At 41.6% G+C, this 60,948-nt stretch overlaps 1 pseudogene; it reads left to right on the top strand.

Moving 5' to 3' along the window:
• Positions 1-23,375: 23,375 nt before the first annotated feature.
• On the top strand, positions 23,376-25,616 carry LOC138907050 (uncharacterized; annotated as a pseudogene).
• The last annotated feature ends 35,332 nt before the right edge of the window (positions 25,617-60,948 follow it).

The following is a 60,948-nucleotide window of genomic DNA, read 5'->3' as shown; positions in this document are numbered from 1 at the left end:
GACCGTGTGTATCGATCGTATGTGGTAACTACTGGGGAACTGGAGACTAGAGTTGATCTCTTATTACTCGGTATGGTTGATTTCGATGTAATCATAGGTATGGATTGTTTGTCTCCCTGTCATGCTATTCTGGACTATCACGCAAAACTGTGACGTTGACGATACCGGGGTTGCCAAAGGTTGAATGGAGAGGTTCTCTAGATTTTGTTCCTAGCAGGGTAATTTCTTATTTAAAGGCCCAACGAATGGTTGGAAGGGGATGTTTGTCATATTTGGCCTTTGAGAGAGATGTTGATGCTGATACTCCTATTATTGATTCAGTACCGGTGGTGTGAGACTTTTCAGATGTACTTCCTGTAGAGCTGCCGTGTATGCCACCCGATAGGGATATTGATTTCGGTATTGACTTGGTGTAGGGAACTCAGCCCATTTCTATTCCTCTGTATCGTATGGCACCAGCTGAGTTAAAAGAGTTGAAAGAGCAACTTCAGGAACTCCTTGAAAAGGGGTTTATTAGGCCTAATGTGTCACCTTGGGGTGCACCAGTTCTGTTTGTGAAAAAGAAAGATGGTACTATGCGGATGTGCATCGATTATAGGCAGTTGAACAAAGTTACAATCAAGAATAAATATCACTTGCCGCGTATTGATGACTTATTTGACCAGCTTCAGAGAGCGAGGGTGTTCTCCAAAATTGATTTGATATCTGGGTATCACCTGTCAAAAATTCGGGATTCGTATATTCTAAAGACGACATTCAGAACTCGTTACGGCCACTATGAATTTCTTGTCATGTCTTTTGGGCTAACCAACGCCCCAACAACATTTATGCACTTGATGAATAGTGTATTCCATCCATATCTTGATTTATTTGTCGTAGTATTTATTGATGATATCCTGGTATACTCAAGGTGTATCCGAAGAAAATAAAGGTACATGAGAAAAATTATCCAGTCCATGACCTTGAGTTAGGTATTTCACCCTCAGACGGACGGACAGTCCGGGCGCACTATTCAGATATTGGAGGATATGCTACGCGCTTGTGTCATTGATTTTGGGGGTTTTTGGGATCAATTTCTGCCACTCACGGAGTTTGCTTATAATAATAGCTACCAATCAAGCATTCAGATGGCTCCGTATGAGGCTTTATATGGGAGGCGGTGTCGGTCCCCGGTGGGTTGGTTTGAGCCGGGTGAGGCTAGGCTATTGGGTACTGACTTGGTTTAGGATGCTTTAGAGAAGGCCAAAGTGATTCAGGAACGGCTTCGCATGGCGCAGTCTAGACAGAAGAGTTATGCCGACAGGAAGGTTCGTTATGTGGTTTAAATGGTTGGGGAGAAGGTTCTGCTCAAGATTTCACCCATGAAGGGTGTGTTGAGGTTCGGGAAGAAGGGAAAGTTGAGCCCTCGGTATATTGGGCCTTTTGAGATACTTAAGAATGTTGGAGAGTTAGCTTATGAACTTGCTTTGCCACCTAGTCTATCAGGTGTTCATCCAGTGTTCCATGTATCCATGCTCCAAAAGTATGTCGGGGATTCGTCTCATATTCTGGATTTCAGTATAGTACAACTGGACGGTAATTTGACTTATGATGTGGAGCCAGTAGCTATTTTAGACCGGCAGGTTCGAAAGCTGAGGTCAAAGAACATAGCATTAGTGAAGGTACAGTAGAGAAGCAAGCCAGTCGGAGAAGCTACTTGGAAGATTGAGCAGGAGATGCAGAGCAAATATCCACACCTATTTGAGACTCCAGGTATAATTCTAAACCCGTTCGAGGACAAACGTTTGTTTAAGAGGGGGAGAATGTAACTATCCGGCCGGTCGTTTTGAGTATTATAACCCCGTTCCCCCATTTACTACTCAATTTATGCTTTACAGTCGTTTTATGACTTATCGGATTAGTTGGTTCGGGTTCGGAAGGAATTCGGAGTGAAACGAGACACTTAGTCTCATAATTGAAAATTTAAGTTAGAAAAATTTACCGGATGTTGACTTATGTGTAAAGGACCTCAGATTCGAATTCTGATAATTCCAATAGCCTCGTATAGTGATTTTGGACTTAGGAGCATGTCCGAAAAATTATTTGGAGGTCCATAGTAGAATTAGGCTTGAAATGGCAAAAGTCGAATTTATGAGAAGTTTTACCGGGGGGGTTGACTTTTTGATATCGGGGTCAGAATCTAGTTCTGAAACTTTTCATAGCCCCGTTATGTCAATTATGACTTGTGTGCAAAATTTGAGGTCAATCGGAATTGATTTGATAAGTTTCGGCATCGAATGTAGAAGTTGAAAATTCTTAAGTTTCTTAAGCTTGAATTGGGGTATGATTCATGGTTTTAGCATTGTTTGATATGATTTGAGGTTTCGACTAAGTCCGTATGATGTTATAGGACTTGTTGGTATGATTTGACAGGTCCCGAGGGGCTTGGGTGTATTTATTTTTGGATCATTGGTTGAGAGACTAGTAAGGTTAAGAAATTTGGGAGGTTGACCATGGTCAATATCGGGTCAAAATGACGTCTTTTGAGTGTTTTGAGTGCGCGTGCAGGCTCGTAGTGTGTTTTATGATTGAAATTCATATATGGTTTGTGTCCGGGAGGTTTCAGATGGTTAACAGATCAAAAGTTGGACTTAAACAGCTACTGTAAAAGCTGCTGCAAATTTTATTCTGCTGGAAAATCGAAGGCCGAGGACCGACCGAAGGCCGAGGACCGATCGAAGGCCGAGGATCGATCGAAGGCCGAGGATCGACCGAAGGCCGAGGAACGATCGAAGGCCGAGGACCGATCGAAGGCCGAGGACCGATCGAAGGCCGAGGACCGATCGAAGGCCGAGGAGCAACCGAAGGCCGAGGACCGATTGAAGGCCGAGGACCGATCGAAGGCCGAGGACCGACTGAAGGTTGAGGACCGACCGTAGGCCGAGGGCCTGGACAGAACTGTAAGTTATAAAGCAGGGGACTTCGTCCCACTTTCCATTTTTGTCAAATTTGAGCTTGGGGTGAGGCGATATTTGGGAGATTTTTAGAGAAAACATCGGGGTAAGCGTTCTTATCTCAATTATGGTTAGATTACCCGAATCCATCATTTGTTTTCACCATTTAATAAGTGTTTTGAGATTGAAATTTGGGAAAATTTTAGAAATCTCATAGAAACGAATTTTTGAGATTTCGGTGTTGATTCGGAGTCGGATTTGAGTAAAACCGGTATGGTTGGACTCGTAATTGAATGGGTTGTCGGAGTTTGTGAGTTCTGCCGGATTCCGAGACGTGGGCCCCACGGCGATTTTTGAGCTAAAATTCAGATTTTTTATGGGAAATTAGCATTTTCTTATGGAATTAATTCCAATAAATTTTATGAACTAAATCGAATTATTTGTGGCTAGATTCGAGGCGTTTGGAGGCCAATTCACGAGGCAAAGGCTTAGCGGAATAAGAATTTCACGGTTTGAGGTAAGTAACAGTTATAAATCTGGTCCTGAGGGTATGAAACCCCGGATTTTGTATCATGTGATTGTTTTGGAGGTGACACACATGCTAAGTGACGGGCGTGTGGGCGTGTAACGAGGAGATTGTGACTAGGATCATCCCGTGAAAAAAACTATAAAGTTGAATAATTTATTGTTAGCTATATGCTTTCTATGTGTTGAAGAAATTTGACTGTAAATCATGGTAGAAATCATGCTTAGGCTATGTGATAGTACTGTTGGGACCCACCGAGGTCGCATACTTGTTGAATTATTTGCTAAATGCTGTATTTTACTCAATCATGATTTTACTTGCATATCATACCTCAGTCTTTCTTGATATTTGTTGATACACTATGTTATCTTTGTTTAGGCTGATCTTTGTGATTTTTGACCGGGAGACTAGAGAGGTCGAGGACTGAGTAAGGCGGAGGGCCTGTCGGTGAGGTAAGGATACTATGGCATGTGAGTTGTCCGTGCAGGATATTATAACACGTGAGTTGTCCGTACACCACGTGAGTTATCCGTGCGGATTATGGCGCTTGGGCTGTAGGAGCCCCTCCGGAGTCTGTACACCCCAGTGAGCGCGGGTACCCATTGAGTGTGAGTGCTGAGGGCTGAGAGCCGAGTGATTGAGTTGTTGTGACGATTTGAGTAACTGTTGCCTTGAGAGGCTGCACTTGCTTTCATTTGTTATTGCACTTAGTTGCTATCTGTCATTCTTGTGAAATTCTCTGAAAGATTTTATATCCGTATTACATGAACTTGAACAGTATAAAACTGATTTGACTTAAACTTATGGAATTGAAAACATGTCTACTCTCTGCCAGAATTACTGAAAAAGAACTATAACTATGTAGCTCGTCACTATATCCAGTTCCTTATTTATTATTGTTACTTGCTGAGTTGGTTGTACTCATACTACATCCTGCACTTTGTGTGGAGATCTAGGTGTTTTCGGACATAGCGGGTTCTAATTCTCTCGCACAGTTGATTTTTCGGAGATTCAGAGGTAGCCGCCGTGTTTCGCAAAACTTGTCTCTCCTTCCCTATCTCCTTGTTTAATGCATTTGGTCTTAGACTATTATAGTCCGTATTTTCCAGACTTGTATTCATACTAAATGCTCATGTACTCAGTGACACCAGATTTTGGGAGTGTTTATATATGTGTTTGTGAATTTTCTTCCGCTGAATTTAATCATTATGTTTTTAAACTTAAAAGATATGGGAATTTATAGAGATTGTCGACTTGCCTAGTATTGAGATAGGCGCCATCACGACAGGTGAGATTTTGGGTCTGGACAAGTTGGTATTAGAGCTTAGGTTACATAGGTCTCACGAGTCATGAGCAGGTTTCGTAGAGTCTTGCGGATCGGTATGTAGACGTCTACTTATCTTCGAGAGACTACATAACCCTTAAGGAAAATTTCACTTTCTTGTATTCTGTCATGCAAATTTGTTGATTTCGAAAACTAAATTTCTGTTATTCTATTCTGTCACCGATGGTGAGGACACGTACTACCGGATCAGACGGTCAGCCACCAGTGCCACCAGTTAGGGCCACGAGAGGCCGGGGCCGTGGTAGAGGCCGGGGCCGAGGTAGAGGTCGAGGTGTAGCTCGTACCACAGTTGGATCAACACCTGTAGTACCACTAGTTGCTCCAGCTCAGGAGAAAATTCCAGATATAGCTGAGTCGACAGGACCATCTTAGGCACCAACTATGCCCATCGAGATTCCAGGCCTTCAGGAGACTTTGGCCCAAATATTGACAGTTTGCACTGGTCTTGCTCAGGTGGTTTCGGCTCAGGACGCACCTGCCACTTCTCAGGCCGGGGGAGGTATTTATACCCCAGTTACCTATACTCCAGACCGGGTAGTACATGGACTTCATATACCTGGGGCACTACCAGCCCAGCCAGTTGCAGCTACTCAGGCCCCGGTAGTTCCTGTTATGGCAGATGATGAGCAAAGGAGACTTGAGAGATTTGAGAGGCTTCAACCTCCACCATTCAGCGGTGATGAGTCAGAGGATGCTCAAGGTTTTTTGGATAAGTGTCAACGGATGCTTCGGATAGCGGGTATTCTAGAGACCAGTGGGGTCTCGTTCACTACTTTTCAGTTTTCTGGGGCTGCCTTCAGATGGTGGGAGGCTTATGAGAGGCGTAGGCCGGTCGGTGCAGCACCCCTTACCTGGCAGTAGTTCTCCGATCTATTCCTGAAGAAGTTCGTGCCTCAGTCCCGCAGAGAGGAGCTGCGCAGACAGTTCGAGCAACTTCGTCAGGGTGATATGTTCGTGACAAAGTATGAGATGAGATTTTTAAAGTTGGCCCATCATGCTATCTGGATAATTCCCACAGATAGGGAGAGGATCGGGAGCTTTATAGATGGCCTCACTTTTCAGCTTCGATTACTCATGACTAGAGAGAGAATGTCTGGTGCTAATTTTGAAGAGGTTGTCAACATTGCTTGACAGATTGAGATGGTTCGCAGCCAGGAGCGGGTTGAGAGAGAGAGGCTAAGAGGCCTCGTGGTTCAGGTGATTTTAGTGTTCCTTGAGGAGGTCAGTTTTACCGCGGTAGGGGTTGTTCTTACAGATACGCTCAGATGGGTCGTCCAGCTCATCGTGGTGCATCAGCTAGCCACAGTTCTTATAGTGCTCACTCCAGCCAGTCTTCATTCAGTGCACTACCAGCACGGAGTTCTCATCATGCCTCGTCCGCTCAGGTTTCTACAGGTAATTCTTCGGGTTATCAGGAGCAGCAGTTCCGTCAGAGAAGGGTTGTTTCGAGTGCGAAGAATTGGTTCATTTCAAGAGAGATTGTCCTAGGCTGTTGAGTGGGGCTCTACAGTAGAGTTCTCGACCAACAACACCAGTACTAGCAGTTACACCACCCGCCCAGTCAGCTCGGGGTGGGGGTCAGGCAGCTAGGGGTCGCCTAAGAGGGGGAGGCCGATCAGGTGGTGGTAAAGCCCGATTCTATGCTCTTCCTGCTAGGTCAGATACTGTTGCTTCAGATGCAGTGATCACATGTATTGTTTCAGTGTGCCACATGGAAGCTTCTATATTATTTGACCCTTATTCCACTTATTCATATGTATCATCATATTTTGCTCATTATTTGGATATGCCCTGTGAGTCCTTAATTTCACCTGTTTGTGTATCTACACCAGTGGGAGATATTATTACTATGGATCGTGTTTATCGGTCGTGTGCGGTAACTATTGGGGAACTGGAGACTAGAGTTGATCTCTTATTAATCGATATGCTTAATTTCGATGTAATACTGGGTATGGATTGGCTGTCTCCATGTCGTGCTATTCTGGACTGTCACACGAAAACTGTGACGTTGACGATGCCGGGGTTGCCAAAGGTTGAATGGAGAGGTTCTCTAGATTTTGCTCCTAACAGGGTAAATTCTTATTTGAAGGCCCAACGTATGGTTGGAAAGGGATGTTTGTCATATTTGGCCTTTGTGAGAGATGTTAATGCTGATACTCCTATTATTGATTCAGTACCGGTCGTGCGAGACTTTCCGGATGTATTTCCTACAGACCTACTGGGTATGCCACCCGATAGGGATATTGATTTCGGTATTGACCCGGTGCAGGGCACTCAGCCCATTTCTATTCCTCCGTATCGTATGGCACCAGCTGAGTTAAAAGAATTGAAAGAGCAACTTCAGGAACTTTTTGAAAAGGGGTTTATTAGGCCTAGTGTGTCACCTTGGGGTGCACCGGTTCTGTTTGTGAAAAAGAAAGATGGTACTATGCGGATGTGCATCGATTATGGGAAGTTGAACAAAGTTACAATCAAGAATAAATATCCCTTGCCGCGTATTGATGACTTATTTTACCAGCTTCAGGGAGCGAGGGTGTTCTCCAAAATTGATTTGAGATCTGGGTTTCACCAGTTGAAAATTCGGGATTCGGATATTCTAAAGACGACATTCAGAACTCGTTATGGCCATTATGAATTTCTTGTGATGTCTTTTGGGCTAACCAACCCCCCCAGCAACATGTATGCACATGATGAATAGTGTATTCCATCCATATCTTGATTCATTTGTCGTAGTATTTATTGATGATATCTTGGTGTACTCAAGGTGGATCCGAAGAAAATAGAGGTAGTTCAGAGGCAGTGAAGGAATTAAGGTGGATCAGAAGAAAATAGAGGCAGTTCAGAGTTGGCCCAGGCCATCTTCAGTTACTGAGATTCAGAGTTTTCTCGGCTTGGCCGATTATTATCGTCATTTCGTGGAGGGTTTCTCGTCTATTGCATCGCCTATGACTAAATTGAACCAGAAAGGTGCTCCGTTCAGGTGGTCGGATGAATGTGAAGAGAGCTTTCAGAAGCTCAAAACAGCTTTGACTACAATTCCAGTATTGGTTTTGCCTACAGGTTCAGAGTCTTATACTGTGTATTGTGACGCATCGCGTATTGGTCTCAGTGCAGTGCTGATGCAATACGGTAGGTTGATTGCCTATGCATCCAGACAGTTAAAGGTACATGAGAAGAATTATCCAGTCCACGACCTTGAGTTAGCAGCTATTGTTCATGCCTTGAAGCTTTGGCGGCACTATTTGTACGGTGTCCATTGTGAGGTTTATACCTATCATCAGAGTCTACAACATCTGTTCAAACAGAAAGATCTTAGTTTGCGGTAGCGAAGTGGTTGGAGTTGCTTAAGGATTATGACATTACCATTCTCTATCATCCCGGAAAGGCCAATGTAGTGGATGATGCCCTGAGTCATACGACGGAGAGTTTGGGCAGCTTAACATACTTACCAGTAGCAGAGAGGCCTTTAGATACTACACCCTGCACTTCGTGTGCAGATCCAGGTGTTTTCGGACATAACGGGTGCTAATTCTCTCGCACAGTTGATTTTTCGGAGATTCAGAGGTAGCTGCTATGTTTCGCAGACCTTGTCTCTCCTTCCCTATCTCCTTGTTTACTGTATTTGGTCTTAGACTATTATAGACCGTATTTTACAGACTTATATTCATACTAGATGCTACAGAATTCCTAGAGAATCCTACAGTACTATCTATCATTACCGATCTCATGTAATTTTTTATAAATTTGGCTTTCTGCCAATCCATCTATGTTCCATTCTGTAATACCAGTTCCTTCATGACTAGAACTAGTTAAATAGATATCTTCTAAAATTGAAACACATCCTACAATAAAACTTCCTGAATACTCTAAAGAGAAGTTTCCTGAATTAGAAGAAAAATTCGATTTTTCAGATAAACTTTTGGAACAGATCGAAGAAAAACTTAAAACAAAATTAGTAATCTCTAAACCAGAGACTGCCCTTAATCAGGCTAGTACTAATAAAAAAACCATAGAACTTTATAATTTAATTAATAAGTTAAGTGCTATTGAAAAAGATTATAGTGATTTAAGAATAAAAGAAGATTTCCCTGGTAAAAAGGAAAAACTCGAGTTTCTAATACAATGTTCCAAAGAAACTTCTGAAAAAATTAGTAAAATAAAAATTCGATTTTTCAGATAAACTTTTGGAACAGATCGAAGAAAAACTTAAAACAAAATTAGTAATCTCTAAACCAGAGACTGCCCTTAATCAGGCTAGTACTAATAAAAAAACCATAGAACTTTATAATTTAATTAATAAGTTAAGTGCTATTGAAAAAGATTATAGTGATTTAAGAATAAAAGAAGATTTCCCTGGTAAAAAGGAAAAACTCGAGTTTCTAATACAATGTTCCAAAGAAACTTCTGAAAAAATTAGTAAAATAAAAACTCGATTTTTCAGATAAACTTTTGGAAGAGATCGAAGAAAAACTTAAAACAAAATTAGTAATCTCTAAACCAGAGACTGCCCTTAATCAGGCTAGTACTAATAAAAAAACCATAGAACTTTATAATTTAATTAATAAGTTAAGTGCTATTGAAAAAGATTATAGTGATTTAAGAATAAAAGAAGATTTCCCTGGTAAAAAGGAAAAACTCGAGTTTCTAATACAATGTTCCAAAGAAACTTCTGAAAAATTAGTAAAATAAAAACAGTTTCCACAATCAAATCCATTGATTCTGAAATCAATAGAATTACTAATGATCCAAGAAAACTAAATTTCTGTTATTCTATTCTGTCACCGATGGTGAGGACACGTACTACCGGATCAGACGGTCAGCCACCAGTGCCACCAGTTAGGGCCACGAGAGGCCGGGGCCGTGGTAGAGGCCGGGGCCGAGGTAGAGGTCGAGGTGTAGCTCGTACCACAGTTGGATCAACACCTGTAGTACCACTAGTTGCTCCAGCTCAGGAGAAAATTCCAGATATAGCTGAGTCGACAGGACCATCTTAGGCACCAACTATGCCCATCGAGATTCCAGGCCTTCAGGAGACTTTGGCCCAAATATTGACAGTTTGCACTGGTCTTGCTCAGGTGGTTTCGGCTCAGGACGCACCTGCCACTTCTCAGGCCGGGGGAGGTATTTATGCCCCAGTTACCTATACTCCAGACCGGGTAGTACATGGACTTCATATACCTGGGGCACTACCAGCCCAGCCAGTTGCAGCTACTCAGGCCCCGGTAGTTCCTGTTATGGCAGATGATGAGCAAAGGAGACTTGAGAGATTTGAGAGGCTTCAACCTCCACCATTCAGCGGTGATGAGTCAGAGGATGCTCAAGGTTTTTTGGATAAGTGTCAACGGATGCTTCGGATAGCGGGTATTCTAGAGACCAGTGGGGTCTCGTTCACTAATTTTCAGTTTTCTGGGGCTGCCTTCAGATGGTGGGAGTCTTATGAGAGGCGTAGGCCGGTCGGTGCAACACCCCTTACCTGGCAGTAGTTCTCCGATCTATTCCTGAAGAAGTTCGTGCCTCAGTCCCGCAGAGAGGAGCTGCGCAGACAGTTCGAGCAACTTCGTCAGGGTGATATGTTCGTGACAAAGTATGAGATGAGATTTTTAAAGTTGGCCCATCATGCTATCTGGATAATTCCCACAGATAGGGAGAGGATCAGGAGCTTTATAGATGGCCTCACTTTTCAGCTTCGATTACTCATGACTAGAGAGAGAATGTCTGGTGCTAATTTTGAAGAGGTTGTCAACATTGCTTGACAGATTGAGATGGTTCGCAGCCAGGAGCGGGTTGAGAGAGAGAGGCTAAGAGGCCTCGTGGTTCAGGTGATTTTAGTGTTCCTTGAGGAGGTCAGTTTTACCGCGGTAGGGGTTGTTCTTACAGATACGCTCAGATGGGTCGTCCAGCTCATCGTGGTGCATCAGCTAGCCACAGTTCTTATAGTGCTCACTCCAGCCAGTCTTCATTCAGTGCACTACCAGCACGGAGTTCTCATCATGCCTCGTCCGCTCAGGCTTCTACAGGTAATTCTTCGGGTTATCAGGAGCAGCAGTTCCGTTAGAGAAGGGTTGTTTCGAGTGCGGAGAATTGGTTCATTTCAAGAGAGATTGTTCTAGGCTGTTGAGTAGGGCTCTACAGTAGAGTTCTTGACCAACAACACCAGTACTAGCAGTTACTCCACCCGCCCAGTCAGCTCGGGGTGGGGGTCAGGCAGCTAGGGGTCGCCCAAGAGGGGGAGGCCAATCAAGTGGTGGTAAAGCCCGATTCTATGCTCTTCCTGCTAGGCCAGATGCTGTTACTTCAAATGCAGTGATCACATGTATTGTTTCAGTGTGCCAATGGAAGCTTCTATATTATTTGACCTTTATTCCACTTATTCATATGTATCATCATATTTTGCTCATTATTTGGATATGCCCTGTGAGTCCTTAATTTCACCTGTTTGTGTATCTACACCAGTGGGAGATATTATTACTATGGACCGTGTTTATCGGTCGTGTGCGGTAACTATTGGGGAACTGGAGACTAGAGTTGATCTCTTATTAATCGATATGCTTGATTTCGATATAATACTGAGTATGGATTGGCTGTCTCCATGTCATGCTATTCTGGACTGTCACGCGAAAACTGTGACGTTGACGATGCCGGGGTTGCCAAAGGTTGAATGGAGAGGTTCTCTAGATTTTGCTCCTAATAGGGTAAATTCTTATTTGAAGGCCCAATGTATGGTTGGAAAGGGATGTTTGTCATATTTGGCCTTTGTGAGAGATGTTAATGCTGATACTCCTATTATTGATTCAGTACCGGTCGTGCGAGACTTTTCGGATGTATTTCCTGCAGACCTACTGGGTATGCCACCCGATAGGGATATTGATTTCGATATTGACCCGGTGCAGGGCACTCAGCCCATTTCTATTCCTCCGTATCGTATGGCACCAGCTGAGTTAAAAAAATTGAAAGAGCAACTTCAGGAACTTTTTGAAAAGGGGTTTATTAGGCCTAGTGTGTCACCTTGGGGTGCACCGGTTCTGTTTGTGAAAAAGAAAGATGGTACTATGCGGATGTGCATCGATTATGGGAAGTTGAACAAAGTTACAATCAAGAATAAATATCCCTTGCCGAGTATTGATGACTTATTTTACCAGCTTCAGGGAGCGAGGATGTTTTCCAAAATTGATTTGAGATCTGGGTTTCACCAGTTGAAAATTCGGGATTCGGATATTCTAAAGACGACATTTAGAACTCGTTATGGCCACTATGAATTTCTTGTGATGTCTTTTGGGCTAACCAACCCCCCAGCAACATGTATGCACATGATGAATAGTGTATTCCATCCATATCTTGATTCATTTGTCGTAGTATTTATTGATGATATCTTGGTGTACTCAAGGTGGATCCGAAGAAAATAGAGGTAGTTCAGAGGCAGTGAAGGAATTAAGGTGGATCCGAAGAAAATAGAGGCAGTTCAGAGTTGGCCCAGGCCATCTTCAGTTACTGAGATTCGGAGTTTTCTCGGCTTGGCCGGTTATTATCGTCATTTCGTGGAGGGTTTCTCGTCTATTGCATCGCCTATGACTAAATTGAACCAGAAAGGTGCTCCGTTCAGGTGGTCGGATGAATGTGAAGAGAGCTTTCAGAAGCTCAAAACAGCTTTGACTACAACTCCAGTATTGGTTTTGCCTACAGGTTCAGAGTCTTATACTGTGTATTGTGACGCATCGCGTATTGGTCTCAGTGCAGTGCTGATGCAATACGGTAGGTTGATTGCCTATGCATCCAGACAGTTAAAGGTACATGAGAAGAATTATCCAGTCCACGACCTTGAGTTAGCAGCTATTGTTCATGCCTTGAAGCTTTGGCGGCACTATTTGTACGGTGTCCATTGTGAGGTTTATACCTATCATCAGAGTCTACAACATCTGTTCAAACAGAAAGATCTTAGTTTGCGGTAGCGAAGTGGTTGGAGTTGCTTAAGGATTATGACATTACCATTCTCTATCATCCCGGAAAGGCCAATGTAGTGGATGATGCCCTGAGTCGTACGACGGAGAGTTTGGGCAGCTTAACATACTTACCAGTAGTAGAGAGGCCTTTAGATACTACACCCTGCACTTCGTGTGCAGATCTAGGTGTTTTCGGACATAACGGGTGCTAATTCTCTCGCACAGTTGATTTTTCGGAGATTCAGAGGTAGCTGCTATGTTTCGCAGACCTTGTCTCTCCTTCCCTATCTCCTTGTTTACTGTATTTGGTCTTAGACTATTATAGACCGTATTTTCCAGACTTATATTCATACTAGATGCTCATCTACTCAGTGACACCAGGTTTTGGCAGTGTTTATATATGTGTTTGTGAATTTTCTTCCGCTGAATTTAATCATTATGTTTTTAAACTTAAAAGATATTGGAATTTATTGAGATTGTCGGCTTGCCTAGTATTAAGATAGGCGCCATCACGACAGGTGATATATCTATCTATCTATCTATCTATCTATCTATCTATCTATCTATTTATCTATCTATCTATCTATCTATCTATATATCTATCTATCCATCTATCTATCTAAAGTACGAATAATTTATATTAAATATTGAACGACTAAAATATCCTCGAAACATTGGTCGACTTTTATAACCTTAAATATTTGCATAATTTAAGGATATAATTGTAAATAACGTAAAGCTGAAATTCTTTTCCAATTATAACTCACCTAACTGTAAGTCACATATTAAAAATTGAATTTTTAGATCAAATAGTAGCTATTCCCAAAGTGCAGCAAACAGAGAAGTGGGGAGACATGTCGTTTTCCTTGTTTGAATAACCAACGCGACAAACTGCGATTCAAAGCTTTAAGGAATACAAAAAATACATTAATGAATAGAGAGTTTGATTATTTATCCAAATAGGGAGATCTACAATACTGATGTGGATTATTCCTTACCGCTTCTATGCATGGTTTAGAGGATAGTAGCCTACTTCTTCTTGGATAACAGATTCTTCATATAGTAGCCTTCTTCTTTTTGGACAATAATATGTTTCATTCAGTTATTCTTCTTCAATTTGTATGGGATTTAGATTTATTGTCTGAATCCGTGTAGAACATGAATAAGCCAGTTATTTCTCTAAAAGAAGTCATATATTGTTCCACACTACTCATCATAATTTTTTTCGAGAGTATTGGACATAAATTGTGATATTGTTATAAAAAGAAGCAAAGTTCTCCAAAGATATTATTAGTTCTCCTTATCGCTCCCATTCTCCAAAATAGAGTAATCCTTTGGTTTAGGATCATGTATATGAATTAGACGTCATCATACTTTATTTTAGGGTCATATATAGGTCGCTTCTATGTACTCTTTTACTGCTAATAGTTTTGTCTGGTTAAATTTTTATTCATCTAATTGTTGGGCCATATATTATCTTAATGTAGGAACACATGTATTAAGCCATTTTTTTACAATATCTAATAAGTTATCTTCCTGGTTAATAAATTATTTTGCTATATTGAGCATCTTGATATTTTGTAGATAATACATAAATTATTCAATAAAATTAAATATTGTTTTGCAACTGCTATATAATGTTAGCTTGTAGATATTATATAGATATCATCACAACAATGACAATAAGTAAAGCACAAGGGCAAACAATTTCAAGTGTTGGACTATCTGTCACAACATTATTTCTCACATGAATAACTACATGTTGCACTTTCAAGAGGAATATGTCACGACCCGAAATTCCCACATTCGGGACCGTGATGGTGCCTAACATTTCACTTGCTAGGCAAGCCAACGTTAGAATATAATTAGCCATTTTAACAAAATTTTAAATTTATTAATAATAAGGAACCAATGCGGAAATAAAGTCTGAAATAAAGAGAATAATCCATAATAATCACGATATCTAAATACCATCCCAGAACTGGAGTCACAAGTTCACGAGCTTCTAGAATAATACAAATAAAGGTCTGAATGAAATTCAAGCTGTTTGAAATATAATACACAGATGAGATAAGATAGAAGGGGACTTCACAATTGCGAAAACTGTGCAATTATACCTTAATTCTCCACTGGTAGCTGTATCCGGGCAAATCTATGGTACACCGCTGGGACCCACTCCTAAATCTGCACAAGAAGTGCAGAGTGTAGTATCAGTACAACCGAACCCATGTACTGGTAAGCACCGAGCCTAACCTCGACGAAGTAGTGACGAGGCTATGACAAGACACGTACGTAATCAACCTATACAAGTATATACAAATACAAAGTAGCAATGATACAATAAATAACAATTTATAAATTGGGAGGGAATATGCGAAGGGGAATGATATAAAAATTTTAGCAGGAGATGTATCACTTAGCAGTCAATTAATTCATCAACAATAAAATATGCAAATGATAATATGAAAATGGCACGGTACCGCCCTTCGTGCTTTTAATCTCATTTGGCACGGCATCACCCTTCGTGCTTTTACACTCTCTGAAAATGACACGGCATCACCTTTTACACTCACACATGGCACGACAACACTCTTCGTGCTTTTACACTCACAAATGGCATGGCAACACCCTTCGTACTTTTACATTCACAAATGGCACGGCAATACCCTTCGTGCTTTTACACTCACAAATGGCACGACAACACCCTTCGTGCTTTTACACTCTTCCTTACCATGAAAATATTAATATAAATTCGGAAGAGTATTTAAATGCGGGGATATACACTTATCAATCAATTCAATACCAAAATACTGACTTCACCTTCCAAAATATTTAACAATAATTAAATGAATAATAATTTCACGAATAATGATCAAATAATCAATAATAAACTTAAGCAGGGATATCTTAATTAAATAGACAAATTATTCACAATAAACAAATTCCACCCGCATGCTTTGACTCAACCACAACGCATAAGTACTCGTCACCTCATATATACGTTGTACCCGCACATTAAATCATGTAGCAAATAGACAAATAAGTCCTACTCCCTCAAGTCAAGGTTAACCACGACACTTACCTCGCTTTGCAACCAAATTCAAGAATCCAATAAACCTTTGCCTCGCGAATTAGCATCCGGAATCCTCAAATCTAGTCATAAACAATTCAATATATTCAATAACATTTATTGGAATTAATTCCATAAGAAAATACTAATTTTCCAACAAAATTCAAAATTTAGCTCAAAAATCGCCCGTGGGGCCCACATCTCGGAATCTGACAAAACTCACAAAATCCAATAACCCATTCAATTACGAGTCCAACCATACTAGTTCCACTCAAATACGACTTCGAATCAATATTCAAATCCCAAAATTTCATTTTATGAAATTTCTACAATTTCCCCCAAATTTTCGTCTCAAAATACTAATTGGATGATGAAATCAATGATATATTCATGTATGTTAACCAAATCTGAGTTAGAATCACTTACCCCGATGAATTTCTTGAAAAATCCACGAAAAATCGTCACAAACCGAGCTCCCAAAGTCCAAATGCGAAATAATACCCAAACCCTCGGTTTTATAATACACAATCTGACCCCTCATTGTGCTGACCGCACATTTGCGGTCGCACTCCAAATTGTGCGACCGCACTTCAACACTCTATACTACCAGGCTTCAGTAAAATACCCATAACTTTCTCTACAGAGGTCCAAATGATACTTTCTTTACCTTTCTGGAAACTAGACACGAAGGGCTACAACTTTCAGTTTTGAATCATCTCCGAATTCCTTGTGGATCAAACGATATAATATTCCAAAGTCAAACCATCGTACTTGCAGACCCCTGATGTGCGGCCGCACACAAAATTGTGCGGTCCGCACTTTTCCTCTGTGGTCCGCACCTTTCCAAAAGTTCCAGAACAATATTAGAGTGCCAAAATGCCCGAACATCGCTCAAAACTCACCCCGAAACTTACTGAGCCACTCAGGATCCCGTTGAAATATACCAATAAGTTTCTTAACATAACACAGACCTATTCGAGTCCTCAAATCACATGCAAACAACATCAAAATGATGAATCGCACCTCAAATCAAAGTCTATGAACTTTGAACTTTTAAATTCTATATCTTGTGCCGAAACACATCAAATCAATCCGGAATGATTTCAAATTTTGCACACAAGTCATAAATGACATAACGGACCTATGAAAATTTTCAGAACTCAAATCCGACCCCGATATCAATAAAAGTCACATTGTGGTCAAACTTTGAAAGGCTTCTAGTTTTCGCCAACTAGCGATGATTCAAGCTAGGGACCTCCAAATTAAATTCCGGACATACGCCCAAGTCCCAAATCACGATACGGACCTACCGGAACTGTCAAAATACTTATTCGTCTATTTGCTCAAAATGTTGACCAAAGTCAACTTAATTGAGTTTTAAAGCTCTATTTCACATTTTAATCCATTTTTCACATAAAAACTTTTCGAAAAATTATACGGACTGCGCACACAAGTCGAGGAATGATAAATAGTGCTTTTCGAGGTCTTAGAACATAGAATTAATTATCAAATTTAAAGATGAACTTTTGGGTCATCACATTCTCCACCTCTAAAACAAACATTCGTCCTCGAACGGAAGTAGAAAAATACCCGAGTTGGTGAAAAGGTGTGGATATTTACTCCGAATGTCCGACTCTGACTCCCTGGTAGATGCTTCTACCGGCTGACCTCTCCATTGTACCCGAACTAAAGGATAACTCTTAGACCTCAATTGTCGTACCTGCCGGGCTAGAATAGCTACCAGTTCCTCTTCGTAAGTTAAATCCTTGTCCAATTGGATTGAGCTAAAATCTAACACATGGGATGGGTCACCATGATATTTTCGAAGCATAGATACATGGAATACCGGATGAACCGCTGCTAAACTAGGTGATAATGCAAGCATGTAGGCTACTTCGCCCATCCTTTCAAGAATTTCGAAGGGGCCTATATACCTAGGGCTCAACTTGCCCCTCTTTCCAAACCTCATTACACCTTTCATAGGTGAAACTCGGGGCAATAATCTTTCTCCTACCATGAATGCAATATCACGAACCTTACGATCGACATAACTCCTTTTCCTAGATGGAGCTGTACGAAGTCTATCCTGAATAACTTTGACCTTATCCAAGGCATCCTGTACCAAATCGGTACCCAACAACCGAGCTTCTCCCGGTTCAAACCATCAAACTGGCGAACGACATCGTCTCCCATATAATGCTTCATATGGAGCCATCTGAATGCTCCACTGATAGTTTTTATTATAAGCAAACTCCGCAAGTGGAAAGAACTGATGCCAAGAACCTCCAAAGTCTATAACACAAGCGCGAAGCATATCTTCCAATATCTGAATAGTGCACTCTAACTGTCCGTCTGTCTGTGGGTGAGATGCTGTACTCAACTCAACCCGCGTGCCTAACTCACGCTGTACATCCCTCCAAAAGTGTGAGGTAAACTGCATACCTCGATCTGAAATAATAGACACGGGCACACCATGAAGGCGAACAATCTCACGAATGTAAATTTCAGCTAACCGCTCAGAAGAATAGGTAACTGCCACTAGAATGAAATGTGCTGACTTGGTCAACCTATCCACAATGACCCAAACTGCGTCAAATTTTCTCTGAGTCCGTGGAAGCCCAACAAAAAAATCCATAGTGATACGCTCTCACTTCCACTCAGGAATTTCTAACTTCTGAAGCAAACTACCACGTCTCTGATGCTCGTACTTAACTTGCTGACAATTCAGACACCGAGCTACATATGCAACTATATCCTTCTTCATTCTCCTCCACCAATAATGTTGCTGCAAATCTTGATACATTCTGGCGTCACCTAGATGAATAGAATACCTGGAACTGTGGGCCTCTTCCAGAATTAATTCACGAAGCCCATCCACATTAGGCACTCAAATACGACCCTGCATTCGCAGAACTCCATCTTCCCCTACAGCAACCTGTTTAGCATCACCGTGCCTTACCATGTCCTTAAGGACAAGTAAATGAGGATCATCATACTGCCGCTCTCTGATGCGTTCATATAAAGAAGATCGAGTGACCGTGCAAGCTAGAACCTGATTGGGCTTTGTGTGATGACCCGATATGTTATCTTATAATTTAGAACCTAATTCTGCATTTTGAGGTCTCAAAAACCTCATCTTAGCCTTCCTCGAATTGCGTGCGCAGTCCGAGTGTTCTTCCGGAAGGCTTATATGTTAAAAGCTGATAAATAGAGAATTGTTGCCTTAAAAATTAATTTAAGTTGACTTCGGTCAATATTTTTAGCAAACGGACCCGAACCCATATTTTGACGGTACCGGTGGGTCCGTAATAAAATATGGGACTTAGGCGTATGCCCAGAATTGAAATCGAGGTCCCTAGCTTGAGATATGAATTTTTGTTGAAAATTGAAAGACTGAAAATCTAATGGTTTTAAGAATTTGGTTTATGTTTGGCCTTGTATTAATGGGTCCGTATTTTGGTTTCGGAGCCCGATACAAGTTCAATATAATATATAAGACTTGTCTGTGAAATTTGATGAGAAATGGAGTTGGTTTGAAGTGATTCGGACGTCCGGTTGTGAAAATAGAAGTTTTAAAGCTTTCTAGCAAATTTCATTCGATTTGGTGTTCAATTCGTAGTTTTAGGTGTTATATTGGCGATTTGATCATACCAGCAAGTTCGTATGATGTTTTAGGACTTATGTGCATGTTTGGTTTGAAGCCCCGAGGGCTCGGGTGAGTTTCAAATAGGCTACGGGGTGTTTGGACTTAGAAAATCTGGTATTTTTGCTGCAGCAGCTGTTCTGGTGTGTTCTTCTTCGCGTTCACGAAGATACTCTCGCGAACATGAAGGGTAAGCTGGTCAGGGTGAGTTTTTCCTCTTCACACACACGAAGGCCTGATTGCGTACGCGAAGTGATGCGGGCTTTACCCTTCGCAAATGCGACCGGCTCATCATGTACGCGTAGCATTTGGGACATGGGGAGGGGTCAGACTTTCATTCTACGCGAACGAGAGCACGGGCTCGCGAATACGAAGGCCAAGGGGCATAGCCTTTGCGAACGCGGTGAGGGTTTCGCGACCGCGTAAGCCTAGCAGGGCAGCTCTTCGCGAAAGCGACAGTGTCCTCGCGAACGCGATGAACACTGTCGCCAGTTCATAAAACAGTCCCAAAATGGGACTTAAGCCATTCTTTCACATTTTCAAAAGTTAGACGGCCTAAAGGCGATTTTCAAAAGACATTTTCTTCCCCGAAGTGTTGTAAGTGAATCTAAACCACATTCTTTCAATTTCCCATTACATTTTATGAAATTTCATCCTAAAATCTAAGGTTTTCATGGTGGAGTTGGGGATTTTTGGGTAGAAACTAGGGATTTCAAAATTTGGGGATATAGACCTCAAATTGAGGTCGGATTCCAAACCAATTATATATCTGGGCTCGGGGGTGAATGGGTAAATAGATTTTGATCTGAACCTCGGGTTTTGACCAAGCGGGCCCAGGGTTGATTTTTGACTTTTTTGGGAGAAATTTTGGGAAATCTAAATTTATGCAATGTAATTGATTCCTTTAGCAATATTTGATATTATTGAGTCATTTTTGAATAGATACGAGTGGTTTGGAGGTGGATTCTAGAGGAAAAGCTGTGATTGAGTATTGAGTGGCCTTCGGAGCAAGGTAAGTATCGTGGTTAACCTTGGCTTGAAGGATTAGGCATTATTTGCTTATTTGCTACATGTTTGTATGTAGAGTACAACATATATGTAAGGTGACGAGTACCTATGCGCTGCTGTCAAGTCATAACATGCGAGTGAGTCTTATTATTGTAATCGTGGTATTCCTTGATCATATTGTTCATAATCAGACTAGCTATTCGCTATGTTGAATAACTCTTATTATGTTTTATGGAAATTGGTATTGATTGAGTATTGGCTCAAAGTTGAGGTTAGTAACGTGGAATTGAATGTTGAAGTTAGATTTGTTCTTGATATTTCTATCTCCCTGTTTTTATTGTTCACTGTCTTGGTGAGGGAGAGTGTTAAAGCACGAAGGGTGATGTCGTGCAACATTTTGTGAGTGAGTGGTAATGCATGAAGGGTGATGCCGTGCCGTTTCTATTGTTTCTTATGGTGAGGTTGAGAGTTAATGCTCGGAGGGTGATGCCGTGCCATTTCTATTATTTCTTATGGTGAGGTTGAGAGTAAAAGCACGAAGGGTGATGCCGTGCACTTTCATTTACTGTGTTTACTTATTTCTTTATGTTAAAGATATGTCGATTGATCATCTTCTCATTTCTGTTGTGATTCCTTGCCATGTAATCCCCTCAACATGTCCCCTTCCCAATATTACTTGCCTTGCTTCTTTAATTGTTGTTATGGTTATATATATATATATATATATATATATATATATATATATATATATATATATATATATATATATATATATATATATATATATATATATATATATATATATATATTGTACATGTTTATTTGTAGGTGTCTTGTCCTAGCCTCGTCACTATTTCGCCGAGGTTAGACTAGACACTTACCAGTACATGGGGTCGGTTGTACTGACACTGCACTCTGTACTCTCTGTGCAAATTTTGGTACCGGACTGAGTTGACCCTGAGTCTAGCTGCTGGCTTGATTCGTTTGGAGACCCAAGGTAGTCCTATTAGCATCCGCAGGCCCTGGCGTCCCCTTCTATGCATTTCCTTTACTGTTTCATTTGTATCGAAAACAATTATATTTCCTTCAGACATTTACTTATAGTGAAATCTTAGAAGTTCATGAATTGTGACTCCAGATCCGGGTGGTAGTAATTAATGCAGTTTTTATATTATTACGCACTCATTTTATTTCATCTTAGCTAATTTGCTGTTATTTATTGAATGGAATAATGATTGGTTTAATGATTCTCTAACGTTGGCTTCCTTAGCAAGTGAAATGTTAGGCGCCATCACAGTCCCGACGGTGGGAATTCCGGGCTGTGACAAGTTGGTATTAAAGAAATAGGTTGACTAGGTCTCACGATTCACGAGCGAGCTTAGTAGAGTCTGAAGGATCGGAACATAGGCGTTTGTGCTTATCTTCCAAAGGCTATGAAGTTTAGGAACAAATTTCACTTTTATTCTTCTCTGTCGTGCGATTTTGTTTTCTCAATACTGATTGAACTCTTCTACTCTTATTCTCTCGCAGACGGCGAGAACATGTATCGCTTCCTCAAATGAGCAGCAGCCAGAGTCCCCGGTGGCAGCTCCTACGAGGGGCAGAGATCGAGGCCGAGGCCGTGCCAGAGGCCGAGGCAAGGGTAGGGCGCAACCCAGAGCTCGAGCAACGGTATCAGCAGTGGAGCCTCAGGTGGATTTGGGCAAGAAGGTTCCAGCCCAAACTGTTCCTGCCAGACCAGCTCAGGTTCCGGAGGGGTTCATTGCCACCCCAGTACTTCATGATGCTTTGGTCTGTTTGGTGGGCTTTATGGAGAGTGTGGCCCAGACTGGTACATTTCCCATGGCACCAGCCGTCTCTCAGGATGGAGGAGGATCCCAGACTCCCACAACTCCCGCTCCAGAGCAGATAGCTCCCCAGTATCAGGCTCCAACAACTCAGCCAGTCAGAGTAGTTCAACCGGTTGTTGCGATACAGGCCGAAGATGGGTTAGCTATGTCTTTTGAAGCTTTATGGAGATTGGAAAAGTTCTCCAAACTCTTTCTAGTTCACTTCAGTGGTGCTCCTTCAGAGGATCCCCAGGAGTATCTCGACAGCTGTTACGAGGTTCTACGTAACATGGGTATAATGGAGACCAATAGGGTCGATTTTTCTTCATTTCAGATGAATGGTTCCGCCAAGAAATGGTGGAGAGATTATTTGTTGACCAGACCATCTGGGTCGCCTCTTACTTGGGACCAGTTTTCTCAGCTCTTCCTAGAGAAGTTTCTCCCTATCACATTGAGAAAGGAGCATCGCCGTCAGTTCGAGCGTCTCCAGCAGGGCAGTATGCATGTTACTCAGTATGAGACCCATTTTGTGGATTTGGGCCATCATGCTCTTATTCTAATTCCTACCGAGAGAGAGAAGGTGAGGAGGTTTATTGATGGACTTGCTCAGCCTATCAGATTGCAGATGGCTAAGGAGACTGGGAGTGAGATTTCTTTTCTGGCGGCTGCCAATATTGCCAGGCGAGTTGAGATGGTTTTAGCTCAGGGGAGTGGTCAGGGGTCTGACAAGAAGCCTCGTCACTCCGGTGGATTCAGTGGAGCCTCATCTGGAGGCCAGGGTACTTATGGCAGAGGCCATCCTCCCAGGCCATTTCATTCAGCACTCCAGGCATCCCACGGTGCCTCAGGTGGTCGTGGCCCTCATATGCATTATTCCGACCAGCTAGCCTACAGTGCACCACCAGCCCCTATTAGTGCACCTCCGCTTCAGAGTTTTCAGGGTAGTTACTCAGGTCGACAGGGTCAGTTTCACGGCTAACAGTCATAACAACTGAGGTCTTGTTATACTTGTGGTGATCCGAGGCACATTGCTAGATTTTGCCCTCAGACATCGGGAAACTCACAACATCAGGGTTCTCGTGCCATGGTTCCGACACCAGTTGCTGCACCATCTGCTCATCCAGCCAGAGGCAGGGGTCAGGCAGCTAGAGGTAGGGGCTAGACTGTTAGAGGTGGAGGTCAGGCCGTTAGAGGTGGAGACCAACCAGCTAGAGGCCGTCCCAAGGACGTAGTTTAGGGCGGTGGGGCCCAACCCCTGTGTTATGCTTTTCCAAATAAGGCTGAGTCATCTGATGCCATTATTACATGTACTGTTTCAGTTTGCAGTAGGGATGCTTCAGTTCTACTTGACCTGGGATCTACTTACTTCTATGTGTCATCCTACTTTGCTTCCTATTTGGCCGTGCCTCGTGATTCTTTGAGTGCTCCTGTGTATGTGTCCACACTAGTGGGAGATGATATTGTTATAGGTCGTGTTTATCATTCATGCGTGGTCACCATTGGGAGCCTTGAGACTTGGTTGATTTTGATGTCATTCTGGGTATGGATTGGCTGTCGCCTTATCATGCTATATTAGATTATCACGCCAAGACGGTGACCTTAGCCTTGACGGGGTTGCCTCGATTAGAGTGGAGAGGGACTCCTGGCCATTTTACCAGCAGGGTTATCTCTTATGTGAAGGCTCGGCATATGGTCGAGAAGGGGTGTCTAGCTTATTTGACTTATGTCCACGATTCTAGTGTGGAGGTTCCTTCCATGGATTCAGTGCCGATTGTTCGTGAGTTTCCAGAGGTGTTTCCTGCAGATCTGCCGGGGATGCTACCCGACAGGGATATTGATTCCTGCATTGATTTGGCTTCGGGCACTCAGCCCATTTCCATTCCGCCATACCGCATGGCCCCGCCAGAGTTGAAAGAATTAAAGGAACAGTTGTAAGATCTGCTTGATAAGGGCTTCATTAGACCTAGTGTCTCATCCTGGGGTGCACCTGTGTTGTTTGTGACGAAGAAAGATGGATCGATGAAAATGTGTATAGATTATCGGCAATTGAACAAGGTCACCATCAAGAAAAAATATCCATTGCCAAGGATTGATGATTTATTTGATCAGCTTCAGGGTGCCAAGGTGTTTTAGAAGATTGATTTGCGATTTGGCTACCATCAGTTGAGGATTAGGGCATCCGATGTCCCTAAGATAGCTTTTCGGACTCGGTATGGGCATTATGAGTTTCTAGTGACGTCATTTGGGCTGACAAATGACCCAACAACATTCATGGAATTGATGAACTGGGTGTTCAAGCCGTACTTGGATTCCTTCATGATTGTATTTATTGACGATATCTTGATATACTCCCGCAACCGAGAGGAGCATGAGCAGCATCTTCGGATCGTTCTTCAGACTCTGAGAGACAACCAATTGTATGCTAAGTTCTAAAAATGCGAGTTTTGGTTGAGTTCAGTTGCTTTCTTGGGTCACGTTGTATCAGCATAGGGAATTCAGGTGGATCCTAAGAAGATTGAGGCAGTTCAGAACTGGCCTAGACCCACATCACTTACAGAGATCCGTATTTTTTTGGGATTGGCGAGTTATTACTGTCAGTTTGTGGAGGGGTTCTCATTTATAGCAGCCCCGTTGACCAGGTTAACCCAGAAGGGTGCCCCGTTTAGATGGTCGGACAAGTGTGAGGCAAGCTTTCAGAAGCTCAAGACTACTTTGACTACGGCACCGGTATTGGTGTTACCCTCAGGTTCAGGATCCTATACAGTATATTGTGACGCATCTCATATTGGTCTGGGTGCGGTATTGATGCAGGGTGGCAAGGTTATTGCATATGCTTCATGGCAGTTGAAGGTTCACGAGAAGAATTACCATGCCCATGACTTAGAGTTGGCAGCCATTGTTCATGCGCTGAAGATTTGAGGCACTATCTTTACGGTGTGCCATGTGAGGTATTCGCGGATCATCGGAGCTTGCAGTATTTGTTCAAGCAGAAGGAGCTCAATTTGAGGCAGAGGAGGTGGTTGGAGCTATTGAAAGACTATGATATCACCATATTGTATCATCCCAGGAAGGCCAATGTGGTGGCCGATACTTTGAGTAGAAAGTCAGCTAGTATGGGTAGCCTTGCATACATTCCAATTGGTGAGAGACCGCTTGTACTAGATGTTCAGGCTTTGGCCAATCAATTTGTGAGGTTGGATGTTTTTGAGCCCAGTCGTATTCTAGCTTATACCGTCGCTCGGTCTTCGTTGTTTGAGCACATCAGGGAGCGGCAGTATGATGACCCTCATTTGCTTGTCCTTAGGGACATGATGCAGCACAGTGATGCCAAGCAAGTTACTATTGGAGATGATGGAGTTTTGAGAACGCAGGGTCGTATTTGTGTGCCTAATGCGGATGGACTTTGTGAGTTGATTCTTGAGGAGGCCCACAATTCTCGGTATTCTATCCATCCGGGCGCCGCCAAGATGCATCAGGACTTGCGGCAGCATTACTGGTGGAGGAGAATGAAGAAGGATGTAGTTGCTTATGTAGCTCGGTGTCTAAATTGTCAGCAAGTAAAGTACGAGCATCATAGACCTGATGGTTTGCTTCAGAAGATAGAGATTCCTGAGTGGAAGTGGGAGCGTATCACTATGGATTTCGTTGTTGGACTCCCACGGACTCAGAGGAAGTTCGATGCCATTTGGGTCATTGTGGAAAAGCTGACTAAGTCAGCGCACTTCATTCCTATTGCAGTTTCATATTCTTCAGAGTGGTTGGCCGAGATTTATATCCGCGAGATCGTCTGTCTTCACGGTGTGCCCATATCTATCATATCTGATCGGGGCACGTAGTTTACCTCGCACTTCTGGAGAGCAGTACAGCATGAGTTGGGCACGCGGGTTGAGTTGAGCACACGTTTCATCCTCAGACAGACGGATAGTCCGAGCGCACTATTCAGGTCTTGGAGGATATGCTCCGCGCATGTGTTATAGACTCTGGAGGATCGTGGGATCAGTCCTTGCCCCTTGCAGAGTTCGCCTACAACAACAACTACCAGTCAAGCATTCAGATGGCTCCATATGAGGCACTATATAGTAGACGGTGTCGATCGTCGGTCGGATGGTTTGAGCCGGGGAGGCTCAGTTATTGGGTACAGATTTGGTACAGGATGCCTTGGACAAGGTTAAGATTATTCAGGATGGACTTCGCACAACTCAGTCCAGGCAGAAGAGTTATGCCGACCGTAGAGTTCGTGATGTTGCATTCATGGTCGTGGAGAGAGTGTTGCTTCGGGTATCACCCATGAAGGGTGTAATGAGGTTCGGAAAAAAGGGTAAGTTGAGCCCTAAGTATATCGGATCTTTTGAGATTCTGGAGAGAGTGGGAGAGGTAGCTTACAAGCTTAAATTGCCACCGGGGTTATCATCAGTTCATCCGGTGTTCCATGTGTCCATGATTCAAAAGTATCACAGTGATCCGTCCCATGTGTTAGATTTCAGCTCTGTCCAGTTGGACAAGGATTTGACTTACGAGGAGGAGCTAGTGGCCATTCTAGCCTGGCAGGTTTGCCAGTTGAGATCAAAGAGTTATCCTTCAGTTCGAGTACAGTGGAGAGGTCAGCCCATCGAGGAAGCTACTTGGGAGTTCAAGTCAGACATGCGGAGTAGATATCCATATCTTTTCACCAGCCTAGTTACTTTTCTATGTCCGTCCGAGGACGAACAGTTGTTTAGAGGTGGAGGATGTGATGACCTATCGGGCCCGATAGGTCATCTTATATTTTAGAACCTAATTCTGTGTTTCGAGGTCTCAAATACCTCATCTTAGCCTTCCTCGAATTGCGTGCATAGTTCGAGTGTTCTTTCGGAAGGCTTATATGTTAAAAGCTGATAAATAGAGAATTTTTGCCTTAAAAATAAATTTAAGCTGACTTCGATCAATATTTTTAGCAAACGGACCCGGATCCGGACACGTGTTTTGATGGTCTCGGTGGGTCCGTAATGAAATATGGCACTTGGGCATATGCCCGGAATTGAAATCCGAGGTCCCTAGCTTGAGATATGAATATTTGTTGAAAATTGAATGACTGAAAATCTAATGGTTTTAAGAATTTGGTTTATGTTTGGCCTTGTGGATATCGGGTCCGTATTTTGGTTCTGGAGCTCAGTACACGTTCATTATAATATTTAAGACTTGTTTGTGAAATTGAAACAGAGTTGGTTTGACGTGATTCGGACGTCCGGTTGTGAAAATAGAAATTTTAAAGCTCTCTTGAAAATTTCATTCAATTTGATGTTCAATTCGTAGTTTTAGGTGTTATATTGGCGATTTGATCGCGTGAGCAAGTTCGTATGATGTTTAGGACTTGTGTGCATGTTTGGTCTGAAGCCTCGAGGGCTCGGGTAAGTTTTGGATAGGCTACAGGGTGTTTGGACTTAGAAAATCTGGTATTTTTGCTGCAGCAGCTGTTCTGGTGTTTTCTTCTTCGCATTCGCAAAAATACTCTCGTGAACGCGAAGGGTAAGCTGGTCAGGGTGATGAGTTTTTCCTCTTCGCGCATGAGAAGGCCTAGTCGCGATCGTGGAGTGATGGGAGCTTTACCCTTCACGAACGAGACCGGCTCATCGCGAACGCATAGCATTTGGGACATAGGGATGGGTTAGACTTTCCTTCTACGCGAACACGAGTACGGGCTCGCGAACGCGAAGGCTAGGGGGCATAGCCTTCATGAACACAGTGAGGGTTTCGCGACCGCATAAACCTAGCAGGGAAGCTCTTCGTGAACGTGATAGTGTCCTCACGAACGCGATGAACACTGTCGCCCAGTTCATAAAACAGTCCCAAAACGGGACTTAAGCCATTCTTTCACATTTTCAAAAGCTAGACGGCCTAGAGGCGATTTTCAAAAGACATTTTCTTCCCCAAAGTGTTGGTAAGTGATTCTAAACCACATTCTTTCAATTTGCCATTACATTTTATGAATTTTCAACCTAAAATCTAAGGTTTTCATGGTGGAGTTGGGGATTTTTGGGTAGAAACTAGGGATTTCAAAATTTGGGGATTTAAACCTCAAATTGAGGTCGGATTCCAAAACCAATTATATATCCGGGCTCGGGGGTGAATGGGTAAATGAATTTTTGTCCGAACCTCGAGTTTTGACCAAGAGGGCCCGGGGTCGGTTTTTGACTTTCTGGGGGAAAGTTTGGGAATCTAAATTTATGCAATGTAATTGATTCCTTTAGCAATATTTGATATTATTAAGTCATTTTTGAATAGATACGAGTGGTTTGGAGGTGGATTCTAGAGGAAAAGCTGTGATTGAGTATTGAGTGGCCTTCGGAGCGAGGTATGTGTCGTGGTTAACCTTGGCTTGAGGGATTAGGCATTATTCGCTTATTTGCTACGTGTTTTTATGTTGACTACAACGTATAGGTGAGGTGACGAGTACCTATGTATTGCTGTCGAGTCATAACATGCGAGTGAGTCTTATTTTTGTAATCGTGGTATTCCTTGATCATATTGTTCATGATTAGACTAGATATTCGCTATGTTGAACAACTCTTATTATGTTTTACGGAAATTGGTATTGATTAAGTATTGGCTCAAAGTTGAGGTTAGTAACGTGGAATTGAATGTTGAAGTAAGACTTGTTCTTGATATTTCTATCTCCCTGTTGTTATTATTCATTGTCTTGGTGAGGGAGAGTGTTAAAGCACGAGGGGTGATGCCGTGCAACGTTTGTGAGTGAGTGATAATGCATGAAGGGTGATTCCGTGTCGTTTCTATTGTTTCTTATGGTGAGGTTCAGAGTTAATGCACGGAGGGTGATACCGTGCCGTTTCTATTGTTTCTTATGGTGAGGTTGAGAGTAAAGGCATGAAGGATGATGCCGTGCACTTTCCTTTACTATGTTTACTTGTTTCTTTCTGTTAAAGATATATCGATTGATCATGTTCTCATTCCTGTTGTGATTCCTTGCCATGTAATCCCCTCAGCATGTCTCCTTCCCAATATTTTTTGCCTTGCTTCTTTAATTGTTGTTATGGTTATATGTATTGATATATTGTACAAGTTTATTTGTAGGTGTCTTATCCTAGCCTCGTCACTACTTTGCCGAGGTTAGACTCAACACTTACCAGTACATGGGGTCGGTTGTACTGATACTGCACTCTGTACTTTCTGTGCAGATTTTGGTACCGGACCGAGTTGACCCTGAGTCTAGCTGCTGGCTTGATCCGTTTGGAGACCCAAGGTAGTCCTGTTGGCGTCTGCAGGCCCTGGCGTCCCCTTCTATGCATTTCCTTTACTATTTCATTTGTATCAAAAACAGTTGTATTTCCTTCAGACATTTACTTGTAGTGAAATCTTAGAAGTTCGTAAATTATGACTCTAGATCCGGATGGTAGTAATTAATGCAGTTTTTATATTATTACGCACTCATTATATTTCATCTTAGCTAATTTGCTGTTATTTATTGAATGGAATAAGGATTGGTTTAATGATTTTCTAACGTTGGCTTACCTAGCAAGTGAAATGTTAGGCGCCATCAAGGTCCCGACGGTGGGAATTCTGGGTCGTGACACTTTGAAACATCTAACCTCACGAACTGATTAGCCAAAGTCTAAACATCTGCAGCTAACGGTCTCTCACCAACCAGAATATACGCTAGACTGCCCATACTCACAACCTTTCTACTCAAAGCATCAGCCACCACATTGGCCTTTCCGGGGTGATACAAAATAGTGATATCATAATCTTTCAACAACTCCAACCATTTTCTCTGCCTCAAATTGAGATCTTTTTGCCTGAACAGATACTGCAGACAACGATAATCAGTAAATACCTCACACGAGACACCGTAAAGGTAATGTCTCCAAATCTTCAAAGCATGAACAATGGCTGCCAATTCTAAGTCATGAACAAGATAATTCTTCTCGTGAACTTTAAATTGCCGTGACGCATATGCAATCACCCTGCCATCTTGCATCAATACCTCACCAAGCCCAACGCGAGATGCATCACAATACACCGTATAAGATCCTGAACTTGTGGGTAATACCAACACTGGCGATGTAGTCAAAGCGGTATTGAACTTCTAAAAGCTCAACTCACCCTCGCCTGGCCATCTAAATAGGGCACCCTTCTAGGTCAATCTGGTCTTAATAGTTGTTCATAATCAATTACAAAATTGTCAATTAACCTCATGTTAACAAAAATATCGTTGCAAACCTTCACAATACTGATAACGAGATGCGAGGCATGAAGACCTCATAATTATTTACCCGAATTAACGAGTAACATTTAACGCTACCTGGGGGAGCACCTACCTCGTAGGTTAAAACTCAATAATTACAAACACGAATTTGGAAAATATGCATAGAGAATTTCATACAAGAATTTTCAAATAAGCCTAACAGGCATGACTCCCTATTAGTACTATAGTACAAATTTAATTTCACAAGGGAGAGCTTAAACACAAGAATTTTCATCACAAGGATCTCGTCCTTATATAACTTCCACCGCAGCTCGTAGCCCAATTTAAACATATCAATTTATATTAAAATATGAGGATCTCGTCCTCAGTTCTGAATCACAAGTAATATGCACATCGTGCCAATCGAAAATTTCCATTTTCTCCATTTAAATAATTTCGGTTACCCAAAATCACAACACATAATAAACCCCACACCGGTAGGGCATATAATTCATAATTTGTAATTAATTATCCAAATATTACATCAAAACTTACCGAAATGAGTACCATAAAGCCACCTTTAGCCTCACAGCTCTTATTAGTGACCAACACGGAATGATAGGCGTAGTTATCTCCATAAAATATCCCAAAAAGAGTAAACACATAAGTAGATTATAGAATTACGAAGCTCACTCATAAGTGGAGCACAATAGGATGACTCGTCTCGATACTCAGAATCGAATCAAGTTAAGGAAATTATTCCTTTAAATTAAATCGAGGTCATACCTGTAATGACACCATCTGATGTAGCGACCTCCGCCATACCATAAAATAATTTTATCAACAGCTGGGCCTCCACCTCTAGGACGCCTTCTACCCACCTATCCTCCACCCCTAACTGGTCGTATGGGTGGTGTAGTAACTGCAATGGGCACGTAGCCTGAGTGCTTTGATGAAATATATCTCTCCCAAGTCTGGGACAATTTTCTCATGATGTGCCTAGTATCACCGCATTCATAAGAACCCCTTTGCGGGTTTGGCTTCTCATACTGAGTATGTGCCAGATAACCGGAATAACCATTGTAGGAAATTCATGTCAGCGGTGCATTAAAAGAACTTACTGGAGTACCCCGAGTAATCCGATGTGCGAACTGGGCTGGCCGACTGCCCGAGTCCCCGTCATAATGATTTATACTCGCAGAGTAGAATCCACTGAATCCTCCAGAACCTCGAGACGTCTTGGTCTCCTCAGTTTCCTTTTTCCTCACCCCGAACACGTTCTAATAACTTGGAAATTTCTACCACTAGCGGAAATGAAGTATCAGCCTGTAGCTCCTAAGTCGTACAAAATTTTACGATCATAATTGAGTCCTTTAATGAGCCTATGGACTCGCTCTCTGGCTGTAGGAAGCAAAGTAAGAATATGGCGGGCTACTTATTGAACCTGATGGCATATTCTGACACCGTCATGGTGACCTTATGCAACCGTTCAAACCCTATGCGCCACGCATTATGGAGAGTCCGAGAAAAAACTCTTTCAAAAGCATTTCTGAGAACTGAGCCAAGTGGACGGTGTTGCATTGGCTGGTCTGCCCTCTCCATAGGCTTGCCACGAACACCGATGGAGAATTATCTCTCCCAAGGCCGATTTCTTCTTTGGGGTAACCCTCACCCCTATTTATACACAACGGTCACAAAAATAGAGCTCCATACAGACAAATCTTGGCATGAACCACATAGTCCAGAATCTCGTCAACCACTATACTTCCTCCGAAGCACCCCAAAATCTGCAACTATGACGTCCACGCTGAGTAGACCTTCTGTAAATTTAAAGTTGTTTCTCTAACTCCTTTGGTACTGATATAACACATGACCCCAAAATCCATCCATTGATAGTGGACTCCCCCAACTCGGCGCGAATTCATAGTTCACCACGTCCGATGATCCACAATATTAACCTTCACAGCTCGTATAAATTAACCAGATGCCAAGGTCCGTTGGGCCCCCCAAATGATTTACTGGGTGATCTCTCAATACGTCCGCATCTTCAGTTGGAACCACACGTTGAGGTAATGTTTGAGCATCTCTGGCTCCCTCGTAGTCCATCTGCGGCATCACAAACCGTCGATGCACAACTGATACCGAGTGCACAATGTCATACGCGAGTGGATACAAAGGAATATGAGATATATGTTTCAAGCTAAATCAGTGCCGCACGATAAGGAATGAAAGAAGTGGAGTTATTCCTAAACTCTGTAGCCTCTGGAAGATAAGTACAAACGTCTCTGTACCAATCCTTCAGACTCTACTATGCTTACTCGTGACTCGTGAGACCTATGTAACCTAGTGCTCTGATACCAACTGCCACGACCCGAAATTCCCATCTTCGGAACTGTGATGGCACCTAACATTTCACTTACTAGGCAAGCCAACGTTAGAATATAATTTGCCATTTTAACAAAATTTTAAATTTATTAATAACAAGGAAACAAATGCGGAAATAAAGTCTGAAATAAAGAGAATAATCCATAATAATCGCGATGTCTAAATACCATCCCAGAACTGGAGTCACAAGTTCACGAGCTTCTAGAATAATACAAATAAAGGTCTGAATAAAATTCAAGCTGTTTGAAATATAATACACAGTTGAGATAAGATAGAAGGGGACTTCAGCACTGCGAACGCTGTGCAGTTATACCTCAAATCTCCACTGGAAGCTGTATCCGTGCAAATCTACGGTATGCCACTGGGACCCACTCCAAAATCTTCACAAGAAGTGTAGAGTGTAGTATCAGTACAACCGACCCCATGTACTGGTAAGTGCCGAGCCTAACCTCGATGAAGTAGTGACGAGGCTATGACAAGACACGTACGTAATCAACCTGTACAAGTATATACAAATACAAAGTAGCAATGATACAATAAATAACAATTTATAAATTGGGAGGGAACATGCAAAGGGGAATGATATAATAATTTCAGCAGGAGATGTATCACTTAGCAGTCAATTAATTCATCAACAATAAAATAAGCAAATGATAATATGAAAATGGCACGACACCACCCTTCGTGCTTTTACTCTCATTTGGCACGGCATCACCCTTCGTGCTTTTACACTCTCTGAAAATGACACGGCATCACCCTTCATGCTTTTGCACTCACACATGGCACGGCAACACCTTTCGTGCTTTTACACTCACAAATGGCACGACAACACCCTTCGTGCTTTTACACTCACAAATGGCACGACAACACCCTTCGTGCTTTTACACTCACAAATGGCACGACAACACCCTTCATGCTTTTACACTCTTTCTTACCATGAAAATAATAATATAAATTCGAAAGAGTATTTAAATGCTGGGATATACACTTATCAATCAATTCAATACCAAAATACTGACTTCACCTTCTAAAATATTCAACAATAATTAAATGAATAATAATTTCACGAATAATGATCAAATAATCAATAATAAACTTAAGCAGGAATATCTTAATTAAATAGACAAATTATTCACAATAAACAAATTCCACCCGCATGCTTTGACTCAACCACAACGCATAAGTACTCGTCACCTCATATATACGTTGTACCCGCACATTGAATCATGTAGCAAATAGACAAATAAGTCCTACTCCCTCAAGTCAAGGTTAACCACGACACTTACCTCGCTTTGCAACCAAATTCAAGAATCCAATAAACCTTTGCCTCGCGAATTAGCATCCGGAATCCTCAAATCTAGTCATAAACAATTCAATATATTCAATAACATTTATTGGAATTAATTCCATAAGAAAATACTAATTTTCCAAAAAAATTCAAAATTTAGCTCAAAAATCGCCCGTGGGGCCCACGTCTTGAAATCCGACGAAATCCACAAAATCCAACAACCCATTCAATTACGAGTCCAACCATACTAGTTCCACTCAAATCCGACTTCGAATCGACATTCAAATTCCAAAATTTCATTTTATGAAATTTCTACAATTTCCCCCAAATTTCCATCTCAAAATACTAATTGGATGATGAAAACAATGATATATTCATGTATGTTAACCAAATCTGAGTTAGAATCACTTACTGATATATTCATGTATGTTAACCGAGCTCCCAAAATTCAAATGTGAAATAATACCCAAACCCTCGATTTTATAATACACAATCTGACCCCTTATTGTGCTGACCGCACAATTTCTGTGCGGTCCGCACATTCCAGGTTCTGCGGTTGCACTCCAAATTGTGCGGCCATAATTCAACACCCTACACTACTGGGCTTTAGTCAAATGCCCATAACATTCTCTACATATGTCCAAATGATGATTTGTTTACCTTTCTGGAAACTAGACACAAAGGGCTACAACTTTTATTTTTTAATCATCTCTGAATTCCTTGTGGATCAAAATATATAAGCTTCCGAAGCCGGACCATCGAACCTGTAGAACCCCTGATGTGCGGCCGCACACAAAATTGTGCGGTCCGCACTTTTCCTCTGGAGTGCGGCCGCACACAAAATTGTGCGATCCGCACTTGTCCTCTGCGGTCCGCACTTGTCCTCTGAAGTGCGGCCGCACTCAAAATTGTGCGGTCCGCACTTTTCCTTTGCGGTCCGCACCAGAACAATACTAGAGTGCCGAAATGCCAGGACATCGCTCAAAACTCACCCCGAAACTCACCGAGCCACTCGGGATCCCATTGAAATATACCAACAAGTTCCATAACATATCACGAACCTACTCGAGGCCTCAAATCACATCAAAACAACGAATCACACCTCAAATCAAAGTCTATGAACTTTGAACTTTCCAATTCTATATCTTATGCCGAAACACATCAAGTCAATCCGGAATGACTTCAAATTTTGTACACAAGTCATAAATGACATAACGGACCTATGAAAATTTTCAGAACTCGAATCCGACCCTGATATCAATAAAAGTCAATTTGTGGTCAAACTTTGAAATCTTTAAGCCTTTAGGCTTCTAGTTTTCGCCAACTGGCGATGATTTAAGTTAGGTACCTTCAAATTAAATTCTGGGCATATGCCCAAGTCCCAAATCACGATATGGATCTACCGGAACTGTCGAAATACTAATCCGAGTCTGTTTGCTCAAAATATTGACCAAAGTCAACTTAATTGAGTTTTAAAGCTCTATTTCACATTTTAATCCTTTTTCATATAAAAACTTTTCGAAAAATTATACGGACTACGCACGTAAGTCGAGGAATGATAAATAGTACTTTTTGAGGTCTTAGAACACATAATTAATTATCAAATTTAAAGATGACCTTTTGGGTCATCACAGAATATAATATCCACAACATAAGTTCTTATCATGGTAGAGCAACCAAATCATCAGAAGGAAACATACCCAAGGAACATCACCGATGATGAAGTCTTAGGTAAGATATCATCAAATTTCATATCTATAAACTATAAGTACATAATAGTATTATCTAACTAACATGACTAAATTTATTATTTTGCAGGTTCAGATGATGATGTTTGGTCAGTTTGAATTCACGTATTATGCTAATGTAATAACATATTGCGTCATTTTAATAATTGTAGCGTTATATATGATTGTTGTAGAATTTATATTTCTCTAATTAATTAAATTTGGTATCCTTTCATATAAAGAATTGACTAAAACTTCAGGTGTTATTATTCACATGCAACGCACGTTCATAGAAACTAGTATTATTATAAAAGCATGAATACAATATCGGTTTATAAAAATAACCTTATAATATTAAGCATAATAACTCATAATAAAAAGGACATAACCGAAATTCTAAATATTAGACTTACAATCCTATTAATTTTAGGACATAATACTACACGTTAGGAATCCTACATGATTACCTTTAGGAATCCAATTAGTATAATTACTTTCGGGCTGTCTAATTCATATAAAATTGAACAAGTAAATATCTTTAATCATGTAATCCTATTACTAATTTAATTTGAAAAAGTATTATAATGTTCTACTATTACTTATTTAATTTGAGAATGTATTATATTGTCCAAATCCATTTAGAACAAAGAGAGCCTATATTATTATAAAAGCATAAATACAATATTAATATACCAAAGTAGCATTAAAATATTAAATGGAAGAACTCATAGGGAAATGATATAACTGCAATAACCTATTTTTTTGGACTACGATACCCTTTATGCTAATTTTAAATATTTAAGATTTTAAAATTAATAAAATTTGGTCTAATAAATTCTTATATAAAATATATAGGAAGCTTTATAAAATTAATTTCATAAGAATTGTCACGACCCAAAATCCACTATTGGTCGTGATGACGCCTAGTGCCACCGTCAGGCAAGCCAACATTGATTAATCAACTTAGTTACTCATTGTATTACTTTTGAAATCATAATTTCCATTAACTAAACCGTATGAAATAAAATTTATTGGGTGAAAATGATAATAATTACGTGAAATACCATACTAAACATCCAGTAGGAACCCCCAAAATCTGGTGTCACAAGTGCATGGGTATTTACTAAGGAGTACAGTAATAATACAATATATGTCTATAATGTAAATAAGACAAGCTAAAATAAACGGTACGATGGAGACTCTGTGGACTGAAATGCGTAGCCTAGGATACATATCACATGAAGTCTCCTCGATAGCTGAACCTACGCGCCAAGATGATCATCAAATGGACCTGGCAGATCCTGCTCATTTAGTGCAGAAGTGCAGCATGAGTACGTAAATCAATGTGTACCCAGTAAGTATCTAGCCTAACCCCAGAGAAGTAGTGACGAGGGATCGACATCGACACTTACTAGAGGTTCAATAAAACAATATAGTAAAGCATATGCAGATATGAAGCACATAACGATAATGGGATAAATCTGTAAGTTACAAAATCTTCCAAATATTTCGTTTAAAGTATGGTTTTTCTCAATCTTGTGTTCTACCTTAAAAACTCAGAAAAATGTCAAGTACCAATATCAAATGAATAAGGAATACCATATAAAATGACGGGCATAAGTGGAAAATAATCTCGTGAATACTCGGACTACCAGCGATATAACGCACGACTATGTCGAGATCGTTCGGCCCGATCCAGAATAATGTGTACACTGTCGAGGGTCGAGCTGCACGAACCATAAGTGCATCTATTATACTTCCGAGGCGTTCGCCCGCTCCACAAGAAAGGAAGGAAATTATCGAATTACGAGACACATGCTTACTATACAGCTGTAATGACCCGACCGGTTGTTTTGAGCATTTACGCTCCTTTCAACTATTTGAAGTCTTGAATAACTTCCTACTAGGTATTATGACTTGTGTGAATTGTCGGTTTTGGTTTTAAGGTATTTCGGAGTTAGCTTGGAAGAATAAATTTCATGTTGGAAGCTTAAGTTGAAATAGTTGACTGGATGTTGACTTATGTGTAAACGACCCCGGAATAGAGCTTTGATGATTTAAATAGCTTCGTATGATGATTTTGGACTTAGGAGTGTGTCCGGGAAATTGTTTGGAGGTCCGTAGTGGAATTAGGCTTGAAATGGTGAAAGTTGAATTTTTAGGAAGTTTGACCGGGGAGTTAACTTTTTGATATCGGGGTCGGAATCCAGTTCTTAAAATTTTCATAGTTCCGTTATGTCATTTATGACTTGTGTGCAAACTTTGAGGTCAATCAGAATTGATTTGATAGGTTTCGGCAGTGAATGTAGAAGTTGGAAATTCTTAAGTTCCTTAAGCTTGAATTGGGGTTTGATTCATGGTTTTGGCATTGTTTGATATGATTTGAGGTTTTGACTAAGTCCGTATGATGTTATAGGACTTGTTGGTATGATTTGACGGGTCCCGAGGGGCTTGGGTGCATTTTTTTGGATCATTGGTTGAGAGACTAGTAAGGTTAAAAAATTTGGGAGTTTAACCATGGTCAATATCGGGTCAAGACGACCTCTTTTTAGTGTTTTGAGTTCGCGAGCAGCTCCGTAGCATGTTTTATGATTGAAATTCATATATAGTTTGTGTCCGGGAGGTTTATGGTGAGTTTCGGATGGTTAATAGATCAAAATTTGGACTTTAACAGCTACTGGAAATTTATGTTGATGAAAAAATCGAGGTCATGAAAATTGAGGTCATAAAGGCCAAGGACCGAAGACCGAATACCGAAGGCCGAGGGCCTGAACAGAACTGTAAGTTATAAAGCAGGGGACTTCGTCCCATTTTTAATTTTTGTCAAATTGGAGCTTGGGGAGAGGCGATTTTTGGGAGGTTTTCATAGAAAACATCGGGGTAAGTGTTCTTAACTCAATTATGGTTAGATTACTCAAATCCATCATTTGTTTTCACCATTTAATTAGTGTTTTGAGATTGAAATTTGGGAAAATTTTAGAAATTTCATAGAAACAAATTTTTGGGATTTCGGTATCGATTCAGAGTCATATTTGAGTGAAACTATTATGGTTGGACTCGTAATTGAATGGGTTGTCAGATTTTGTGAGGTTCACCGGATTCCGAGACATGGGCCCCACAATGATATTTGGAGTGTAATTTCGGATTTTTATGGAAAATTAGCGTTTTCTTATAGAATTAATTCCAATAAATTTTATTGACTGAATTGAATTATTTATGGCTAGATTCGAGGCGTTTGGAGCCAATTCACAAGGCAAAGGCATACCAGAGTAAAGAATTACACAGTTTGGAGTAAGTAACACTTCTAAACTTGGTTCTGAGGGTATGAATCCCCGAATTTGGTATGATATAAATTGTTTGGAGGTGATACTCACGATAGGTGATGAACACATGGACGTGCACCATATACATTATATCTTGAATAAATCCTGTGCAGTTGTATGATTAATGAATCATGTTATTACTTGAACATTCTCTATGTGTTAGAGAAATTGAGCTGAGGCTCCTATTAAAGATCATGTTTAGGCTACGTGCCAATATTTTGGGACCCATGGGGTCGTGTTGCTGTTGAATTAATTGTTCAAAAATATACATTTCACACTCAGTAACAATTTTCCATTGTGAGGATATTTATGGGATTGAGCTGCGCAACGCAGCAGGCCATAATGGCTTTATACATTATTATTATATGGATCGGGGCTGCCCGCCTGCAACAGGCCTTATAGGCTTTACTATTTTATGAATCGGGGCTGTCCGCCTGCAGCAGGCCTTATAAGCTTTACTATTTTATGGATCGGGGTTGCCCGCCTGCAGCAGGCCTTATAGGCTTTGTTATTATACGGATCGGGACTGCCCGCCTGCAGAGAGTGTAGATGATTATGTATATTCGGGATGGATTTCCCAGGGCATGGACTTGCCTTACTCATTTGTATTGTAATGAGTTTACCTGGACATGGATCTTGTCCGTATCATTTATATTTGGGGATAAATTATCCCAGGGCTGGATTGGCCTTATATGGTACTAGGTTACTGACTGTTAGTCGATGTGTATTTATATACGGGTTGGAACACCCCTGCACTGGATTGGCCATAAATAGTACCGAGTGACCGGATAATTTATGACCAGTACTTACATGAGGTCTTTTTACTTAGATGTCATATTCTTCATATCATGCAGTATTGATCTATTTCACTTGTATTGAGTTTAACTATTAAATTTGAAAGCATGTCTACGTTTTGTACCTTTATTTATACTGGACTGTACCTGCGGAGCTCGTCATTGCTTTCATCCCAAAGGTTAGTCTTGTTACTTATTGAGTTAGTTGTACTCATACTACATTCTGCACCTTGTGTGCAGATCCAGGTGCTTCCGGATATGACAGCTGTTAGAATTCAGAGTTCTTTTCGTTGGAGACTATCAAGGTAGCTGCTTGAAGACCGCAGACTTGATTCCCTTCCTGTTTAGTTATTGTACTGTTCTATATTTCAGACAGTGATTTTTTTTTCAGTCAGACTTTGTATTCATTTAGATGCTCATGTACTCAGTGACACCGGGTTTTGGGAGTGTCATATATGTATTTGTGAGATTTGTTCCGCTGAATTTAATTATTTGATTTTCAAACTTTAAAGATATGGTTGTTTATTGATATTGTCGGCTTACCTAGTATCGAGATAGGCGCCATCACGACAGGTGAGATTTTGGGTCGTGACAAGTTAGTATCAGAGCCTAGTTTACATAGGTCTCACGAGTCATGAGCAGGTTTAGTAGAGTCTTGCGGATCGATACGGAGACGTCTGTACTTATCTTCGAGAGGCTGCAGAACCCTTAGGAAAAATTTCACTTTCTTGTATTCTATCGTGCGAATTTGTTGATTCTAGAAACTAAATTTCTGTTATTCTATTCTCTTAGAGATGGTGAGGACACGTACTACTGAGTCAGACGGTCAGCCACCGGTTAGGGCCGCGAGAGGTCGGTGTCGTGGTAGAGGCCGGGCCGAGGTAGAGGTCGAGGTGTAGCTCATACCATAGTGGGACCAGCACATGTAGTACAATCAGTTGCACCAGCTCAGGAACCAGCTTTGCCCATTGAGATTCCAGGCCTTCAGGAGACTTTGGCCCAGATATTAACAGTTTGCACTGGCCTCGCTCAGGTGGTTTCGGCTCAGGCCGCACCTACCACTTCGCAGGCTGGGGGAGGTACTCATACCCCTATTGCCCGTACTCCAGATCAGGTAGTACAGGGACTTTAGATACCGGGGGCACTACCAACCCAGCCCGTTATAGCCACTCAGGCCCTGGTAGTCCCTGTTATGTTAGATGATGAGCAGAGAAGACTTGAGAGATTTGAGAGGCTTCGACCTCCACCATTTAGCGGTGCTGAGTCATAGGATGCTTAGGGTTTTCTGGATAAGTGCCAAGGGATGCTTCGGACAGCAGGTATTCTGGAGACAAGTGGGGTCTCGTTCACTACTTTTCAGATTTCTGGGGCTGCCTTCAGATGGTGGGAGGCTTATGAGAGGCGCAGGCCGATTGCTGCAGTACCACTTACATGGAAGGAGTTCTCCATTCTCTTTTTGGAGAATTTTGTGCCACAGTCTCGCAGAAAGGAGCTGCGCAGATAGTTTGAGCAGTTACGTCAGGATGGTATGTCCGTGACACAGTACGAGATGAGATTTTCTGAGTTGGCTCGTCACGCAGTTTGGTTGGTTCCCGCTGATAGGGAGAGGATTAGGAGGTTCATTGATGGCTTCATGTATCAATTGAGGTTTCTTATGACTAGGGAGAGGGTATCTGGTGCCACTTTTGACGAGGTGGTTGACATTGCTCGACATATAGAGGTGGTCCGTAGCCAAGAGCGTGGTGACAGGGAGGCTAAGAGGCCCCGAGGTTCGGGTAGTTTTGGTGGGGGTACCATCTAGTTCACCGTGGTGCATCATCCAGCCATGCTTCATACAGTTCTCATCAGAGTCAGTCATCTCTCAGTGCACTTCCAGCCCCCAGTACGCTCCGTGCACCATCAGTTCAGGGATCATATGTACCAGGTCCTTCTGGTAGTTATTCTGGTTCCCGAGGTCTGCCTCAGAACTCGCCACCATTCTTCGAGATGGAGTGCTATGAGTGTGGAGATCTGGGCCATGTGAGGAAATATTGTCTCCGCCATACGCGAGGTCCGGTTCAGCAGAGGAGTCAGGCTACTACTTCTGCACCAGTTGCTCCACCACCCGCTCAGCCAGCACAGGGTGTAGCTCAGTCAGCTAGGGGTCGCCCAAGAGGGGGAGGCCGATCCGGTGGCGGTCAGGGCTGATTCTATGCTTTTCCTGCCAGACCAGATGTTTTTGCTTCAGATGCAGTGATCACATGTATTGTCTCAGTGTGCCATAGGGAGGCATCTATATTATTTGACCCTGATTTCACATATTCGTATGCTTCATCATATTTTGTTCATTTTCTGGATATGCCCCGTGAGTCCTTAGTTCCACCTGTTCATGTATCTACGCCGATGGGCGATACTATAATTGTGTACCGGGTGTATCAGTCGTGTATGGAAATTATTGGGGGACGAGACCATAGTTGATCTTTTATTGCTTAGTATGGTCAATTTAGATATTATCTGGGTATGGTGAGATATCGAATGTTTTGTTATATGGCCTTGGACCAAGTGGGGGAGTCTACTATCAACAATTTGATTACGTGATTATATGTGGTATTAGTTTCGTTCCGAGGTACACTTGTGGATTAGTTATGACTTGTATAGGTTGAGATCGGGGATGATTTGAGTAAGAAAATTTCTATAATGTGGGTTATATTACACTTTATGAAAAATCATGAGGTGATTAAATTGTTATTTTGAAGGATATAGTGCACACGAAGTATGAGTTTGATTGGTGGTGTAAAGGCAGAGTTACTCCGTTGGGGGCTGTTGTGCTGGGGAGGGGGGGTTATGTCTTTTGGCCCGTTCGGGCGGTGCAATTTAGATTTGAGCATAGTGGGTGACTTTCAAAAGGGTTATAATGAGATTATCGTGCTTGTCACTTGATAGATGTGGTGTGTTCTGATGGATTTAGATTTATATGTACGAGGTGGCAGTTCATTCTTGAAAGGAAGATCACGAATTCTGAATGGAATGGTCAATGTTATATATTTAGGTGAATGTTATAGTTGCTCAGTAATCCCTGAGAAGGGTGTGCGGTTAAAAGGAGCATTATGTTTTGAGTTACAGATGTTCATTGGTATTACGGTACTCTCCTGGTTGATAGACTGTTGATATTCAAATGATTGATATTATTGGCACGTGAGTTGTCCGTGCGGGTTCAGATATTGATACTATAGCACGTGAGTTGTCCGTGCGAGTGATGTTCATGTGAGCTCTAGAAGAGCTGGTTACTGTTATTAAATTTGTATATATTGGTTCTACTATATATAGTGAGCTTATAGCATTACAGTTGTGGTGGTGCTTGTTGAACTTACAATACGGTTCTCTACTTTGAGACATCTTCCATTTTGGATATGAGGTTGCGCAGTTGTGGATTGAGTTGTATTGGTGTGGCATGTCAATAGGATAGTTGTGTTTAATAATATAAGGTCATTGGATCTAGAACGGATACTATCATGTTTTATTCCGGTATATTGGGAGGATAATGTTGAAAGTCGGCTTAGAAAGTGATTATGGTTCTGGTTGGGGCGAGAGAGCTCCATGACTTGTTGCTTTGATAAGGGGTCATGAGATTTTTGCATGTTTCTTTTATTATCAGCAGTGTACGAAGGTTTTGGAACGAGGTTTGGCTTGATATGAGGTTTAATACTTGTACTTGGTTGGTTTGGAGTAATTACTGTGATCGGGAATGGTGCTGCAAGCATGTGAGTTGTGTAGTATGTAATGTGATTATATCTGGGGTTATGGCTATGGCTTGATACAGCTTGTTCAGACTTATACGGTGTGTGAGATTTAGATCTTGGAAAGAATTCTGGGTGTTAGAAATTGGGCTCCAAGTTTTGGGCTAACGTTAAATTAATGATTTTTAGTTGTGTTATGTTGTGAGGCCTATATAGAATAGGGTGACGTGGGATCACCCCCAGGTATATGCATGGTAAGGAGGAATAGTGATATAAAGGCTTAGGAACAATTCTTGGCACGTTCGAGGACGAACATATGTTTAAGTGGGGGAGATTGTAACGACCCGACCGGTCGTTTTGAGCATTTACGCTCCTTTCAACTATTCGAAGTCTTGAATAACTTCCTACTAGGTATTATGACTTGTGTTAATTGTCGATTTTTGTCACGACCCAAAATCCAACTAGTCATGATGGCACCTAACACAACCCGCTAGGTAAGCCAACTTTCAATTATCCAATTCCAATAATAGTTATTAAAACAATTTAAGTGAATAAAGATCTTAATCTTATATAATCCCCAAGAACTGGTAGTACAAATCATGAGCTTCTAAGAATAGAGTATGCAAAGCGGAAATGAAATAAATAGATAGTTTGTTTGAATAATATATAAACAGAGTTGTCATAAATCTAAGGCTACCCAGAACAAGAGGCAGCTACAACAGGAATGCAGGTACATCTTCAAATCCCGCAACCATCGAGCACATAAAAAAAACAGTCAACATCTGCACGCAATGCGCAGAAGTGTAGTATCACTACAACCGACCATGTACTGAATAAGTAACAAACCTAGCCGTAGGTTGAAAGTAGTGACGTGCTTCCACCAAGGTCGGGTCCAAAACCAATAGTCCACAACAATCCATAACAACATAAAGCAAATAATACCAGAAGTAACTCAGGGATAAAATACTCAGCCAAATCGTGATTTCAAAAATAGTAGTTCTTTCTTTCAAATACATCAGTGAAAACCCAAATCGTTTGCTGAAGTTGCCAATAATGTGAATAGTTCGAAAACAATAAATCTCTCCAAAAATCTTTTCAATAATAAATAAGATGTTTCATTTTCCTTCCGGATAACCCGTGTAAAACAAATGCATCACTATGCCCATCTGTCAAAATGTGTGAGAAATCATGAATGATGTGATATTGTATAGCATGAGGAAAAATACATCTCTATGCCTGTATGTCATGTGTGCATGCCAATGCGATGCAACTCAGTGATAAAATCATAAACAGCCCCTCGGGCAGAACATCACTCATATACAGCCCCTCGGGAAAACCTCACAGTCACTCGTGCCACTCGGGCATACCTCACAATCACTCTTGCCACTCGGGCATACCTCACAATCACTCTTGCCACTCGGGCATACCTCATAATCACTCTTGCCACTCGGGCATGCCTCATAGTCACTCAGCACTCTCACTCAGTAGGTACCTGCGCTCACTAGGGTTGTGTATAGACTCCCGAGGGGCTCCTTCAGCCCAAGCGCTATAATCTGCACGGACAACTCACGTGCTGCACGGACAAATCACGTGCTATAATAATAAAGTATGCTGCAGGCGGGCAACCCTGATCCACACTCATCCTCACAATCAGGCCCTCGGCCGATATCAAACATGCTGCGGCGTGTAGCCCGATCCCATAAATATGCAACATGCTGCGGCGTGCGCCCCGATTCCATAAATATCCTCACAAATCAGGCCCTCGGCCTCACTCAGTCATCAATCTCTCCAGTCTCTCTGGCTCACAATGTCATGAAAAAATAGTCCAAAAATGATGATATGATGTATCAATAAATAACAATAGAGACTGAGATATGATATGCAATGAAATGAATATGACTGAGTATGAATTTTCAATTTAACACAATAATTCATAGCAATATGACCTCTGTGGGTCCCAATAATACTGGCACATAGCCTCAACATGATTTTTAATATGTTTTTAGCTCAATTTCTTTAACACATAAAACCACATGGAAAATGCCAAGATTATTTAACTATAAAATTCCACAGAAACAATTATGTCACAATTTCTATAGTGCACGCCCACACGCCCGTCACCTAGCATGTGCGTCACCTCTCAACAATTCACAAAATACATATATTCAGGGTTCATACCCTCAACTCCAAGATTAGAAGAGTTACTTACCTCGAACAGGCCAAATCCAATGTCGAGCAAGCTAAGCAATGCTCCAGAAATTTCATTCTGCGCGTATCAACTTCCAAACGGCTCGAATCTAGTCACAATAATTTGACTCACTCCACACAATTTATAAGAATTAATTCCATATCAAAATGCTAATATTTTCCATAAAATCCGAAATTACGCCCCTAAATCATCCGTGGGGCCCACAACTCGAAATCCGATGAGAATCACAAAATACGACAACCCATACAATTACAAGTTCAACCATACTAATTTTACTCAAATCCGACTCCAAATCGGTATTCAAACTTGAAATATTCGTTTTGTGATATTATAGAAATTTCCTTCTATTTCTCTTGAAGATTCAATAATCTTACACAAAAAATGAAGATTAATTCATGGAATATAATCACAAGGGAGTTAAGAACACTTACCCCAAGTTGTGTGGAAAATTTTCTCTCCAAAATCGCCCAAATCGAGCTCCAAAATGTCCAAAACGAGAAAAAATTTCGGAACCCTCGTTTTTAACACTGCCAAGGCATTTCCGCACCTGCGGTGCCTGGGCTCGCACCTGCGCATCTACTTTTGCGGACAAAAATGCGCGCCTGCGAAAACAGCCAACCTTCCAAAACCTCGCATCTGCGGGCTCGCAGATGCGCATTCCCCTTCGTACCTGCGGTCGCCTCGCGCTAGCCCCAGTCCGCATCTGTGCCAACACCTTCGCACCTGCGGCCTCGTAGATGCGGCAAATTCCTCACACCTGCGAGCACGGCCCAGTTCCACACTTGGCCGCTTCTGCGACTGATCTCGCGCACATGCAGCTTCGTACCTGCGATCAAAAGCTTCGCAGGTGCGATCACACCAGTAGGCAGCAGCCCCAGCATTTCCTTAAGTCCAAATTTGATCTGTTAACCATCCGAATCTCACCCGAGCCCCCTCGGGACCCTTTCCGAACATACCAATAGGTTCCATAACATAACACGGACCTACTCGAGGCCTCAAATCATACCTAACAACCTCAAAAATACGAACTACACACGGATTCAAGCCTAATAAATTTCCAAATTTCCGAATTTTACAAACGACGCCGAAATCTATCAAATCACGTCTGATTGACCTCAAATTTTGCACACAAGCCACATTTTACATTACAGACCTATTCAAATTTTCGGAATCGGATTCCGACCCCGATATTAAAAAGCCAAACCCCCTGTCAAACTTCCCAAAAATTCAACTTTCGGCAATTCAAGCCAAATTCCACTACGGACCTCCAAATAATTTTCCGAACACGCTCCTAAGTCCAAAATCACCATACAGAGCTATTGGAATCATCAAAATTCGAATCCGAGGTCATTTACACATAAGTCCGCATCCGGTCACTATTTTAACTTATGCTTTAAACCTTGGAACTAAGTGTTCTAATTCCTTCCAAAACCTCACTGGACCCGAACCAATTATCCCGGAAATTCACACAACAACTATAAAGTACAATTTGAGAAGTAAATGGGGAAACAGGGTTGTAATACTCAAAACGACCGGCCGGGTCGTTACATTCTCCCCCACTTAAACATACGTTCGTCCTCAAACGTTCCAAGCCATCAAATCACTGTTCCATCTTACCACACACGTACTCGAGGGTGAACCCACGTCACCCTATTCCATATAGGCTTGACAACACAATACAATTGAAATCATTGATTTAACTTTAGCCCTTAAACCTTGGAATTTAATTTCCAACCTTTAAAATTTCTTTCAAGACACGAATCTTACATTTACACACTGTATGAGTTTGAACAAGCTGTATCAAGCTATAACCATAACCACAGATATAATCAACCAACATATTACATAACTCGCATGCTCGTAGCACCATTTCTGATCGCAGTGACTACTCCAAAACCAACCGCATACTAATATTAAACCCATATCGAACCAAACCTCATCCCAAAACCTTCGTACACTGTTGATAATAAAAGAAACATGCGAAATTTCATGACTACTTACCAGATCAACAAGTCACGGAGCCCTCTCGCCCCAACCAGAACCATAATCCTTTTCTGAGCCGACTTTCAATATTATACTCCCGAATATATCGAAATCAAACCTGATAGTACCCATTCTAGGTCCAATGACCTTATATTACTAAACATAACTGTTCCACAGACATACCGTACCAATATAACTCGGAGCCACAACCCGTGCCATCCATGCACCAATACGCAACATTCAAATGTACCCAGTCATGGAAAATGACTCAAATGAGAGAACTGCCCCACCATATTAACAAGTACTGCCACAACGAAACGCTGAAAATTCATCATACACCGTAGAACCATCACCTAATTCTAACACGAGGTTCATGTTATATACTCCGAGCCACCCTGTTCCGAATTTATAATGACAGAGAGGCAAATGACAAAAATACCACACAAAACCTGAAAGGACATAACCATTACGCTATCGATCATGCAATACACCAAGTACTCATCACACTCAAATTTCGCTATAAAGCTCAAATAGAACCGCACCATCTGTGCACATAACCAATGAATCACAACTCTTCGTGGCATAAATGAGTAACTCACAGATCATTTGAGAACACGAATAAGTTTAACATCAACCAAATGACACATCCCTCAATAATAGCAGTATGGAGCCAACCATTCCGGCTCGGTGTAAAATACACCTCTTAATTGGGCCTATCTATGGACCCCCAAATCAACTCGGGTTACCCACAAATAGATAAGAATCCCTCCGAGAATCCATAATGACTGAATCATAACATATTTTATCATCTGGCTAGCTCCGACCATAACTGCACAGTCCACAACCATGAAACAATCTGCTCCTGGGAACTCCCAATCTCCAAATCTATAGAACACATGAATCACCATATTTGATTCCATCACCACCGCCCGAATGCCTAACACCTCTCTCATACACGATCATCCCACGAGAAATACTTTGAAAGTTCTTCCGTACCACTTGACAAAATTTGAATATCAGCAGTCTATCAACCATGTGAGTACCGCAATACTAATTTATACATCCGTAAGTCAAAATACAATGCGCCTTCTGAAGTCCGCCCCTTTCTCATACAACACCAAGTAGTAATAGTATTCATCTAGTTATTTGAAACCGTCCATGTTGTCCAACATTCGTTACCTTCACTTCAAGACTGTACTTCCACCTTGTACATGAAAATCTAGCTTTCGTACAACACATAACATCTATCTTGCCATCATGTGAAAAGCACAAGAATCTTATTATCAACTTTGAGTCACCAATAATTTACATACCATTTTAGTTAGAAACCTTTCTCTTGCTTCCTTCCAGGAGGAAATCACAATACACAACACGTTTTCCACGCCGGTAGAAACCATAAAGATTACTTTGGAATCCATTTGCATATAATCAAGCCCTTAAAACTAAATTCCTCTAACTCGACCAAGCCACGCAAGTCACCAAATCCAGGTGTATTGCCACAAAGCACCTGTAGAAAATCCCCACATCATAAGCACCCAAAGAATAGATCATACCCATTACCATACTGATCCAACCTACTACCCAACAACAACAACAACAACAACAACAACAACAACCCAGTAAAATCCCACTAATGGGGTCTGGGGAGGGTAGTGTGTACGCAGACCTTACCCCTACCCCAAAGGAGTAGAGAGGCTGTTTCCGAAAGACCCTCGGCTCAAAAAACAAAAAAGACAAAAGGACAAAAAGGGAGACAATATTAGTATCACAACAACAATCATAGGATAAATAGGAACATCATGAAATCCAGAAGAAAGATGCAAAGCAAAGGGAGACAATATTAGTAAATATTAGTATCACCACAACAGTCATAAGAAAAATAGGAACACCATGAAATCTAGAAGAAAGATGCAAAGTAAAAGCGATAGCTAGTAAATAGGACATGCACTGAAAAAGCGAAATAGTAAGCCACAACATTCCCACTAGCTATCTTAGACAAAAACCCTACATGGCTAGTCCCACCATGGTATGAAGTAAGGCACGACTCAACTACCTCATAACCTACAACCCTAATACTCGACCTCCATATCTTCCTATCAAGTGTCATGTCCTCGGAAATCTGGAGCCTCGCCATATCCTGCCTGATCACCTCTCCCCAATACTTCTTAGGCCGCCCTCTACCTCTTCTCGTGCCCTCCGTAACTATCTGCTCAAACCTCCATACCGGAGCATCTGGGCTTCTCCTTTGAACATGTCCGAACCATCTAAGCCTCGCTTCCCGCATCTTGTCATGAATGGGAGACACATGCACCTTCTCCCGAATATCATCATTCCTAATCTTATCTATCCTAGTGTGCCCGCACATCCACCGCAACATCTTCATTTCTGCTACTTTCATCTTCTAGATATGTGAGTTCTTAACAGGCCAACACTCAGCCCCATACATCATGGCCGGTCTAACCACCGCTTTATAAAACTTACCTTTGAGTATCGGTGGCACTCTCTTGTCACACAGGACTCCAGATGCTAACCTCCACTTCATCCATCCTACCCCAATACGGTGTTTGACATCCTCATCGATCTCCCCTCCCCCCTGGATAACCGAACCAAGGTACTTGAAGCTGCCTCTACTCGGGATGACCTGCGAATCAAGCCTCACATCCATGCCTACTTCCCCTGGCTTAGCGCTGAACTTACACTCTAAGTATTCCGTCTTCGTCCTGCTCAGCTTGAAACCCTTAGACTCAAGAGCCTGTCTCTAAACCTCCAGCCTCTCGTTAACACCGGCTCGCGACTCATCAATCAGAACTATGTCATCGGCGAATAGCATGCACCATGGCACATCCCCTTGAATATGGTGTGTTAACGCGTCCATCACCAGGACGAATAAGAACGGGCTGAGCGCATAACCTTGGTGTAACCCCATTACAACCGGAAAATGCTCAGAGTCGCCTCCTACTATCCTAACCCGAGTCTTAGCCCCATCATACATATCCTTAATCGCCATAATGTAGTGAGCCGACACACCTTTTGCCTCCAGGCATCTCCAGAGAATTTCTCTAGGAACCTTGTCATACGCTTTCTCTAGGTCAATATACACAATGTGCAGATCCTTCTTCCTCTCTCTGTATAGTTCCACCAACCTTCTAACAAGGTGTATAGCTTCTGTAGTCAAATGACCCAGCATGAACCCGGACTGCCAACCTACTATCCAGTTGTCCTATTTTCTCTGAGTCCCTTCTGAATTTGTCTTTAGATTGATACTTCTTCTTGCTAAAATACCATGATCTTTAACCACAACTCACCCTACAAACCTTAGCATAGAACTACAAACGCCCTACGGCCCATATGCAACTGTATTCTTCTTAAGAACCTTCAAAAATAGCACAACTATATCACTCACTCTGAGAATACCTTATGTGAATTTGAAATTGTTCTTCTTACCTTCCTTACACAAAAATGTAAAATCCATAGTCATATAGAATTTTTGCAAGTCCAGGCACCATCAAACGCAAATATCAGATTTTTATCCATACACAAGTCCGGAAACATTCTCAATTGCTATATATAATTCTCAAACCCACTAGAATTTTCTCGGGAGTCACCCACTTTGCTCAAATCTAATTGCACCGCTTAACTGGGCCAAAAGACACGTGCCTCATTAGCACCACAACACTCAAAGAAGTAACTCTACTTTAACACCACATATCAAATTCATACTCCGTGCGCACTACATCATTCACCAATAACAACTCACTCATCCCACGATTTTTCATATACTCATCTGTGCAATATAATCTGTAACCAGGAATTTTCCTTATTCGAGTCATTTTCGAACTCCACCTCTGCAAGTCATCACTGATTCCCAAGTATACTTTAGACCCAAACAAAATTTGACACATACCCATGAATTGATTTGTCTATAGCAGGTTTCCCCACTTGGCTCAAAGCCATAGATTAAAACACTCCATAATTCACAATACCCATACCCTATATTGTCATAATACCGTAGTTAGGGGCTCATGCAATGCCAACCATAAAAATACCCCAAATCATCCGCTAAGATCGCAATCATTCTCTTAATACTCAAGTCGACTTTCTCAGCCAAATTCGAATTCAAATATCCACACATATGCCCCACTGGCAAAAAAGAAACCCTCCACTCATATTACAAGGAACACACCTACGTAGATTACTCTCCAGGAGATAACCCACCCCCTAGTCTCAAATTGGCATCTTGTTATATCTTTTTGCAGCCATAATTTCTATGCAATCACTAAATCTTTATGAGTCCAAAATCGTTAACCAGACCTGAGAGTTTAATTTGTCCCACAATTTAACAACGTGAAAGATCTTTCAAAACATTCACACTCGAGACTGTACGTCACATCAAATCAAAATTCAAGCATCTAATGGCCTTCCCTTTACACATGAAGGAAACTTTTCTCATTATGTTCAAATCGTCTTAACACATCCCGCGGTCACATCATACCCATCATACCGCCATTTCACCGCTCATCGAACCACAAATTTCACTGTAGGGTCATCACCGGACATATGAGTCCAATTGTACAAATTACAACTAAAGCTACCGAGCTTAAGCTGCGATCTAACCATGGCCTCAAGTCCTCCAGACTGGCCCACCACTAAAACACAGAATACTTACCTCGAACCTCGTTCATAGAATTACAAGCCGGCGATGCACAACTGATACTGAGCGCTCATGTGCACATATGAATACGTGGAAGGAATTGAAAGAGTTTATGTCTCAAGCTGAATCAATCTTGCACGATAAGGAAAGAAAGATGGGAAGTATATATCCTAAATGCCCTGTAGCCTCTTGAAGATAAGTATGGACGTCATCATACCGATCCGCAAGACTCTACTAGACACTTGCTCATGACTTGTAGAACCTATGAACCTAGAGCTCTGATATCACCTTGTCACGACCCAAAATCCAGCTAGTCGTGATGACACCTAACCCAACCCGCTAGGTAATCCAACTTTCAATTATCCAATTTCAATAATAGTTATTAAAATAATTTAAGTGAATAAACATCTTAATGTTATACAATCCCCAAGAACTGGTAGTACAAATCATGAGCTTCTAAGAATAGAGTATACAAAGCAGAAATGAAATAAATACATAGTTTGTTTGAATAATACATAAACAGAGCTGTTATAAATCTAAGGCTACCCGGAACAAGAGGCAGCTACAGCAGGAACGTAGGTACATCTTCAAATCCCACAACCATCGAGCACATCAAAAACAACAACCAACATCTGCACGCAATGTGCAGAAGTATAGTATCAGTACAACCGACCCCATGTACTGAGTAAGTAACAAACCTAGACGTAGGTTGAAAGTAGTGACGAGCTTCCACCAAGGTCGGGTCCAAAACCAATAGTCCACAACAATCCATAACAACATAAAGCAAATAATACCAGAAGTAACTCAGGGATAAAATACTCAGCCAAATCGTGATTTCAAAAATAGTAGTTCTTTCTTTCAAATACATCAGTGAAAACCCAAATCGTTTGCCAAAGTTGCCAATAATGTGAATAGTTCGAAAACAATAAATCTCTCCAAAAATCTTTTCAATAATAAAAAATATGTTTCATTTTCCTTCCGGATAACCCGTGTAAAACAAATGCATCACTATGCCCATCTGTCAAAATGTGTGAAAAATCATGAATGATGTGATGTTGTATAGCATGAGGAAAAATACATCTCTATGCCTGTATGTTATGTGTGCATGCCAATGCGATACAACTCAGTGATAAAATCATAAACAGCCCCTCGGGCAGAACATCACTTATATTCAGCCCCTCGGGCAAACCTCACAGTCACTCGTGCCACTCGGGCATACCTCACAATCACTCTTGCCACTCGGGCATACCTCACAATCACTCTTGCCACTCGGGCATACCTCACAATCACTCTTGCCACTAGGTCTTCCGTACCACTTGACAAAATTTGAATATCAGCAGTCTATCAACCATGTGAGTACCGCAATACTAATTTATACATCCGTAAGTCAAAATACAATGCGCCTTCTGAAGTCCGCCCCTTTCTCATACAACACCAAGTAGTAATAGTATTCATCTAGTTATTTGAAACCGTCCATGTTGTCCAACATTCGTTACCTTCACTTCAAGACTGTACTTCCACCTTGTACATGAAAATCTAGCTTTCGTACAACACATAACATCTATCTTGCCATCATGTGAAAAGCACAAGAATCTTATTATCAACTTTGAGTCACCAATAATTTACATACCATTTTAGTTAGAAACCTTTCTCTTGCTTCCTTCCAGGAGGAAATCACAATACACAACACGTTTTCCACGCCGGTAGAAACCATCAAGATTACTTTGGAATCCATTTGCATATAATCAAGCCCTTAAAACTAAATTCCTCTAACTCGACCAAGCCACGCAAGTCACCAAATCCAGGTGTATTGCCACAAAGCACCTGTAGAAAATCCCCACATCATAAGCACCCAAAGAATAGATCATACCCATTACCATACTGATCCAACCTACTACCCAACAACAACAACAACAACAACAACAACCCAGTAAAATCCCACTAATGGGGTATGGGGAGGGTAGTGTGTACGCAGACCTTACCCCTACCCCAAAGGAGTAGAGAGGCTGTTTCCGAAAGACCCTCGGCTCAAAAAACAAAAAAGACAAAAGGACAAAAAGGGAGACAATATTAGTATCACAACAACAATCATAGGATAAATAGGAACACCATGAAATCCAGAAGAAAGATGCAAAGCAAAGGGAGACAATATTAGTAAATATTAGTATCACCACAACAGTCATAAGAAAAATAGGAACACCATGAAATCTAGAAAAAAGATGCAAAGCAAAAGCGATAGCTAGTAAATAGGACATGCACTGAAAAAGCGAAATAGTAAGCCACAACATTCCCACTAGCTTTCTTAGACAAAAACCCTACATGGCTAGTCCCACCATGGTATGAAGTAAGGCACGACTCAACTACCTCATAACCTACAACCCTAATACTCGACCTCCATATCTTCCTATCAAGTATCATGTCCTCGGAAATCTGGAGCCTCGCCATATCCTGCCTGATCACCTCTCCCCAATACTTCTTAGGCCGCCCTCTACCTCTTCTCGTGCCCTCCGCAACTATCTGCTCAAACCTCCATACCGGAGCATCTGGGCTTCTCCTCTGAACATGTCCGAACCATCTAAGCCTCGCTTCCCGCATCTTGTCATCAATGGGAGACTCATGCACTTTCTCCCGAATATCATCATTCCTAATCTTATCTATCCTAGTGTGCCCGCACATCCACCGCAACATCTTCATTTCTGCTACTTTCATCTTCTAGATATGTGAGTTCTTAACAGGCCAACACTCAGCCCCATACATCATGGCCGGTCTAACCACCGCTTTATAAAACTTACCTTTGAGTATCGGTGGCACTCTCTTGTCACACAGGACTCCAGATGCTAACCTCCACTTCATCCATCCTACCCCAATACGGTGTTTGACATCCTCATCGATCTCCCCTCCCCCCTGGATAACCGAACCAAGGTACTTGAAGCTGCCTCTACTCGGGATGACCTGCGAATCAAGCCTCACATCCATGCCTACTTCCCCTGGCTTAGCGCTGAACTTACACTCTAAGTATTCCGTCTTCGTCCTGCTCAGCTTGAAACCCTTAGACTCAAGAGCCTGTCTCTAAACCTCCAGCCTCTCGTTAACACCGGCTCGCGACTCATCAATCAAAACTATGTCATCGGCGAATAGCATGCACCATGGCACATCCCCTTGAATATGGTGTGTTAACGCGTCCATCACCAGGGCGAATAAGAACGGGCTGAGCGCATAACCTTGGTGTAACACCATTACAACCGGAAAATGCTCAGAGTCGCCTCCTACTGTCCTAAACCGAGTCTTAGCCCCATCATACATATCCTTAATCGCCATAATGTAGTGAGCCGACACACCTTTTGCCTCCAGGCATCTCCAGAGAATTTCTCTAGGAACCTTGTTATACGCTTTCTCTAGGTCAATAAACACCATGTGCAGATCCTTCTTCCTCTCTCTGTATAGTTCCACCAACCTTCTAACAAGGTGTATAGCTTCTGTAGTCGAACGACCCAGCATGAACCCGGACTGCCAACCTACTATCCAGTTGTCCTATTTTCTCTGAGTCCCTTCCGAATTTTTCTTTAGATTGATACTTCTTCTTGCTAAAATACCATGATCTTTAACCACAACTCACCCTACAAACCTTAGCATAGAACTACAAACGCCCTACGGCCCATAAGCAACTGTATTCTTCTTAAGAACCTTCAAAAATAGCACAACTATATCACTCACTCTGAGAATACCTTATGTGAATTTGAAATTGTTCTTCTTACCTTCCTTACACAAAAATGTAAAATCACTAGTCATATAGAATTTCTGCAAGTCCAGGCACCATCAAACGCAAATATCAGATTTTTATCCATACACAAGTCCGGAAACATTCTCAATTGCTATATATAATTCTCAAACCCACTAGAATTTTCTCGGGAGTCACCCACTTTGCTTAAATCTAATTGCACCGCTTAACTGGGCCAAAAGACAGTGCCCCATTAGCACCACAACACTCAAAGAAGTAACTCTACTTTAACACCACATATCAAATTCATACTCCGTGCGCACTACATCATTCACCAATAACAACTCACTCATCCCACGATTTTTCATATACTCATCTGTGCAATATAATCTGTAATCAGGAATTTTCCTTATTCGAGTCATTTTCGAACTCCACCTCTGCAAGTCATCACTGATTCCCAAGTATACTTTAGACCCAAACAAAATTTGACACATACCCATGAATTGATTTGTCTATAGCAGGTTTCCCCACTTGGCTCAAAGCCATAGATTAAAACACTCCATAATTCACAATACCCATACCCTATATTGTCATAATACCGTAGTTAGGGGCTCATGCAATGCCAACCATAAAAATACCCCAAATCATCCGCTAAGATCGCAATCATTCTCTTAATACTCAAGTCGACTTTCTCAGCCAAATTCGAATTCAAATATCCACACATATGCCCCACTGGCAGAAAAGAAACCCTCCACTCATATTACAAGGAACACACCTACGTAGATTACTCTCCAGGAGATAACCCACCCCCTAGCCTCAAATTGGCATCTTGTTATATCTTTTCGCAGCTATAATTTCTATGCAATCACTAAATCTTTATGAGTCCAAAATCGTTAACCAGACCTGAGAGTTTAATTTGTCCCACAATTTAACAACGTGAAAGATCTTTCAAAACATTCACACTCGAGACTGTACGTCACATCAAATCAAAATTCAAGCATCCAATGGCCTTCCCTTTACACATGAAGGAAACATTTCTCGTTATGTTCAAATCGTCTTAACACATCCCGCGGTCACATCATACCCATCATACCGCCATTTCACCGCTCATCGAACCACAAATTTCACTGTAGGGTCATCACCGGACATATGAGTCCAATTGTACAAATTATAACTAAAGCTACCGAGCTTAAGCTGCGATCTAACCATGGCCTCAAGTCCTCCAGACTGGCCCACCACTAAAACACAGAATACTCACCTCGAACCTCGTTCATAGAATTACAAGCCAGCGATGCACAACTGATACTGAGCGCTCATGTGCACATATGAATACGTGGAAGGAATTGAAAGAGTTTATGTCTCAAGCTGAATCAATCTTGCACGATAAGGAAAGAAAGATGGGAAGTATATATCCTAAATGCCCTGTAGCCTCTTGAAGATAAGTATGGACGTCATCATACCGATCCGCAAGACTCTACTAGACACTTGCTCATGACTTGTAGAACCTATGAACCTAGAGCTCTGATATCACCTTGTCACGACCCAAAATCCAGCTAGTCGTGATGACACCTAACCCAACCCGCTAGGTAATCCAACTTTCAATTATCCAATTTCAATAATAGTTATTAAAATAATTTAAGTGAATAAACATCTTAATGTTATACAATCCCCAAGAACTGGTAGTACAAATCATGAGCTTCTAAGAATAGAGTATACAAAGCAGAAATGAAATAAATACATAGTCTGTTTGAATAATACATAAACAGAGCTGTTATAAATCTAAGGCTACCCGGAACAAGAGGCAGCTACAACAGGAACGTAGGTACATCTTCAAATCCCACAACCATCGAGCACATCAAAAACAACAACCAACATCTGCACGCAATGTGCAGAAGTATAGTATCAGTACAACCGACCCCATGTACTGAGTAAGTAACAAACCTAGACGTAGGTTGAAAGTAGTGACAAGCTTCCACCAAGGTCGGGTCCAAAACCAATAGTCCACAACAATCCATAACAACATAAAGCAAATAATACCAGAAGTAACTCAGGGATAAAATACTCAGCCAAATCGTGATTTCAAAAATAGTAGTTCTTTCTTTCAAATACATCAGTGAAAACCCAAATCGTTTGCTGAAGTTGCCAATAATGTGAATAGTTCGAAAACAATAAATCTCTCCAAAAATCTTTTCAATAATAAATAAGATGTTTCATTTTCCTTCCGGATAACCCGTGTAAAACAAATGCATCACTATGCCCATCTGTCAAAATGTGTGAGAAATCATGAATGATGTGATATTGTACAACATGAGGAAAAATACATCTCTATGCCTGTATGTCATGTGTGCATGCCAATGCGATGCAACTCAGTGATAAAATCATAAACAGCCCCTCGGCCAGAACATCACTCATATACAGCCCCTCGGGCAAACCTCACAGTCACTCGTGCCACTCGGGCATACCTCACAATCACTCTTGCCACTCGGGCATACCTCACAATCACTCTTGCCACTCGGGCATACCTCACAATCACTCTTGCCACTAGGTCATGCCTCACAGTCACTCAGCACTCGGCACTCTCACTCAGTAGGTACCTGCGCTCACTGGGGTTGTGTACAGACTCCCGAGGGGCTCCTTCAGCCCAAGCGCTATAATCTGCACGGACAACTCACGTGCTGCACGGACAACTCACGTGCTATAATAATAAAGTATGCTACAGGCGGGCAGCCCCGATCCACACTCATCCTCACAATCAGGCCCTCGGCCGATATCAAACATGCTGTGGCGTGCAGCTCGATCCCATAAATATGCAACATGCTGCAGCGTGTGCCCCGATTCCATAAATATCCTCACAAATCAGGCCCTCGGCCTCACTCAGTCATCAATCTCTCCAGTCTCTTTGGCTCACAATGTCATGAAAAAATAGTCCAAAAATGATGATATGATGTATCAATAAATAACAACAGAGACTGAGATATGATATGCAATAAAATGAATATGACTGAGTATGAATTTTCAATTTAACACAATAATTCACAGCAATATGACCTCTGTGGGTCCCAATAATACTGGCACATTGGCTCAACATGATTTTTAATATGCTTTTCAGCTCAATTTCTTTAACACATAAAACCACATGGAAAATGCCAAGATTATTTAACTATACAATTCCACAGAAACAATTATGTCACAATTTCTATAGTGCACGCCCACACGCCCGTCACCTAGCATGTGCGTCACCTCCCAACAATTCACAAAATACATATATTCAGGGTTCATACCCTCAACTCCAAGATTAGAAGAGTTACTTACCTCGAACAGGCCAAATCCAATGTCGAGCAAGCTAAGCAATGCTCCAGGAATTTTATTCTGCGCGTATCAACTTCCAAACGGCTTGAATCTAGTCACAATAATTTGACTCACTCCACACAATTTATAAGAATTAATTCCATATCAAAATACTAATATTTTCCATAAAATCCGAAATTACTCCCCAAAATTACCCGTGGGGCTCACAGCTTGAAATCTGACGAAACTCACAAAATACGACAACTCATCCAATTACAAGTTTAACCATAATAATTCACTCAAATCCGACTCAAAATCGGTATTCAAACTTGAAAAATTTGTTTTGTGACATTATAGAAATTTCCTTCTATTTCTCTTGAAGATTCAATAATCTTACACAAAAAATGAAGATTAATTCATGGAATATAATCACAAGGGAGTTAAGAACACTTACCCCAAGTTGTGTGGAAAATTTCCTCTCCAAAATCGCCCAAACCGAGCTCCAAAATGTCCAAAATGAGAGAAAATCTCGGAACCCTCGTTTTTAACACTGCTCAGACATTTCCGCACCTGAGGTGCCTGGGCTCGCACCTGCGCATCCGCTTTTGTGAACAAAAATACGCGCCTGCGAAAATAGCCAGCCTTCCAAAACCTCGCATCTGCAGCCCTTTTCTCGCATCTGCGGGCTCGCAGATGCGCATTCCCCTTCGCACCTGCAGTCGCCTCATGCCAGCCCAGTCCGCATCTACGCCAACACCTTTGCACCTGCGGCCTTGCAGATGCGGCAAATTTGTCGCACCTGCGAGCACTGCCCAGTTCCACACTTGGCCGCTTCTGCGACTGATCTCGCGCACATGCAGCTTCGCACCTGCGATCAAAAGCTTCGCAGGTGCGATCACTCTAGTAGGCAGCAGCCCCAGCATTTCCTTAAGTCCAAATTTGATCCGTTAACCATCCGAATCTCAACCGAGCCCCCTCGGAACCCCGTCCGAACATACAACAAGTTCCATAACATAACACGGACCTACTCGAGGCCTCAAATCGTACCTAACAACCTCAAAAATACGAACTACACACGGATTCAAGCCTAATAAATTTCCAAATTTCCGAATTTTACAAACGATGCCGAAACCTATCAAATCACGTCCGATTGACCTCAAAGTTTGCACACAAGTCACATTTCACATTACAGAACTATTCAAATTTTTGGAATCGGATTTTGACCCCGATATCAAAAAGTCAAATCCCCGGTCAAACTTCCCAAAAATTTAACTTTCGGCAATTCAAGTCAAATTCCACTACGGACCACCAAATAATTTTTCGGACACGCTCGTAAGTCCAAAATCACCATACGGAGCTATTGAAATCATCAAAATTTGAATTCTAGGTCGTTTAC

This window comes from Nicotiana tomentosiformis, chromosome 1 (genome assembly GCF_000390325.3).
Source record: "Nicotiana tomentosiformis chromosome 1, ASM39032v3, whole genome shotgun sequence".
Taxonomy (NCBI): Eukaryota; Viridiplantae; Streptophyta; class Magnoliopsida; order Solanales; family Solanaceae; genus Nicotiana; species Nicotiana tomentosiformis.
Note: the sequence above shows the minus strand (reverse complement) of the source record. Positions and strands in the feature narration are given on the sequence as shown.